The sequence below is a fragment of the Oncorhynchus clarkii genome, chromosome 12 (genome assembly GCF_045791955.1).
Source record: "Oncorhynchus clarkii lewisi isolate Uvic-CL-2024 chromosome 12, UVic_Ocla_1.0, whole genome shotgun sequence".
NCBI classification, from domain to species: Eukaryota; Metazoa; Chordata; class Actinopteri; order Salmoniformes; family Salmonidae; genus Oncorhynchus; species Oncorhynchus clarkii.
This window is the reverse complement of record NC_092158.1, coordinates 70,465,634-70,537,120: the sequence shown is the minus strand read 5'-3', so window position 1 is coordinate 70,537,120 and position 71,487 is coordinate 70,465,634. Positions and strand designations below refer to the sequence as shown.

At 44.6% G+C, this 71,487-nt stretch overlaps 3 protein-coding genes and 1 non-coding gene across 5 annotated transcripts in view; 2 read left to right on the top strand and 2 right to left on the bottom strand.

The window, feature by feature from the left end:
- LOC139421156 (SH3 and cysteine-rich domain-containing protein 2-like) overlaps window positions 1-5,704 on the bottom strand; it is a 60,069-nt gene extending 54,365 nt beyond the window's left edge. Inside the window, exon 1 of one of the 2 annotated variants that reach the window (XR_011635595.1) lies at window positions 4,928-5,644. Coding sequence is in view for 1 of the 2 variants with exons in the window: in XM_071171763.1 (XP_071027864.1) it covers window positions 4,928-5,017 (90 nt within the window). In the remaining variant the exon portion in view is untranslated. Of the gene's footprint in view, window positions 1-4,927 lie in introns of both variants that reach the window. The other variant, XM_071171763.1, reaches the window with a different exon arrangement.
- A 5,636-nt stretch (window positions 5,705-11,340) lies between these two features.
- Window positions 11,341-30,852, bottom strand: LOC139421155 (F-box/LRR-repeat protein 20-like). Its single transcript, XM_071171761.1, has 15 exons — window positions 30,357-30,852; window positions 25,191-25,252; window positions 21,636-21,690; window positions 21,451-21,525; window positions 20,703-20,797; window positions 20,493-20,561; window positions 20,281-20,376; window positions 19,784-19,910; window positions 19,241-19,315; window positions 15,684-15,814; window positions 15,361-15,421; window positions 13,972-14,016; window positions 13,818-13,874; window positions 13,394-13,606; window positions 11,341-13,250 (listed from the first exon to the last, which is right to left on the bottom strand). Exons 1-15 carry the CDS (start codon window positions 30,396-30,398, stop codon window positions 13,143-13,145), a joined length of 1,311 nt encoding a protein of 436 aa, XP_071027862.1. The 5' UTR covers window positions 30,399-30,852; the 3' UTR covers window positions 11,341-13,142.
- Window positions 30,853-34,987: 4,135 nt separating this feature from the next.
- Window positions 34,988-52,247, top strand: LOC139421154 (cyclin-dependent kinase 12-like). Its single transcript, XM_071171760.1, has 14 exons — window positions 34,988-37,013; window positions 40,021-40,728; window positions 41,282-41,461; window positions 41,678-41,817; window positions 42,191-42,361; window positions 42,506-42,695; window positions 44,876-44,932; window positions 45,722-45,823; window positions 46,184-46,261; window positions 46,968-47,084; window positions 47,228-47,359; window positions 47,601-47,824; window positions 48,020-48,463; window positions 50,336-52,247. The coding sequence occupies exons 1-14, from the start codon at window positions 35,746-35,748 to the stop codon at window positions 50,755-50,757; spliced, it is 4,233 nt and encodes a 1,410-aa protein (XP_071027861.1). The 5' UTR covers window positions 34,988-35,745; the 3' UTR covers window positions 50,758-52,247.
- On the top strand, window positions 41,018-41,154 carry LOC139423292 (small nucleolar RNA SNORA5). The gene has a single exon (XR_011635845.1). It is a non-coding gene; the product is annotated as a small nucleolar RNA SNORA5 (small nucleolar RNA).
- Window positions 52,248-71,487: the final 19,240 nt, after the last annotated feature.

Here is a 71,487-nt window from a genome sequence, read left to right as displayed (position 1 = left end):
TCTCTGCCTCTAACCCTATTACGGGGGCTGAGTCACTGGCTTACTGGGGCTCTCTCATGCCGTCCCTGGAGGGGGTGCGTCACCTGAGTGGGTTGAGTCACTGATGTGGTCATCCTGTCTGGGTTGGCTCCCCCCCCCCCCCCTTGGGTTGTGCCGTGGCGGAGGTCTTTGTGGGCTATACTCAGCCTTGTCTCAGGATGGTAAGTTGGTGGTTGAAGATATCCCTCTAGTGGTGTGGGGGCTGTGCTTTGGCAAAGTGGGTGGGGTTATATCCTTCCTGTTTGGCCCTGTCCGGGGGTGTCCTCGGATGGGGCCACAGTATCTCCTGACCCCTCCTGTCTCAGCCTCCAGTATTTATGAGACAAGGCGGTCTTCTGGTCAGACTCCGGAGACGGGCACACCGTGCACCATTCCCTAGCATTCTTCTTGCCAATGTCCAGTCTCTTGACAACAAGGTTGATGAAATCCGAGCAAGGGTAGCATTCCAGAGGGACATCAGAGACTGTAACGTTCTTTGCTTCACGGAAACGTGGCTTACTGGAGAGACGCTATCCGAAGCGGTGCAGCCAACAGGTTTCTCCACGCATCGCGCAGACAGGAAAAAACATCTTTCTGGTAAAAAGAGGGGCGGGGGCGTATGCCTTATGACTAACGTGACATGGTGTGATGAAAGAAACATACAGGAACTCAAATCCTTCTGTTCACCTGATTTAGAATTCCTCACAATCAAATGTAGACCGCATTATCTACCAAGAGAATTCTCTTCGATTATAATCACAGCCGTATATATCCCCCCCCAAGCAGACACATCGTTGGCTCTGAATGAACTTTATTTGACTCTTTGCAAACTGGAAACCATTTATCCGGAGGCTGCATTCATTGTTGCTGGGGATTTTAACAAGGCTAATCTGAAAACAAGACTCCCCAAATTTTATCAGCATATCGATTGCGCAACCAGGGGTGGAAAGACCTTGGATCATTGTTACTCTAACTTCCGCGACGCATATAAGGCCCTGCCCCGCCCCCCTTTCGGAAAAGCTGACCACGACTCCATTTTGTTGATCCCTGCCTACAGACAGAAACTAAAACAAGAGGCTCCCACGCTGAGGTCTGTCCAACGCTGGTCCGACCAAGCTGACTCCACACTCCAAGACTGCTTCCATCACGTGGACTGGGACATGTTTCGTATTGCGTCAGACAACAACATTGACGAATACGCTGATTCGGTGTGCGAGTTCATTAGAACGTGCGTTGAAGATGTCGTTCCCATAGCAACGATTAAAACATTCCCTAACCAGAAACCGTGGATTGATGGCAGCATTCGTGTGAAACTGAAAGCGCGAACCACTGCTTTTAATCAGGGCAAGGTGTCTGGTAACATGACCGAATACAAACAGTGCAGCTATTCCCTCCGCAAGGCTATCAAACAAGCTAAGCGTCAGTACAGAGACAAAGTAGAATCTCAATTCAACGGCTCAGACACAAGAGGCATGTGGCAGGGTCTACAGTCAATCACGGACTACAGGAAGAAATCCAGCCCAGTCACGGACCAGGATGTCCTGCTCCCAGGCAGACTAAATAACTTTTTTGCCCGCTTTGAGGACAATACAGTGCCACTGACACGGCCCGCAACGAAAACTTGCGGTCTCTCCTTCACTGCAGCCGAGGTGAGTAAGACATTTAAACGTGTTAACCCTCGCAAGGCTGCAGGCCCAGACGGCATCCCCAGCCGCGCCCTCAGAGCATGCGCAGACCAGCTGGCCGGTGTGTTTACGGACATATTCAATCAATCCCTATACCAGTCTGCTGTTCCCACATGCTTCAAGAGGGCCACCATTGTTCCTGTTCCCAAGAAAGCTAAGGTAACTGAGCTAAACGACTACCGCCCTGTAGCACTCACTTCCGTCATCATGAAGTGCTTTGAGAGACTAGTCAAGGACCATATCACCTCCACCCTACCTGACACCCTAGACCCACTCCAATTTGCTTACCGCCCAAATAGGTCCACAGACGATGCAATCTCAACCACACTGCACACTGCCCTAACCCATCTGGACAAGAGGAATACCTATGTGAGAATGCTGTTCATTGACTACAGCTCGGCATTCAACACCATAGTACCCTCCAAGCTCGTCATCAAGCTCGAGACCCTGGGTCTCGACCCCGCCCTGTGCAACTGGGTACTGGACTTCCTGACGGGCCGCCCCCAGGTGGTGAGGGTAGGCAACAACATCTCCTCCCCGCTGATCCTCAACACTGGGGCCCCACAAGGGTGCGTTCTGAGCCCTCTCCTGTACTCCCTGTTCACCCACGACTGCGTGGCAACGCACGCCTCCAACTCAATCATCAAGTTTGCGGACGACACAACAGTGGTAGGCTTGATTACCAACAACGACGAGACGGCCTACAGGGAGGAGGTGAGGGCCCTCGGAGTGTGGTGTCAGGAAAATAACCTCACACTCAACGTCAACAAAACTAAGGAGATGATTGTGGACTTCAGGAAACAGCAGAGGGAACACCCCCCTATCCACATCGATGGAACAGTAGTGGAGAGGGTAGCAAGTTTTAAGTTCCTCGGCATACACATCACAGACAAACTGAATTGGTCCACTCACACAGACAGCATCGTGAAGAAGGCGCAGCAGCGCCTCTTCAACCTCAGGAGGCTGAAGAAATTTGGCTTGTCACCAAAAGCACTCACAAACTTCTACAGATGCACAATCGAGAGCATCCTGGCGGGCTGTATCACCGCCTGGTACGGCAACTGCTCCGCCCTCAACCGTAAGGCTCTCCAGAGGGTAGTGAGGTCTGCACAACGCATCACCGGGGGCAAACTACCTGCCCTCCAGGACACCTACACCACCCGATGTCACAGGAAGGCCATAAAGATCATCAAGGACATCAACCACCCGAGCCACTGCCTGTTCACCCCGCTATCATCCAGAAGGCGAGGTCAGTACAGGTGCATCAAAGCTGGGACCGAGAGACTGAAAAACAGCTTCTATCTCAAGGCTATCAGACTGTTAAACAGCCACCACTAACATTGAGTAGCTGCTGCCAACACACTGACACTGACTCAACTCCAGCCACTTTAATAATGGGAATTGATGGGAAATGATGTAAATATATCACTAGCCACTTTAAACAATGCTACCTTATATAATGTTACTTACCCTACATTATTCATCTCATATGCATACGTATATACTGTACTCTATATCATCGACTGTATCCTTATGTAATACATGTATCACTAGCCACTTTAACTATGCCACTTTGTTTACATACTCATCTCATATGTATATACTGTACTCGATACAATCTACTGTATCTGCCTATGCTGCTCTGTACCATCACTCATTCATATATCCTTATGTACATATTCTTTATCCCCTCACACTGTGTACAAGACAGTAGTTTTGGAATTGTTATTTAGATTACTTGTTGGTTATTACTGCATTGTCGGAACTAGAAGCACAAGCATTTCGCTACACTCGCATTAACATCTGCTAACCATGTGTATGTGACAAATAAAATTTGATTTGATTTGATTTTGATTTATGCTGCAGTAGTGTATGTGTCGGGGGGCTAGGGTCAGTTTGTTATATCTGGAGTACTTCTCCTGTCCTATTCGGTGTTCTGTGTGAATCTAAGTGTGCGTTCTCTAATTCTCTCTTTCTCTCTCTCGGAGGACCTGAGCCCTAGGACCATGTCCCAGGACTACCTGACATGATGACTCCTTGCTGTCACCAGTCCACCTGACTGTGCTGCTGCTCCAGTTTCTTTCAACTGTTCTGCCTTATTATTATTCGACCATGCTGGTCATTTATGAACATTTGAACATCTTGGCCATGTTCTGTTATAATCTCCACCCGGCACAGCCAGAAGAGGACTGGCCATCCCACATATGCTCTCTCTAATTCTCTTTCTTTCTCTCTCTCGGAGGACCTGAGCCCTAGGACCATGTCCCAGGAATACCTGACATGATGACTCCTTGCTGTCCCCAGTCCACCTGACTGTGCTGCTGCTCCAGTTTCAACTGTTCTGCCTTATTATTATTCGACCATGCTGGTCATTTATGAACATTTGAACATCTTGACCATGTTCTGTTATAATCTCCACCCGGCACAGCCAGAACAGGACTGGCCACCCCACATAGCCTGGTTCCTCTCTAGGTTTCTTCCTAGGTTTTGGCCTTTCTAGGGAGTTTTTCCTAGCCACCGTGCTTCTACACCTGCATTGCTTGCTGTTTGGGGTTTTAGGCTGGGTTTCTGTACAGCACTTTGAGATATCAGCTGATGTACGAAGGGCTATATAAATAAATTTGATTTGATTTGTATAGCACTCGGCTGATGTAAAAAGGGCTTTATAAATACATTTGATTGATTGATTGACCTGGCTGCAATCTACTGTGTTCAAGACAGTTGGGTTTATTACATTCAAATTCTGAAAATAAAACTCTATATGTTATACTATTTTTTTTTTCAAACTCCAATACTGTAATAAAGAAGTAATTAACTATAATTTTCTTCTGATATGAAGTCAACAGTAACTCCATCTCAGCATCGTAAAACAAAAGAAAGATATCAATGTGATAGTGAAAGCAACAAGCACTTTCAACTTTCTTAAACCAAGTCATACAGGCTACTGGTATGTGGTTGTGTCATGGCTTTCTGGCCAAATATTATACGTGTTAACACAAATCAAACATATTCACCATGTGAAAACAACTGGAACAACCATTCAAACAACGTATTTCAAAATCTCCACTATCTAGTCAAAAGAACAGACTGCGTAAAACCGTAAACCACTGTAGACTGAGGACCAAATTTATCCCGCTGGTTTGCTTGCAAGGATAGTGGTTGTTTCACCGAGGTCCGAAACAGTTGTCAGCCAGTGAGACATGTGAGTGTAGTATATCACTTGCCTTGGACACCGGTGTGATGGACATGTTGCTTGGCGAGCGTTGGAGCTGCGTCTCGGTCTCCATCTCGCTGTTCTCCGTCATCATCATCATCGTCTCTTCACGGGATGAAATGAGACAGTCGGCTGTATGTGGTCTGGGTTCCAGAATAACCCGACTGTTACTGCTGAATTCATTCAAATGTGAGTTAGTCAAAAGTACTGCCCAGTGTAGCCGTTGAGATTGGCTAAATAAAGCGTACCACCTCACCACGTTTTAACGATTCACGCGCGCGGGGAATAGGCAGGCTGTTGAGGATCATGCGCCAAGAGATGCACAGGGTTACATCCAATTAATACACATCACAGGTCTAAAGGAATTTCAGTTCAGAGCTGCAGAAAGGGTGTAGTCTGTGGCGGTATTCGAAAGATTGGACCTTAGTTACGCATCAGCAAAGAACGGTCCTATTCCGCCCTGCGAGGCAAGTAACCTACCAACTGCTATTCTCTCTGATAGTACTATAGTAGTCAACTAAACTCTGATCCAAATACCTCATGTTGGAACAAGCAGGTGCGACTCTCCTGAAGAAGAACAAATATTGATGTTTTCGAATCTGAGGGTTTATAGTCCATTAGATTTCCAAAAACAAGTCGTTGAGACGTTCCAGGAAGGTTTCTCGCACAAGCCAGAACTCCCGTAGTAGTATGGTAATAGCATTTTCCTTTCGTCGAACCTTTTATTGGACGTATGCTGCCAACATAAATTCGACTAAACCTCAAACCCAGTCCCGCCTCCATCTGCGTCCGTGGCGCACTCTTTACAACTATGTAAATATTAATTTACTCAAATTTCAGGAGTGGTGGTTGTCCGAATTTCATAAAGGGGGTGGTATCTTGGTGTAAGTGTAGGTTAGGATAGAAAATACTGGGCTTCAAATAAAGCTCCCATAACCGTATTGGGAACAGGGAAATCTCTGTAAATGAATGCCATGGTCATAGAACACTTGTATTGTCAACATTTCCATTGATGGGCTATCATAAAGTGTTCTCACAAGCCTAAGACGATATGGTTAAATTAAAGATACCTTTTGCATAATGATTACATTAGAGATTGTTATTTTATTATAACTGGTCAGTGTAGCGGTGAAAAAATAAAATAAACAAAAACTTTTGAAAATAATCTCCGCTACTTTTGTTTCCACCATAACCACCTTGTTTTGTTTCTCTGTGTTAGTCATCAATATAGGTAGCCAGACTATACGTGCCCTTCTGTATGTGTCATCGAGCACAAGTCAAACAAGATCCGACTCTCTCTCTCCCCCTCCCTCCACTGGACAGCTCATGAATCAGCATGATGGATCACTTCCAAATAATATACTGTACCTTATTACACCTTAGAGCACACACCACAGGGTGCATGTAGGTGTCATGCCTGTCTATTATGAAATGATTGGTTAGGGGGCCAGGTTTTCCACACTGATGTGATGACATCTTGCCTGAAGCGTAATAGATGATTCGAAAACAGTTTCAATCATCGCACGTTGACTAGTGCACTTGTCTTGGAATGAATACAGAGAATGAAGCAGTCTCGCCAGGTATCCTACTGATAATGCGGTCTGTTTACACTTAGGCTAAATATGAAAAACACTGATCTGAATGACCCAGAGGAGGGAAGGAGATTCTGAGCAGTCAGTGTAATGCTCTAACAGGACACTGAGGAATCTAATCCGAGAAGAGCTTCAATTCTTATTAATAGTTTTCAAGTGATTTTCCCCAGAAAGACGACCCTTGTGGGACGGGTTGGCCCATTTTCCACTGTCTATGTGAAAGTATCTACGTGAGCGTATCTAAAAGAGAGGTAGGAAGTAGGATAGAGTCAGAGAAAGGAAATAAACAGAGAAAGAGCGAGAGGACGAGTGAGATAAAGAGAGACACCACAGCATCTTCTGGTAATGATCTTCTCTGTTCTCTTCCTGGTTTCTGTCCTCTCCTTTCTTTAACGACTATGCTCCGCTCCCAAGGTTACCTGTGCTTATCAAATGAACCCCTATGTGTTATCTTTGTTACAGCATCTTCCATTTAGAAGATCCAGCAAATGTTGCACTCCCCTTCATTTTCTCCCTGGCCTATAAGAACACAGCGGGCACAGTCACAGGCCCTATCTGTAAGGCTGCCTTATGAAGGTGAGCTCCTAATCTCCTATACAGATGTGCCTCTGATGCCTAACAAGCAGGCAATAGCCATTCATCATGGGCCATGTGATACTGACAGGGGGATGGTCATAAGGGGGGCTACGGGTGGTGGCTGTGGTTACAAACAATTTCCTTAGTCTTTCAACCCATCACATTCATCTGTTGTTTTCCATTGATTGGTAATTTGTTCAACTGTGGACTCACTGACAGGGACAATCAGAGACAAACTCTTCTACTCTCACATAGGTGAAAGGGGAAGAGTGATGGAGAGCCTGTGTGTGTGTGTGTGTGTGTGATTACAGTATTTCTATGTATGTATGCATGCATTCCATTATTCCACCTAAGCCCTTCATCAAAGTTCAGGCTAAGCTGTCAGAAGCCATTTAATGGAGGAGAGAGAGAGAAGAAAAGAGAGGTGGAGAGAGGAGGAAAGGTAGCCAAGGAGAGTGACATTGTTTTACCCCAGCCTCAGTAATCATATTCAAATTAATTATTCCTAGTTTTCTCCAGCGTGTCAGCAGCAAGTGCCAGCTGCATGGCGGATTGTGCAGACGCAGAGAGCAATGGAACATGCTACCTAATATAACACTGGGGCTGCAGTTTGATCTCCTGCATGTGTGTTTAGGGGAGGTATGTGTGTGCATTGTTTGTCTACTGCAACATGCATCATATTTAACTATATGCCACATTAGTCTCTAAAGTGTGTGTGTGTGTTTATATAATGTCATTATGCTGAACAGCACAAGTGTAAGCGTGACCAATTTCCCAGGGTGTGAGTCTTAACTACAAACTTAGCCATAGGACACAGCATTCTTATTAGTCAATTGCTTTGTGTGGAGAAAACAATACACCCTCATTGAACATTCATAAGATTTTCAATCTGCCTGCTCTGCTGTGCACTCGCAGACTAATACCCCAGGTGTCTGTAAGCCAGCTAAAAATAAGGTCCCCCCAATGACAACATAGGAGGCGAAAACAAGCCACTCCATGCCAGAGGGAAGGAGAAGGAGGAACACAATATCTCTAGCAGCAGGGGGACAACTGGAGCCAAAATGGCCCCCGTATGGCACCATGAGCCTAACAACATCACAAGCTAAGTCGCTGGTTGTCATGGCACTGTAGGACGGGTAGCAGTGTGGTTACTCCCAATGGGGCAGACAGAATGATCCTGTTCATTCATCTAGGATTTCATCACGGACATCAGATATCCACACACCATTAGTATGAAGACTTGGGTAACATACATGTTTGAATTAAGTTTAGCTACAAAGTGGATGAATGAAGTAAAATAGCATTTAACTACTCATAACATAGTTCCAGCCTGCTTCTTACAACCCCGCACAGTACTCAGGGTTGGGTTTCTCCACAGCCTTTTTTTGGAAAGTAGCTTATTGCTGCCCTCTAGTGTTGCGCTAAGATTAGGACAACATGCATTACATACAGTAAAAAGGAAAACATGTAGGACTACAATATACAACTACAATATAGTGGAGACTACCTGACCTGGTCAGGAAAAACCTCTGCTCCCTATTTATAGCCTATAACTGGAGCCAAGAGTTTTTCCTAGTCAGGTCAGGAAAAATTTCAGAGCGAAACAAATGAACACTTCAACATACTGCAATTAAAGAAATAACAGGCAAATCTTAATAATATAGTTATATATTTATTCATACATACATATTCATTTATAATCAGTTAATTGTAAAAAAAAAAAAAAAGTTTTTTAAAGATTGACATTAATTTATATGAACTACAGTCATTGTGTAAAGTAAAAAAAAAAGAAAAAAAAGTAGTCCCCAGGTGTCAAACTACCAAGAACACACTTTAGATCCACCATCTTGTTCACGCAGCCAGCCAGCCGTCCTCCCTCACCCCTTCCCCACCCCCTCCAACACAGTCTAGTCATAGGGACTGAGTGGAAATAAAAATGGACTGAGCCAGAATTCAGTAATCTGTCATCTTCCATGTTAACTGTTGGAAAATCAGAGGAATGAAGCGGTATAATTGTTTTGCATGTGTTTAGTCTTGACATTCTACAGGGTAGTTTATGACATAACCTGGTATGGACATGTTCTCGTGTTTTTGTATATTGAATCAATTCTAACGGAACCGCTTGAGGCTGAATTTGCCTGTTGTCTGTGCTGTCAATAGTGTATAGTGTATAGTATGTGTAGGCACGTATGTCTACTCTGCATACCTTCGCTCTCAACTGAGTTCTGATTCAGAGGGGACCATGGCAGTGCAAATGGTCAGTGCGTACCGTGTGTGTGTCTCAGTGAGTCTGTGAATGACTAAGCGAGTACAAGTGGTGCCGGTGACTCAGCAACTGTGTGTGAAGAGGTCAAACAGGTGTTATGGATCCTGGCTTCCCCATGACTTTCCCTCTAGTAACTCCAGACCGTAGGGAGCAGTGGGAGCACAGTTGCATCCAGCCAGAGGGTGTGTAGTATGAGTACATTATGCATCTACGCATATCTGGGCTCCTGGATGTTCTCTAATCCCCCAAAAACCCACATTCAAACAAAACAGATCAGACTGGATTAATCGCCGTTTGCATTATCCCCCTCCCACTCACAACTGACAAAATCACAAAAACAGAAATCATTAAATGTTTTGCCTGTTAGTTGGTTTGAATCTTAGAAGGAAATATGTATTTTTAGAGAACATTAAAACATTCCTATTGGGCGTACCAACTCTGTTTTGTTTCTACAGTGGGGTGGGCTGCATCATGGTGTTAGGGGATCCCCAAAGCAAGGCATAACAAGTAAAGGGAAAGCACATCAGGAGAGGAATCTGTTTCTGCTACATCAGCACACAACCTAGGCCCTAAACCCCCCCCCCCCACACACCCCCACGTTCCCAGACAACGCCTTCATGGCAACACATTCAATACGTTGTATAACATCCATTATACATAAAAGCAACCTCACCGACTCGTCATCAACTTATTTTACAAATTGCACTGTCTCCAACCCTTCCCCCTGTACAAAGGCTACACTCTGGACATTAGGTAACAAGAACTCGTAATAGAACACAAACTCCATAAGAACAAAAACCAAGGACTGCAAGAGGGCTCAAACTTAACTGGGGAAAACACTGAACTCATGACTGAATGCAAAACAAAAACAGCCCCACCCCAAAACACACCAAACAAAAAAGAGGGGGGAGGGGTGAGAACGAGATGTAGAAGTCACCAACTTGAACAGAAAAAGGCTAAAAAAAGACTAAACTATAAAAAGAAAAACAGAACAGAGAATAGAAGATGAGAGACAGAAAACAGAGAAGGTTAAAGTGTGGGAGAGGAGGAAGGATCCAAATGAATGGCTTTGAAACTCATGAACAGGGGTCAAAGTCTTTTGGTAAGGTGGTAGTCGTGGAGTTGGGACACATACCCCTGCACTCCAACATCTGTCAGCAGGCCAGTGTTGTGCGCTCAGCTCACTCCAGGTCAAGATTCTAAACGACTTCCTTGTTTAGTGACCGCACCTATCCAATTCCAGCGGCCCCTCCTCGTCCCACGTCACTGGTCCCAGGCAGAGAGAGAAGGGCGCTGAGCTGGTGCAGGGTCAACTCCACTGTCACCCTCTCCCCTGCATGGCCTCATGGGAGTTGAAGGGGCATTACTGTCACTGACCAGATCCTGGTGCAAGCAACACTGGGCATCTCCTCCTACACATGTGTGGTTAGCCAGCTCGCATTCATCAAGAATGTTCATCACCAAGGGGGGAAAAAGACTAAAAGCAACAAAATGAAAATACAGATACTTTGTTTTCGGTTGGCTTTTTCTTTCCGTCCTCCTGGTCTGTCTGGCATCGCAAACTCACAGTGACGTCAATCTTTTTTTATTTTATGTGTTTGGGTTTCTATTCAATATATTGTTGTTGTTAAGACTAGCTTGCAGGGGCCTGGTTTATTATGTCTCCAAAAATCCAGAACCGGTGATGGTTCACTGTCCAAACTACTCGCCATAGCCCCGGAACATTCTCTCACACACATACACAAAAACACACCTGTGTGTGTACAGTATGTGTTTGGCTTAACATAGTGCGAGACCCATTGACGTAAATCTCTCCTTCACACCATGGTCTGTGGTGTGGTTTAGCTGGCCGCGGCGCTGGATTTCCACAGTACTTACATATATTACATTTAGATTTAAAAAACTAGAATTGTTACATGCAACATTTGGCATCTTCTCAAGTCCCCACGTGTAAGTCTCAATTGGTGTCCTTTTTAGAAAAATATTTGCTTTTCTCTTTTTTTTTTGTACAATGAAGCTTCTGATTGTAACAGAGAGAGGGGAAGGGGGAGGTATTGAGCTGTGTGTGTGTGTGCGCACGTGTATGTGCAAGTGTGTGTTGTCATTTGGCAGTAAACTATTAGGTGAGTCATAGAGACTCTTTAAAAAGTGTCATCATTTTGCTGGATAAACTCAGCATACCCTCTAGCAGGCCTGCACTAAGCTGTAGCTACTTTGAGACTAGAGAAAAATAACTACTACCCACTGTATTTACAATATATTTGTGTGTGTGTGGGGGGGGCTGTTTAATTGCTGTCGAAGACACCAGGACTCTGTTAAATTAAACCCCTTTCCACTGGCACTTAAAATCAAAATAGAGATGTTCGAATGGAATTCTCAAATTCGAACCAGCACAGCCCAGTTTCACACCTGGTGCTAGCGCGTTTAGAATTCAGGCTGGTGACGCAGTAAATAAAAAATAAAATCACCGCTGGATGGTGACAACGTTGAGCAGCTCATCTAGGTGTGTGCGCTGCTAGTTAGCACATGGACAAGCAGTACTGCAGTAGTCAGACATGACACGAATTGCCACCACAGCTGGATCCATTAATTTTTGCATTCCACAATAAACTTTTATGACCTAAAATGCTAGCTACCATTATTAGCTAGCAAATCAAGAGTTAAAACAAGCTACTGTAGCTAGCAGGAATTTTAGCTGGCCAGTTCGTATTGAAAGCTAGCTAGCTACATCATATCAAATCTGTTGTATAAAAATATATAAATAAATAAAACACTCAAACCTGCCGTCTGGTTTGCTTGATTAGTTAGCTAGCCAATAGCGACGCTAACCGTTTAGCTAGTTAGCAAGCTAAATACATGGTTCTGAGTATGGCTAGCACTGACAGGAGTATGGGTTAAAGTTAGTTACAGCATTGTGAGGGTGAATTTAAATTCTTCAACATCTTGCCAGTTAGCAACATTAGCGAAGCCAGCTGCAGTCACATATTGAATACCTAGCAACATGACATCATTTATTCTTTGGAGGCAGTGGAAACAATTTCAGCCAGCCACCAAGGCCAGCCCAACCTGGGTTGACTTCAAAGTGCCAATGGAAACGGATCTTTAGTAAAAAATAAAAAATAAAAAGTTTGGTTGGGAGTGGGCAGTCTGGAACCAGAGGCTAACAAAGAGCTACTCACATTGAAGTGCAGTTATGTCTAGAGGTAGCTTGACAGTCGTTGAAAGATTCTGAGGGCATTTCTACCAAACCAATATCCTCATAGTAGCTCTAGCCATGTTTCTGGTTATCCTCCCAACATCCACATTGGATGTGAGTTTCTTATCCAAACCCATCTTCCTGATCCTTTAGTAAAAGGTCATAGTAGTCCATAGGGAACCTTGTATCAAGTGAGCCCTACCTTCATGTAGTCCATACAGTGTATTAGGATCCTAATCTGTAAACAGCAGTGGTTCTATTATGTAATCCTCCCTGCAATGCTGGGTGGTCTTTAGAACATGGGCCTGGGGACAGCAGGGAATGTACTGATGTTCATCTGTGGTGATGTGTGTGTGTTTATTTGTGTGTTTGACAAAGGCCGTTGTGAGTGGGTTTGGTAATGTCGTTGGGAAGGTTCTTCCCAGACCCTGTGGTGGATGGGCTCTCTCCCTCTCTCTGCCCTCTCCCTCTCCCTCTCTCCAATCGGGGGGGCACACCAGCATGTATACCTTGAGGCCGGATCGGACCAGGCCGAGCCAGGTTGGGTGGAGGGGCAGAAGTTGGGCTGAAGAGGGGTGGGGGCGCAGTCTTCACATCATAGCAGGATACAGCAGCGACAGAATCTCTGGCGACTCCCCCCAACCGAGGGGGGTGGGGTGACGGGGGCGAAATACGCGTGCACTTTGATGTTAGGTAGATGGGTCTGGAGAGAAAGAGATAAAAAAGACAAGCGTTGGTGTAAGGGTATATACAAACGCATCTAAGAAATGTTCATTCATTTACTGTAATCTGTGTGTCTGTGCACTACGCATAAGCCGCAATGTACAATGTAGCACCAGTGCCTACCCTTAGTCTCTTAATGCCTGCGCGGGTGATCTGCTGGCAGTCGTAGAGCTCGATGCGGTCCAGGCTGTGGCAGGTCTTCAGGTGCTCCAGCGAGGCGTCCGTGATCAGGGGGCAGTTGTCCAGCTCGATCACCTCCAGCCGGTCGTGGGCACAGGGCCCGCTTCCCAGATGTCTGATGCCATCGTCAGTAATCAGCTCACAGTGAGACAAGCTCTGAGAGAGAGACCATAACAACGACCAGGGAACAGTTAAGAACAGCAATACTACAGTCACCGAACACATTGGGTTTCTTTTGTTATTAACACCACGAGACTGTGGATTATCTAAGAAACAAGTTTTTCCGACATGTATTTCATAGAATTTAAATTAAACAAAGCATGTTTGAGACAAGCTCATAGGATAGAAGCCATTAGCTAGTGCTCACCAGAACTTGCAGATGAGGGCAGTGGATGGACAACTGGATAAGTGTGCCGTCCGTGATCTGGGGAGAGACATAAACAAACGTATCCTTCTGGTGGATGGTGCTACAAGGTATGTTAGTGTGTGTGGAAACATGCGTGTTGCGCAGGCTAGCTCACCTGCACACACTCTTCCAGGTCCATTTTTTCTAGCTCATGACAATTCTGCCAGGGAAAAAAAAAAAACGAAAAAAAAAAAAAAAAACGTAAGACAACACATGTACACTACCATTCAAATGTTTGGGGTCACTTAGAAATGTTCTTGTTTTTGAAAGAAAAGCAAAAAAAAATTGTCCATTAAAATAACATTAAATTGATCAGAAATGCAGTGTAGACATTGTTAATGTTGTAAATGACTATTGTAGCTGGAAACAGCAGATTTTTTATGGAATATCTACATAGGCGTACAGAGGCCCATTATCAGCAACCATCACTCCTGCGTTCCAATGGCACGTTGTGTTAGCTAATCCAAGTTGATCATTTTGAAAGGCTAATTGATCATTAGAAAACCCTTTTGCAATTATGTTAGCAGAGCTGAAAACTGTTGTACTGATTAAAGAAGCAATAAAAAACTGTCCTTCTTTAGACTAGTTAAGTATCTGGAGCATCATCATTTGTGGGTTCGATTACAGGTTCAAAATGGCCAGAAACAAAGAACTTTCTTCTGAAACTCGTCAGTCTATTCTTGTTCTGAGAAATGATGGCTATTCTATGCGAGCAATTGCCAAGAAACTGAATATCTCATACCACGCTGTGTACTACTCCCTTCACAGAACAGCGAAAACTGGCTCTAACCAGAATAGAAAGAGGAGTGGGAGGCCCCGGTGCACAAATGAACAAGAGGACTAGTACATTCGAGTGTCTAGTTTGAGAACCAGACGCCTCACAAGTCCTCAACTGGCAGCTTAATTAAAAAGTACCTGCAAAACACCAGTCTCAACGTCAACAGTGAAGAGGCGACTCCGGGATGCCAAGTCTCTTGGCAATTTCTCGCATGGAATAGCCTTCATTTCTCAGAACAGGAATAGACTGACGAGTTTCAGAAGTAAGTTCTTTGTTTCTGGCCATTTTGAACCTGTAATCGAACCCACAAATGCTCCAGATACTCAACTAGTCTATAGAAGGCCAGTTTTATTGCTTCATTAAATCAGTACAACAGTTTTTAGCTGTGCTAACATAACTGTAAAAGGGTTTTCTAATGATCAATTAGCCTTTTAAAATTATAAACTTGGATTAGCAAACACAAGGAGTGATGGTTGCTGATAATGGGCCTCTGTACGCCTATGCAGATATTCCATAAAAAATCTGCTGTTTCCAGCTACAATAGTCATTTACAACATTAACAATGTCTACACTGCATTTCTGATCAATTTGATGTCATTTTAAAATGGACCAAAAAATGCTTTGATTTTCTCAAAAACAAGGACATTTCTAAGTGACCCCAAACTTTTGAACGGTAGTGTATGTCAGAGATGTGTGTGTGTGATCTGCGTCAGTTTCCACACTCACCCTTGCTAGTGTAGTGAAGCCCACATCTGTGAGCTGAGAGCAGCGAGCCACCTCTAATATTCTGAAAGGAGACAGGATATCCTGTTATGATCGGGGTAACTTCTATGTACTGACGTGTCTGAGGAAATACAAGGTGGGTTAACTTGGGCACTAACCAGAAAGGAGAGTCTTAATGTATGAAGGGTTGTATGGAGTTTCTGGTGGTATTTGGAGTGAACAGTGGTTAGAAGCAGGGATGGGTGGCGTGGACACCTGAGACCAGTGTGGAGGGGTTGGAGCAGGGGTCGGGGGTGAGGTGGACTAGGAGCAGAGGGAGTACCAACCTGAGGCGCGGGCAGTTCAGTCCCAAGGCGTGGAGGATGGCGTCTGTGATGTTGGCACAACCTGAGACACACAGCGACTGCAGATGGTGACAGCCCCGGCATATAGTAATGAGACCTTCGTCTGTGATCTGCTGCTCAGAGGGAAACAGGCACGGGTCACTAGCAGAACTTCCACGGCATCAAACAGCTATAACACCATTAACAAAATATTACCAAATCAAATCAAATTTTCTTTGTCACATACACATGGTTAGCAGATGTTAATGCGAGTGTAGCGAAATGCTTGTGCTTCTAGTTCCGACAATGCAGTAATAACCAACAAGTAATCTAACTAACAATTCCAAAACTACTGTCTTGTACACAGTGTGAGGGGATAAAGAATATGTACATAAGGATATATGAATGAGTGATGGTACAGAGCAGCATAGGCAGATACAATCTACTGTATCGAGTACAGTATATACATATGAGATGAGTATGTAAACAAAGTGGCATAGTTAAAGTGGCTAGTGATACATGTATTACATAAGGATACAGTCGATGATATAGAGTACAGTATATACGTATGCCTATGAGATGAATAATGTAGGGTAAGTAACATTATATAAGGTAGCATTGTTTAAAGTGGCTAGTGATATATTTACATCATTTCCCATCAATTCCCATTATTAAAGTGGCTGGAGTTGAGTCAGTGTCAGTGTGTTGGCAGCAGCCACTCAATGTTAGTGGTGGCTGTTTAACAGTCTGATAGCCTTGAGATAGAAGCTGTTTTTCAGTCTCTCGGTCCCAGCTTTGATGCACCTGTACTGACCTCGCCTTCTGGATGATAGCGGGGTGAACAGGCAGTGGCTCGGGTGGTTGATGTCCTTGATGATCTTTATGGCCTTCCTGTGACATCGGGTGGTGTAGGTGTCCTGGAGGGCAGGTAGTTTGCCCCCGGTGATGCGTTGTGCAGACCTCACTACCCTCTGGAGAGCCTTACGGTTGAGGGCGGAGCAGTTGCCGTACCAGGCGGTGATACAGCCCGCCAGGATGCTCTCGATTGTGCATCTGTAGAAGTTTGTGAGTGCTTTTGGTGACAAGCCAAATTTCTTCAGCCTCCTGAGGTTGAAGAGGCGCTGCTGCGCCTTCTTCACAATGCTGTCTGTGTGAGTGGACCAATTCAGTTTGTCTGTGATGTGTATGCCGAGGAACTTAAAACTTGCTACCCTCTCCACTACTGTTCCATCGATGTGGATAGGGGGGTGTTCCCTCTGCTGTTTCCTGAAGTCCACAATCATCTCCTTAGTTTTGTTGACGTTGAGTGTGAGGTTATTTTCCTGACACCACACTCCGAGGGCCCTCACCTCCTCCCTGTAGGCCGTCTCGTCGTTGTTGGTAATCAAGCCTACCACTGTTGTGTCGTCCGCAAACTTGATGATTGAGTTGGAGGCGTGCGTGGCCACGCAGTCGTGGGTGAACAGGGAGTACAGGAGAGGGCTCAGAACGCACCCTTGTGGGGCCCCAGTGTTGAGGATCAGCGGGGAGGAGATGTTGTTGCCTACCCTAACCACCTGGGGGCGGCCCGTCAGGAAGTCCAGTACCCAGTTGCACAGGGCGGGGTCGAGACCCAGGGTCTCGAGCTTGGAGGGTACTATGGTGTTGAATGCCGAGCTGTAGTCAATGAACAGCATTCTCACATAGGTATTCCTCTTGTCCAGATGGGTTAGGGCAGTGTGCAGTGTGGTTGAGATTGCATCGTCTGTGGACCTATTTGGGCGGTAAGCAAATTGGAGTGGGTCTAGGGTGTCAGGTAGGGTGGAGGTGATATGGTCCTTGACTAGTCTCTCAAAGCACTTCATGATGACGGAAGTGAGTGCTACGGGGCGGTAGTCGTTTAGCTCAGTTACCTTAGCTTTCTTGGGAACAGGAACAATGGTGGCCCTCTTGAAGCATGTGGGAACAGCAGACTGGTATAGGGATTGATTGAATATGTCCGTAAACACACCGGCCAGCTGGTCTGCGCATGCTCTGAGGGCGCGGCTGGGGATGCCGTCTGGGCCTGCAGCCTTGCGAGGGTTAACACGTTTAAATGTCTTACTCACCTCGGCTGCAGTGAAGGAGAGACCGCAAGTTTTCGTTGCGGGCCGTGTCAGTGGCACTATATTGTCCTCAAAGCGGGCAAAAAAGTTATTTAGTCTGCCTGGGAGCAGGACATCCTGGTCCGTGACTGGGCTGGATTTCTTCCTGTAGTCCGTGATTGACTGTAGACCCTGCCACATGCCTCTTGTGTCTGAGCCGTTGAATTGAGATTCTACTTTGTCTCTGTACTGACGCTTAGCTTGTTTGATAGCCTTGCGGAGGGAATAGCTGCACTGTTTGTATTCGGTCATGTTACCAGACACCTTGCCCTGATTAAAAGCAGTGGTTCGCGCTTTCAGTTTCACACGAATGCTGCCATCAATCCACGGTTTCTGGTTAGGGAATGTTTTAATCGTTGCTATGGGAACGACATCTTCAACGCACGTTCTAATGAACTCGCACACCGAATCAGCGTATTCGTCAATGTTGTTGTCTGACGCAATACGAAACATGTCCCAGTCCACGTGATGGAAGCAGTCTTGGAGTGTGGAGTCAGCTTGGTCGGACCAGCGTTGGACAGACCTCAGCGTGGGAGCCTCTTGTTTTAGTTTCTGTCTGTAGGCAGGGATCAACAAAATGGAGTCGTGGTCAGCTTTTCCGAAAGGGGGGCGGGGCAGGGCCTTATATGCGTCACGGAAGTTAGAGTAACAATGATCCAAGGTCTTTCCACCCCTGGTTGCGCAATACCATAACTAATGCCGAAGGCTATCAATATCCACCTCAGAACAGGGAATGAGAATCATATCATGTTTTTTGTGATATATTTTCATCTCTTTTCCCTCTGTAGTTCTGATCTTACAAGATTGCAGAAAGTTGCGAGGGGGAGCCACACAGAGAAAGCACAGGTGTAAAAAGAGAGAGAGGACAGAGGATGAAAAAGAGGCAAAAGAAGAGGGAGCTGCTGAAAGATGGGAGACATTGAAAAGGAGACAAGGAAGGAAAGAGGGAGGGAGAGACATTTGGGGTGTAGACGTAACAGGAAGGGAATTTGGAGACACAGATAAAGAGGATGCCAGAGAAACAAATGTGTTGTCTGGGTGCATTTCACACGCTATTCGTTATGTAGGTTACATGGCAGGGCAGGCCTCAGTCCACACTAGTCCCTCTACTGCAGGGCAGAATGCAGACTGACTGAGCAGCCTTGTACACAAGAAACTCCCCTCAGTCCGCCAAAAAAAAAAAACAGCAAAGGAGAGGCAGGACATGACTCATTTACCTTCCATATGGATGGCCACAACAGCTATTAGAGATTCATCATTTCTCAATGACAAGCCTATTCAGGAGTTACAAGCCCCCAACCCACCACAACAAAGCATTCAGCCCCAAACATGATGGGTGCTGAAATATCAAGCGAGACACTCACTTTATTTTGGAGCTGTGAGATCAGCAGGTTTTGCTGTTATGTGACCTAAACACTGAAAGAGGTGCTTGCTTACCGAACACGTCTGTAAGTTGAGAGTGACCAGCTCTGGACAGTGTGCACCAATGTGCTTCAGTGCTTCATCCTCCAACTAGTTAATAGGTGGAGATGGAAAGAAGCGAGAGCGAGAGATAGAGAGAGAGAGAGAGGTGTCATTTTAAATCCCATTAGCAGTGCACCAAGGTAACCCCACCAATGAGCTAGCTAGCTAACCCCCTCCTGCAACTAAATGTCCTACCTGCTGTTTGGATCTACCATCCCCATCACACTGCTTGCAATACAAACATTAGCCCTGGTCTCATATCTAGACTAGCTAAGCCCCTCTCCCCTCAGTCAGCCATTCAGTCTACCTATATCTTAATGCCTCATCCTCCTGGCTACAATACTAATTATACGCGATCCGTTTGTTCCTTTCACCTGCAAGGGTGTCTGAATACCTCTCACACATCCAGTCTCTTCTTCTGTTCACGCACCTTGCTTAGACTGAGGTAGTGATCTTATGCTTTTTAATGGTTCCATCTCTAGCGGACCCGTTTGTTGCCCTTTGCCCTGGCCCTACCTGTGTGCAGCCCTTGAGGAAAAGGCCTTTGAGTCCGGGACAGCATCGTACCAAGGCCTGGATGCCATCCTTAGTCACCTGGTCACACCACGAGATGTTAAGCTGCTCTAACAGAGGACAGCCCTCGCTGCAGGGGAAGAAAATGGGTCAGACCACGACACAGATATTAGATAAAAAGCCGGCAAAACAACAACAAATGTGTCCCATATTTATGCACATCCCCTGAATAACCTGATCACCCTACACTTGTACAACAGATGCAACCATCTGCTCCTGCTGAGGAGACTCCCCAGTGTGTGCGTGCGAGTATTGTTGGAGTCCTGGAAAAACCTTGCATCTCAAAAAAAGTCCCAGGATATTTTGAATGGCTTATATTAGTCCTAGAGTCAACAAACTGTCACGAAGAGGGATGACTACAATCAAATCACCAAAAGGTGAGTGACAAGGTTTTTCCAGGAATGCTGACAGTATGAGTGGGAGAAAGAGAGACCCCTCACCTGAGTGCCTTGAGTGACAGGTTGGTGATTGAGGTACAGGAGGCGAGGTCCAAGTGCTTGAGCTTGGGACAGAACTTACTGAGGCTATTACATGTGCTGCATGCGAGAGAAAGAGGCAAGAGGCTTACATGTATAATAATGTCACACTTTAGTACATTAGCAAAATAGAATTATACTAGACAAAAAAACAAGGCATAAATGTCTGCAAATACCTGTCAGTAATCTTGGTGCAGCCATTCAAACTAAGCAGCTCAATATTCCTGCAGTTCTGGGAGAAAGTTCTGTTGAAAAACAAACAGGAACAGACATATTTGCACTGGAGTGTGTGTACTTGCCCTCCAGCTCCCACATAAATCTCCTCCCCTCACCCTACTCAGTGCCAAGAGTGCCCAGTCTAGGCCCGATTCCCAGTCAGTCCTCACCTCAGAGCGCTGTCCCCCACCCCCAAACAGCCCCGCAGACTCAACTTCCTCAGGAATCCCCCACATCGTTTCGAGATGTTCTCCACCACTCGCCCCTGCAACACACGGACACAAACACCTATCATAATCTGAGGAGGAATCTGTTTTATCATCTTCACTTTCACATACATGCAAAAACACATGTGGCAGGAGCATAGGGTAGGAGTCTACCTGTTTAGGCTAAACTCAACCATCTTTGTAAACACTGACTGCTTGACTTGAACCAATTTCGCAGAGCCTGTTGAGTGTCTGTCTTACTATTGCTGGCAGACATGATTATACTTGACCTGGCGTTGTTGATTATGGCAATGTACTAAACTTGTCACGTGTGAATACATCAGTCATACCCTTCAAATGCCTTTAAATTGTCATCTGTGGTCATCCATACAGTGACAAGGTCAATAGATTGACATGCAGTACATGGCATTGATTGTGGTGAACGCACAACATCAATAGTAGTCTAATCAAACTTTCCTTTGGTAGACAATCAACTGCTATGGTCCTGAATTCAAATCTTAGATAATCACGGTATGTGGGTTTAAAGTCAATGTTGTTTGTGTTTATAAGGTCACAGCCATGAATGTCCACTTTGTTTCCATAAAAGATAGCAAGACAGAAAGAAAATAATAAATGGCAGGTGAGGAGGAGATGGAGAGGATAGGCGAGAGAAGAGGTGAGGAAAAAGAAGGTTTATGCGAGACTTCCTGACCTCAATATCTCTCTGAAAGTCGAAAAGGTCAATCCTCTGCCAATTACTGCCGTCCAGGGCGAGCACATTCCACGACTGAGGGAGAGAGGGGCACAAGGTCAACTTCACTGGTTTCACTATTCTGTCCAACACATAATTACACACACTCACACTGAACCAAATACACACTTCAGAAACAAACTCACCCGTGAGACCTGGGCACAGCGACAGAGTGTCACCACATCCAGAAAGGAGAAGATTCTGGAACACAGACAGGGATGGTTCAGAACCCCTGGTACCCAGAATCAGAACCAGAGCCCTCTATGTATACAAGGCTCTACCCAGAATCCCTGTTCGACCCTATAATTACACCAAGAACTCTGCTATGTATGCCACTTTATGTTTGATGAGCATATGACACTTATGATTGTGTGTGTGATTTTATGTTAACTCTACTATGGTTATCGTGTTTGAAGGCTAGATAAATGTTTACTTTTGCAGAGAGATTGTGTGGTGGGGCATTACACACACACACACACAAAACGTTAAAAACACCTCTTTCCATGACAGACTGACCATGTGAATCCAGGTGTAAGATATGATCCCTCATTTGTCACTCGTTAAATCCACTTCAAATCAGTGAAGATGAAGGGGAGGAGACAGGTTAAAGAATGATTTTTAAGCCTTGAGACTAGAGAATGTGTGCCATTCAGAGGGTGTATGGGCAAGACAAAAAAGGTGCCTTTGAACGGAGTATGACAGTAGTTGCCAGGAGCACCGGATGGGATGGCGTATCACTGCAGAATGCTGTGGTAGCCATGCTGGTTAAGTGTGCCTTGAATTCTAAATAAATCACTGGAAGTGTCACCAGCAAAGCACCCACACACCTCCTCCTCTATGCTTCACGGTGGGAACCACACATGCAGAGAGCATCCATTCACCTACTCTGTGTCTCACAAAGACACAGCGGCTGGAACCAAAAATCTCAAATTTGGACCGACTTCCATCGGTCTAATGTCCTTTGCTTTTGTTTCTTTGTCCAAGCAAGTCTCTTCTTCTTATTGGTGTCCTGTAGTAGTGATTTCTTTGCAGCAATTCAACCATGAAGGCCTGATTCATGCAGTCTCTTCTGAACAGTTGATGTTGAGATGGGTCTGTTACTTGAACTCTGAAGCATTTATTTGGGCTGTAATTTCTGATGCTGGTAACTCTAATGAACATATCCTCTGCAGCAGAGGTAACTCTGGGTCTTCCTTTCCTGTGGCGGTCCTCATGAGAGACAGTTTCGTCATAGAGCTTAATGGTTTTTGCAGCTGCACATAAAGATACTTAAAGTTCTTGAAATGTTCCGTTTTGACTGACCATGTCTTATAATAATGATGGACTGTCGTTTCTCTTTGCTTATTTGAGCTGTTCTTGCCATAATATGGAATTGGTCTTTTACCAAACAGGGCCATCTTCTGTATACCACCCCTACCTTGTCACAACTCAACTGATTGGCTCGACCGCATTAAGAAGGAAAGAAATTCCACGAATTAACAAGGGACACCTGTTAATTGAAATGCATTCCAGGTGACTCCCTCATGAAGCTGGTTGAGAGAATGCCAAGAGTGTGCAAAGTTGTCAAGGCAAAGGGTGGTTACTTTAAAAAGAAACTCAAATAGAAAATATATTTGGATTTGTTTTACACTTTTTTGGATACTACATGATTCCATATGTGTTATTTCATAGTTTTGATGTCTTCACTATTATTCTACAATGTAGAAAATAGTAAAAAGAAAAACCCTGGAAGGAGTAGGTGTGTCCAAACTTTTGACTGGTACGGTACGTATGTATGTATGTAGGTAGTGTACCAGTGCCTTCATAAAGTATTCATACCCCTTGACTTTTTCCACATTGTTGTGTTTCAGTCAGAATTCAACATTTATTAAATTCTCATTTACATAAGTATTCACACCCCTAAGTCAATAGAATAACATTTTACAGCAATTGCAGCTGTGAATCTTCAGGTCTTGCCATAGATTTTCAAGTAGATTTAAGTCACTGTCTTTTTGGTAAGCAACACCAGCGTAGATTTGGCCTTGTGTTTTAGGTTATTGTCCTGCAGAAAGGTGAATTCATCTAGGATTTTGCCTGTGCTTAACTCCATTCATTCATTTTTTATCCTGAAAAACTCCCCAGACCTTAATGATTACAAGCATACCCATAACATGATGCAGCCACCACTATGCTTGAAAATATGTAGAGTGGTACTCAGTAACGTATTGGCCGCAAAAATAACACTTTGTATTCCGGACAAAAAGTGAATTGCTTTGCCACAGTTTTTGCATTATTACGTTAATGCCTTGTTGCAAACAGGATGTATGTTTTTACATTTTTGTATTCTGTACAGGCTTCCTTTTCACTCTAAAATTAAGTTAGTATTGTGGAGTAACTACAATGCTGTTGATCCATCCGCAGTTCCCCTATCACAGCCATTAAACTCTAACTGTTTTAAAGTCACCACCGGCCACAGGGTGAAATTCCTGAGCAGTTTCCTTCCTCTCTGGCAACTGAGTTAGGAAGGTCGCCTGTATCTTTGTAGTGACCGGATGGATTGAAACAACATCCAAAGTGTAATTAATAACTTCACCATTCTCAAAGGGATATTCAATGCCTGCTTTTTAAAATGCTTTACCCATCTACCAATAGGTAGCCTTCTTTGCGAGTCATTGGAAAACCTCTCTGGTATTTGTGGTTGAATTTGTGTTTGAAATTCACTGCTTGACTAAGGGACCTTACAGATAATTGTATGTGTGGGATAGAGATGAGGTAGTCATTCAAAAATCATGTTAAAAACTATTATTGCACACAGATTGAGTCCATGCAAAGAATGTCACTCGTTAAGACATTTTAACTCCTGAACTTATTTAGGCTTCCCATAACAAAGGGGTTGAATACTTAGTCAAGACATTTCAGCTTTTCATTTTTATTAATTTGTAAACATTTCAGAAAACAATTCCACTTTGACATTATTAGGTATTGTGTGTAGGCCAGTGACAAAAAACATCTAAATGTTATCCATTTTAAATTCAAACTGTAACACAAAATGTGGAAGGAGTCAAGGAGTGTGAATACTGCCTATGCCCTTCAAGAATAGATATGCATGTGTGATGGATTCATATGAAACACATTGCGCTCTGTAGCCCAGTGTGATGCAGGGTGAGTATAATGTTGCAATTGGCCTCGGCAAGCCTGCCCCTAACCCAAAAGCCCTAGTAAATCAGAGCTCAGTCTGTGGCCCCTGCACCTTCAGCACACCCCCAACCGTCAGCACCTCTATCCCAGATCGTTCTGCTAGTGAGACCCAGGCTTGAGTTATGGCCTCCATTTTCTGTTTGCTCGGGGGCTTTTTACTTTTTCTTCTTTGCCTAATCGATTTGAATGTTTTATAGCCCAGACCATCTGTGTTTAATTAGTTTTAGCATTTGGGGGGAGGGGAAATTGGGGCATGAGGGAGAGTGGCAGATGGCAGTTGGTCGGTGATGTTGACCAAACCACTAGAGCCCCGGTATAGTGACCCTTCGTTTCTAAGGTGGCTCATGGCTCAAGTGTCACGATGTAACCTCGTTAATTGTCCGTGGCTGTGTTGTGTGGAGCAGGTGGATCAGAGTGTACATGGCTGTGTTTTGGGCAGGTTAAGATGTTTGATGGTGTTGAGCATGTGGCGTGCCATATTCTGTGTGTGCATACGGCCCAGTCATTGGAAAGCCCTCGCTCACCGTAGCAACAGCTCCTTGGGCAGCTTCTTATTGATGACGGCCTCGTCGCTGTTTGAGAACATCTGTGAGGAAGAGATGAAGAAGAGCGTGTTAACTTTCTCTGGCTCTGTCGCTCACAGCAGGACTGGCCTAGACTTCCTCTATTCTCTCTGGCCCCGCCCCAAGGAAAGCTCCAGCATATAACCAATGATAAACGATCACTGTCATCAGTAGAGATAGGTTCAATGTCAAAGCTTGACAGGAGAAAGGGGGGTGATACAGTGAGTGCGATGAAGAGAGATCGAGGGGAAGGGAGACATTTGCTGTCTCCTAATCAAACAGTGACTACAGAAGAGGTGTTTTAACACACCTACAAACAGATAATTAGGATCCATGAGATATTCAGTCCCTTGATATACTGAAAGGTGATGTCATGGAAAACAGTATCCTACTCTAGTTTGCAAACTTCCCATATTTAGGAGCAAACCTACATTTGTCCAAGTATGAAGCACTTAATGGGTAAGTCAATTGTATTCATCTTTGATTCCTGGGGCCACTCATACAACAAATGTTGTATGACTAAGGCTGCATTTACAACAGGCAGCCCAATTCTGATATTTAAAAAATATAATTATAATCAGAAATTTCTCTCTCGCTCATTTTGTCTTTCGACTAATTAGATCAGCTCTGAAAAAGATATGAAAAGATCTGATGTGATTGGTCAAAACACCAATAAGTGGAACAAATATCTTAGTTGGCCTGTCTGTGTAAGTCGCTTTGGATAACTTTGGTCTGCTAAATGGCATATTATTATTTTATTTTTAATGGAGGAGTATTGTAGTCAGAATAGGACCTGTCAAATGCAGTAATGCTGAACCATGCTGGTGGTCCATGTAATGACAAAGATATCAAGCATAAACAGGAATACACTTTGTAGAGACTTGAGCAACTTTGTGACAAAGTCAACATGAGTCTGCTGTTAGTCTGACCTCCAATATATGTATATGTTGAAAGTGAATCTATGATTTATTTTCCGTTAACTTACAATACAAATTCAGTGGATGCACTGGGTCAATAGTACATTCAGCCTGTCCTACTTCAACACTCCTAGGGAGCAGGAAAGGACAGGCATTTTGCTTTTGCATTGGGGCAAATTCACTCTGACAGCTTGGCTTTCAGAGAACTACTCAACAGGTCAAATAATCCCCAGCCATTAACAAAATAACCAGATGAGCATGGCCTGGGGCATATAGGCTACATTGTTTGCTGGGCCACAGTAGTTATTGGTAATTTCCATGTAAAAAGGACCCATGAGCACCAACATGTGAAGTCCATAGGAGCATATCAAATCTGGTGCCAAATGAAAGCTAAGACTATATTTGAGAAATTAAGGCATACACACATTTTTAAACAATTTTCCATCCTAAACATTTCAGAATAAGCAACGGCTTTGATTTCAGGCCAAACAGATGGAAAAGGGGTCTTAGAAAACATCTACCAGAAAATGTATTTTTTTAAAGATTAGAAATACATAATAATAATGCTTAAGTAAATAAAGACCCCTGCCAACTAATATCAACATGTTTCATTTTGTATAACTTTTTTTTGCCTTGTGTAAGTTTAAGAAACATTGCCTTGAAATTCCTTTACCAAAAACCCACATATCTTTAAGTAACAAGTAAAGGTAGACCTATCAATAAGTTACTTTTACTGATATACGTTTTGTTAATTTATTAAGTGATTAAAACCCCCCCAAAATGTAATTGGTAAGTGATTTTCTGCAATTGAATTGGCTACAATGGTAAACTATACTCCAATGTTCTGTCCTTTACTGAGCTCTACTGTGCTGTACTACACTTTTAATGTCCAAGCTTGTGAAACATAGACGTCTATGATTGGTTTTGATTTGGTCCAACCAAATTTGGTCTTGTTTGGGGGCAGAGCTCATTAAAATAATAGCCGGTGTGTAGAATAATACCCAAATATGCAGAGGAGGTTATTACATATGTATACCTTTGTGTACCTATTTAGGTTACAGAACTATGAAGAGAATGACATTCATATCCATAATTATGCATTTCTGTGTAGTACAGATCAGGAACCCATAATGAAGTTCTGTTACCGCAATTCCGTTACCGGGTGTAAATCCACTTCACTTGCTGTAGCTTAATAATCAAAATAGATGTTTCAGTCAATGTGTCATGTCATAGCTGACATTCCATTCTGTCTACAGACATCGTTGAATCTTAATTCGGAGCAGATGTTTATAGTTTCTGGAAAATGTTGACACTGAGATTTTACCGAAATTCTGTCACCAAACTTTGCATCTGCACAGTTCTTCCAGTAAATGTGTTATTGTAAATTGTTCTCAAAAGTAGTCCTTGTGCATAAACTTGTATGTTTGTTAAACTTTGAAATCAATGGTTTTTGTTGGGTATACATTTTAAGTGAAAAATCTGAATCAACACAATTCCGTTACCGTGGAACTGCCCTTATGGTTTGAGTATGTTATTATTACAAGTACCTTTTCTTGAATGGTTACAGCCTTATTCTAAAATGGATTACATTGCAGGTTTTTGGAGCAGGTTTTCATAAAGGATCTCTGTACTTTGCGTCGCTCATCTTTCCCTCAATCCTGACTAGTCTCCCAGTCCTTGCCTCTGAAAAACATCAAGTATGATGCTGCCACCACCTTGCTTCACCATAGGGATTGTGCCAGGTTTCCTCCAGATGTGACACTTGGCATTCAGGCCAAAGAGGTCAATCTTGGTTTCATCAGACCAGACAATCTTGTTCCTCGTGGTCATAGACCTTTAGATCCCTTTTGGCAAACTCCTTGCGGGCTGTTATGTGCCTTTTACTGAGGAGTGGCTTACGTCTGGCCACTCCACCATAAAGGCCTGATTGGTGGAGTGCTGCAGAGATGGTTGTCCTTCTGGAAGGTTCTCCCATCTCCACAGACAAACAACTCCGGAGCTCTGTCAGAGTGACCATCGGGTTCTTGGTCACGTCCCTGACCAATGCCCTTCTCCCCGGATTGCCCAGTTTGGCCGGGCAGCCAGCCCCAGGAAGAGTCTTGGTGGTTCCAAACTTCTTTCATTTAAAAATGATGGAGGCCACTGTGTTCTTGGGGACCTTCAATGCTGCAGAAATGCTTTGGTACCCTTCCCCAGATCTGTGCCTTGACACAATCCTGTCTCGGAGCTCTACGAACAATTTCTAACTCATGGCTTGGTTTATGCTCTGACATGCACTGTCAACTATGGGACCTTATATAGACAGGTGTGTTGCCTTTCCAAATCATGTCCAATCAATTGAATTTACCACAGGTGGACTCCAATCAAGTTATAGAAACATCTCAAGGATGATCAATGGAAAGAAGATGCACCTGAGCTCAATGTTGAGTCTCATAGCAAAGGGTCTGAATACTTGTGTAAATAAGGTTTCTGTTGTTTTTTTTATTTTTTATAAATTTGCAAAATTTTCTAAAATCATGTTTTCACTTTGTCATTATGGGGTATTGTGTGTAGGTTGATGAGGATATATATTTTTTTTTTCATCCATTTTAGAATAAGGCTGTAACGTAACAAATTGTGGAAAAAGTAAATGGGTCTGAACACTTTCCAAATGCGCTGTATATCAAATGGTTTGAAATAAGGCTAAATCATGTTTGAATCTCCAATCATACTCATACTATTTAGGACGTTTTTAAATAACTTGGATCCTTTCCCAGCATGATAGGTTTAAAGTTAAATGTACAAATTGTTCACTTTCCTCTACTATTTGAATATGAAATCATATCAAGAATATATCTGGATATGAAAGACTTTCTAGAATTATATTATTATAACATTTTTGGCTCTGGTCTATGAAAAACTGTTTGAAATGCTCAAGATATGTGTTGCCTTGCCGTGGTTACAGTACATGAGCTGAGCTCACTGACTGATTCACACTAAGAATTGCTGAATACAACACACCTCATCCCTTTGGAAACAAAATATGCACAAAGCAAGATAGTTTTTCCTCTCTAACTGTAGGGTTTCAATCAACAACACTAGGCCACTTGACAACAGGCAATATGTTGATGCATTAAAAAACAGGGGCGTGACGAAGAATAGGCCTGCCTATAAATGCAACACAATTTCAATTCTACTCTCCAAACCGTTAAAGTCCATTGTTATTGGCTAGTAAACTACAGCCAGCTCACGTATCTGCCGCAGATGTCAGCTTGTCAGGCCAGAAGGTACGGCCTGAATCTTCTGAGTCGTCAGCTGTTGCACTGTTAAAAATAAATAAAACCACACAAATCCCACGCCGCCTAGATGAGGATTAAACAACAGAGTGCTCAGGGTAGACAGACCAATGTCACGGCGTGAACACACACGGGCGGCATTTGTTAATGAGACTGTATTTATCCAAAGCCATATTTCACATTTGGTGCATTCTTTATCGCTGCGTATAAAGCGACGAAAACTTTGCCACAACGTTGAATAACGATCGCTTGCATAAAAAACACGAGGCTTCTGTCAACGTAAACATCTATAGGGAAATCATAGCCTGTATGATTTTAAAAACAGATATATATATTGTTGTATTTGCTGTTGATATTCGGAGTGTGGTGGTGGACTAGCCGAGTCGTGGCCGAGCGAATGGCCCATCTGTAGCAGAATCAACCCGCAGCGGCCATGAGTCTACACAACAGAACCCTAGCTGATCAAAGACAACATTCCAATTCTCAAACTCTGTGAAATAACTCAGTCACACAGTGGGATGAAGTAGGCCCGAATATTATCACATTCTATGTTTATAAAACGATGGGAAATATAGGGCTTCGTATCAGTGTGAAGCCTAAAAGTCTGTTTTTGTGCCATTGTCTTTGTTTTGACGGCACAAAGAGAAAGCTCGGATAGGATCCACATTTTTTTTTTTATCAGCTCGGAAACCTATGAATGCTTTATAAACACAAAATATGAAACTATAACCCCATTTAATGATTGTACATTCTGGTAGGCTATTGAAGAAATCAAGATATTGTCGATACTTGAAAACAACATGTTTGCCCTAATCCAAACATTGACTGCGGAAGCTGCATCGGTGCGGTGCGCAACCATGGACGCAGTTTAACAAACACCATAACACCAATCAAAAATAATTGTTATCTAGCAATCTCCTATATTATAAACTCACCTCAAACCGGCTCCGCGAAACACCATTAACCTCCTTCCCCATCTCGGACGGTGGTTTACCCGACTCGATCAGGGGGATAAGTAATTCGGTGTTAAAATTGCAGTAATGTGTAGATATCGGCGCTCGTCTTGCAAACCCCAGTCCAAAGCTACCATGCTACCGTTGTTTCGGCAGCTGCGACGGCGGATTTCATAGTTTTTTCGGTTTGTAACACAATTGCATTAGCCTACCTCTCGACAACTGCCCCAGCCAACAACCCGAACTCTTATATCTCCGCTCACTAGTTCGCCCTCCCCCCTTTATATGTGAACACTGCTTTTAGCATTAGCCTTCTTTATTATGGACACAAATAATTACATTTGGTAATAACCCTGGACGAAGTATAGCCTACATGCATTTTTCATCAGGGCAATATTCTGCCATTATTTAGAATTCTATAGAATTAGGCCAAGCCTATTTCTCCCTTTAGCCTAGGCCCTGCCTACATCATTGGGCTATTGGATATCAAAACATTAACCTTAAATAACTGTGATATAAAAGAGGACTCTATGCAAGAGCACTTTATTGGTAGTCCTACTGTATGTGCTATTGTGCTGTCGAGTTGTCATTGGAGCCATGTGAGGCCTAGTTTTGGACAGGAGCATAACCTACCTGCGAGTTGTTTTGTACAGTTTTTTTGTGTTGTCTTTCATGCAGGATAAAGGGCATAATTAGTTTGCATAAATAATGATTACATACATAATATCATCGCCTTGTGCATATACCTACTTTGTGTGTATACACATAAATGGCCATAATAATGTAGGCATATCTTTATTATAAAATAATGCACTGTGGTGTCCATTATTTCCCATTATAAAACATATATATATAATATATAACTTCAATAGCCATTGACAAAACAATGGACAACATTCTGAAACTGCCAATCCGATGATCGAATGGATACATTGTAACTTTGTTGTTGCTGTTTGGGGAAAGAGCACTTCCGCTTTGGACTGCTTCCAGCTCGCAAGAAACCAATGAAGACACATATACGTGACTTGTCATCCGATGTCATTATAGCGGGAAATGTGTATGTAAACACAGAGTAGAAATCCATACTGAGCCATTGCATTTTAAATAAAGTTGTAGTTCTTTCTGGATTCATATTGTGGACGCACACAGTATAAAGACAATTATTACACATAATGTCCTTATAACGGAAGAAATGTACTTTGGCTATAATTTCCAACGTCGCATGCACATACGTCTAGCTGTTATGACGTCATATATCCGGGACATGTGCCGCGTTCAAATCAACTGGGAACTCGGAAATCTCTGACTTCCGACTAGTGCGTTCAAAACAACTGGGAAATCGGAAGAAAACTATCATCCAACTCGGGCCTCTTTCTAGAGCTCTGACTTTCCAACCGGAAGAAAACAAATGTCATGATTTTCCTTCATATTTTTCAGAGTTCCTTGTGGTTTTGAACACAGCAATGGACAAGCGTAGTTGGTCGAGAAATGGCAGGCTGGTCTCATAGAACAGGCGTAACATAGTAAACTAAAAGCCATTTGATATGGTTACAGAAAGTAAAAACGAAATTAGGGTGGTCAGTCAGGGTGGATATGACAAGAACATCTAGCAACCCAAAGTTTGCATGTTCAAATCTCATCACGGACAACTTTCGAAACTTTAACTACTTGTGTGATCATCCTGTCTAGGACCATGCCTCAGGACTACCTGACATGATGACTCCTTGCTGTCCCCAGTCCACCTGGCCGTGCTGCTGCTCCAGTTTCAACTGTTCTGCCTTATTGGACCATGCTGGTCATTTATGAACATTTGAACATCTTGGCCATGTTCTGTTATAATCTCCACCCGGCACAACCAGAAGAGGACTGGCCACCCCACATAGCCTGGTTCATCTCTAGGTTTCTTCCTAGGTTTTGGCCTTTCTAGGGTGTTTTTCCTAGCCACCGTGCTTCTACACCTGCATTGCTTGCTGTTTGGGGTTTTAGGTTGGGTTTCTGTACAGCACTTTGAGATATCAGCTGATGTACGAAGGGCTATATAAATACATTTGATTTGATACTTACTACTTTTTATTTTTCTTTCTTTATTTTATTTCACCTTTATTTAACCAGGTAGGCTAGTTGAGAACAACTTCTCATTTGCAACTGCGACCTGGCCAAGATAAAGCATAGCAATTCGACACATACAACAACACAGTTACACATGGAATAAACAACACATAGTCAATAATACAGTAGAACAAAAGAAAACAAAAAGTCTATATACAGTGAGTGCAAATGAGGTAAGATAAAGGCGTTAAAGGCAATAAATAGGCCATGGTGGTGAAGTAATTACAATATAGCAATTAAACACTGGAATGGTAGATGTGAAGAAGATGAATGTGCAAGTAGAGATACTGGGGTGCAAACGAGCAAGATAAATAAATAAATACTGTATGGGGATGAGGTAGGTAGATAGATGGGCTGTTTACAGATGGGCTATGTACAGGTGCAGTGATCTGTGAGCTGCTCTGACAGCTGGTGCTTAAAGCTAGTGAGGGAGATATGAGTCTCCAGCTTCAGAGATTTTTGCAGTTCGTTCCAGTCATAGGCAGCAGCGAAATGGAAGGAAAGATGACCAAAGGATGAATTGGCTTTGGGGGTGACCAGTGAGATATACCTTCTGGAGCGCGTGCTACGAGTGGGTGCTGCTATGGTGACCAGTGAGCTGAGATAAGGCGTGGCTTTACCTAGCAGAGACTTGTAGATAACCTGTACCCGGTGGGTTTGGCGACGAGTATGAAGCGATGGCCAACCAACGAGAGCGTACAGGTCGTAATGGTGGGTAGTGTTTGGGGCTTTGGTGACAAAACGGATGGCACTGTGATAGACTGCATCCAATTTGCTGAGTAGAGTGTTGGAGGCTATTTTGTAAATGACATCGCCAAAGTCAAGGATCGGTAGGATGGTCAGTTTTACAAGGGTATGTTTGGCAGCATGAGTGAAGGGTGCTTTGTTGCAATATAGGAAGCACATTCTAGATGTAATTTTGGATTGGAGATGCTTAATGTGAGTCTGGAAGGAGAGTTTACAGTCTAACCAGACACCTAGGTATTTGTAGTTGCCCACGTATTCTAAGTCAGAGCCGTCCAGAGTAGTGATGCTGGACGGGAGAGCAGGTGTGGGCAGTGATCGGTTGAATAGCATGCATTTAGTTTAAGTTTTTTGCTATTTTGCAACTATTTAGCATGTTAGCTAACGCAAAGGTCTAAAACCCAAAGGTTGCGTGTTCGAATCTCAAAACCGACAACTTTAGCATTTTAGCAACTTTGCAACTACTTACTACATTTGGGGCGGCAGGTAGCCTATTGGTTAGAACATTGGGTCAGTAACCGAAAGGTTGCTAGATTGAATCCCCGAGCTGACAAGGTAAAAATCTGTCATTCTGCCTGAACAAGGCAACAAACCCACTGTTCCTAGGCCGTCATTGTAAATAAGAATTTGTTCTTAACTGACGTGCCTAGTTAAATAAAGGTTAAATAAAAAAGAAAATGTTTAACTACTTTGAAACTACTTAGCATGTTAGCTAACCCTTCCCCTAAACCGTTAACCCCTAGCCTAGCTAACATTAGACACCTAGCTAACATTAGCCACAACAAATTGGAATTCGTAACATATCATACGCATTGCAAAGTCGTAACATATTGTGAGAATTCTAATTTGTAACAAGTTATACGAATTGTAATTCGTAACATATCATAGAAATGGATGATGGACATCCACAAATTAATAAATACCATACTAAATGTAACGTATCATACTAATTGAGTCCAGTTTGGAAATAGAGGTATCTGTTAGATAATAGTCCATTTGGTTCCACATACAATTCTGGATAATTTTTATAACACAAGTCTCTGATGGTGAAGACCGGTCTACGATAACATTAGTGTTGAAAAAATAAGTTAGTAGTAACGCCAATGTTAAATAAATAATATAAACTGTCTAATGTTGAGCACTGCGCTGATTTATTATGGAGCTAAATTAAATAATTATTGAATGTGCGGATACCTCATGGAAGCAATAGTTGGTCTCTGGTTGCCATTTGTGTGATTGTTGGTGTGACACCACTGAGTGATGTGGTTTTTGAGGTGACACCACTGACTAATAAAAAATACATTTGTTTTAAGTCGGTTAGTGTCAGTTTGCTATGTTTTAGGACAGAGAGGTCTCAATATCTGTGCTTACACATCATACATAGCTAGCTGTTTCTCTTTGGTCGGCAGCAGAGGGCTATGGCCACTTTCTGTTCAATTTCTCAATAAAATTAAGACATTACTCTACCCGTATTGTTTTTGTGTTCCGTATTTTGTTGTCAACTTCTGAAGTTGTTTACATTATTTACAAGCTAGCTAATGTAGTTGGAATATAATAACGTTGACATTCATGGAAAGAAAGTTATATTTAATAGGCCCTCTACAGGTGAAACATTGCGTCTCGCCAAGGGCGGAAGGCGGTGCAGCTCCCTGGATAGCGCATTGGGATAGGCTGTTGCTGAGCTACCATGAGGAATGACAGCCGTCGAGACTTCCGGTTCTAGTCATAGGGCGATAACGATAGGAGCGCAGTTGCAGAATTTATAACAGGAGCCACAATGGCGGTTGTCGTCTCTTGAAAGGGCTGTGGATGTTATTAAATCCACTATCATCGCCCTAAAGATAGGCCTGGTTGATTCCCAGAGCCATTAAAAATAAACTGGAACATCTACTGCACATGAAAATACTATAATTTCTGATCAATATCAAATTAACAAGAGATAAAAATTATATTAAAAGGGACCATGTAAACAGTACCAACCGGGTCAAGTTTTCATTTTGTTCGAGAAACAACATCGGCTGTTAATGACGGCTAACTGTTTGTTTATTGAACTACAAAACCGTAAATCTAAGGAACAATAACCCTAAACTAAGCTTGGCACCGGACAAGGGAAGCTAAAAGAAAAGGGACTTATTTTTTTCTTTCGTTTTTTACCAAACAGCATGCTAGCTACACAGAGCTAGCTAGCCAAATAGAAACGGAGAAGAGCGCACAATGCTCCGATTTATTGTTTGGGCCTTTTCAGCCAGTTTCTCTAACTAGCTAAACGCACAGGCCTTCATTTTAGTGGCGTTTTTTGGCACTAGCAACCTTGATTTTTCTGCTTTGACAAACCATGCTGCCGAACGACTTGGATAATGCGTGAGGACTAAACCTGGGCAGACTATTTTCTATTTGTCGGCTTGCTTAGAACACTGGATCTCATTTTACCGGATTTCGGAGTACTACTCTCCCGTTAATGTATTATCTCGGCTACAGAGGCCCACGCTCGGGAGAGGTTCCGCCGCTGACGTGAGGAATGCCTGGGTCGGATAGACACCATGGGACCAAGAGGAAGCCGGAATCCAACAGTAGCATTGCCCTGCCGCCCCAAACAACGAGTGGTAACAGCGGGCCACACCAGCCCCTGGTCCTGCCTCATACCTCTGCGGGCAACATGACGAGCAAGGACGGTAACCTTCAGTCAAAGTCGTCAGTGCCATCTTCTTCCAAGCGCAAACGGCATAAATCAGCCAAACATGGACGTGAGTCCGAGGTGGCTCAGGGCCCTGGTTTTTCTGCCCTCACCTCCACAGCGCCTCCTTCCGTTAGCGCCGTGAAGCCGCTGGTAGAATATGACGACATAAGTTCCGATTCGGATACTTTTTCGGATCCGCCTGCTGAAAGAGGGTCTGGGGATCGGTTAGAACCTGTTCCAGATTATAGTAAAGGGGATGGGGCCGGGGCTGTTGGTAGAGATGGTCGGGAACATAAGCACCGACACTCTCGCAAAAAGTCGAAGGATCCCAACAAAGTTAGAGACTCTGGGGAAGGGGGTCAGAGTACCAAGAAAAAAAGCAGCAAAGACCGTGAGAGAGGGAGCTCTGGGAAAGTCAAGGAGAAGGTGGCCTCCCTGTCCTCTGTAGCATCCCTGTCATCCGGGTCACGACGTCAGGGTCAGCTGGAGGCTGACTTGGGGCCAAAGCGTGGAGAGTTGCCCCCTTCCTCCCAGGCCCAAACTGCAGCCAGTGTGGGAAGCACCACATCCTCCTCCTCGTCATCTCGCAGCAAGGAGGGTGGTCGCTCCGGGAAGTCTCGCAAGGATAAGCCACAGAAGACAGAGGGACGGGAGGGGCGTGAGGGTCGGGGGGATGCAACCGCCAGCCAGAGCACCTCTGCCTCTCAGAAGGTCCGGACGGAGAGGAGCCAACGCAAGTCCTCAAAGAGCCACAAGTCCAGCCCTAGGGGCAAGGGGCAGCCTTCCTCGAGCAGGGGGAGCCCTCGCCGGAAGGTAACAGCCCCTACACAGTCCCCCAGCCCCCCAAGGAGAGGGGGTAATGGAAGCCCCATGGTCGGTGGTTACAGCCAGGAGGTGGACAGCTACCACCACCAGAGACGCAGGCCGGCCCCACAGAGCCCCAGCCCCTACAGGGAGATGTCCAGGCGGAGCAGGCAGAGGTCGGACAGCCCCTACGCCAGCAGGCAGAGGTCTTCCAGCTATGAGCGAGACGACAGCCCCTACTCCAGGAGACGCTCCATCAGTCCCTATGGTAATCGCAGGTCCTCCAGCGCTAGCCCTGTGTCCCGGTGAGTATTCTAGCTTGGCCCAGGCACCTTCCATTCAGCCTGCCTCATATTAACATTTATGCTAGTAGTGTAATACGTACCAAATCGCACTCTATTCCCTTTATTCAGCACTACTTTTGACCAGGCCCCATGAGACTGGTCAAAAGTAGTGGACTACAACGGGAATATGGTGTCATTTGAGACACAAACATGTAACATCTAACATGTAGCTATGGACTACTACTAGCCACCCAATCTGTTGGTTATTCACTCACTGTATGCATGGCATGCACCTCCACACACATAGGCATATTCACCAGTGCAGTCTAACACACACGTGGATTCTCACAAATGCCCGAGGTGCTTTTTTAGAGGCCCAGTAAGGCCGCAAACGTGATATTGAACTGGTGTTGTTCCTGTTGATGTTCTTATTGGTCATACTGGAACATGGCCAGGCCACTGGAGGAGACACCAGGTCCACTCTGACTGTTTCTACTGTTTGTTTTCTACCCCCTTTTGTTTGTATTCTAAAGAAGTGCTTGTACTGTGTGTTTGATAAAGTTGCAATATGTAACTTTTTGGGCGACCTGACCAAATTCACATAGACATGTGAGTTATAGATCTGTCATTCTCATTGAAAGTAAGTTTAAGAAGCAGTAGATCTGTTCAATATGCACTATTTCTATGCTTCTTTTTAAGTTTGGTTTTTGCGTCTTTTACTTTCGGTTTAGTACACTAGCTTCAAACAGCTGAAAATACATATTTTGGGTTATAGACAATATTTCACAGCGAGTTTAGTTGGTACAATGATGCATTGCTTGTTTTGTAACAAACTGAAATTAGGAGAACTATTATAATTTTTGCAAGCAGGAAATGGTGGAGAGATTTCTGCATATTGTACCTTTTTTAAATTGTAAGTGGTTGAGACAGTGCGTTAGACAGCTGAGGATTGAGCCATGGGTAACAGACGGTACCTGTAGCTTCCTCTCCTGTGCTCCTAGCCTCAGGGTGTTGGAAAGGGAATGGCTAGGCCAGGTTGCAATGTCCTGCACGGGCTACTTAAAACTATGGTCAGGGAAGAGACATTGATTCTATGTTCAGATGTGTCTGTGTGACACGCAGGGCTGTTTCTGCCAGGGAGTTATTGCCTCTTGCCATGTGGTGTAGAGGGGGAAGGGAAACCTATGGAAGTCAGGAGAGGCATCACATTGGGCTCAGACAGGCAAGGCCTGTATGCTCCAGTCTAGGGAAACCCTATGAGGAGCTGTGGTCTTTGGAGCAGGAGAGGGCATGGGTTGGGGGATAGGCTACGCTAGCCAGGCAGCGGGGTGATGTTAGCTCTCCAGGAACAGGGTTGGAGAGCCTTGGGCTGGCTGTTGACATTCAGCCATTTTGATTTTGTGTTGCATCAGTGAGTGGACCTTGAGCTTCTGTTGGTGGGAGGTGGCATAGCTGTATGATAAAACTAGGCCCTCCATAGTGATTGTTAAAAGTGTCTCTGCTGTCAGTAGACTCCATTGAAAAATGCTGGTGAATTATTTTGGTGTAGTCTTTTTATTTCATTTTCTGTTATTTAACCTTTATTTAACTAGGCAAGTCAGTTAAGAACAAATTATTATTTACAATGACGGCCTACCCCAGCCAAACCCTAACCCGGACGACACTGGGCCAATTGTGCGCCGCCCTATGGGACTCCCAATCACGGCCGGTTGTGATACAGCCTGGAATCGAACCAGGGTCCGTAGTGACGCCTCTAGCACTGAGATGCAGTGCCTTAGACCACCGCGCCACTCGGGTGCCATTTAAGCATGTAGCTAACTGTAGGCTATTTGTTTAGTCTAGCTAATTAACTTCAATGTCCCAGTTATTAACTTACAAAAATCACATTTTAGATTTAGTTTGTAGACTTTTATAAGTTTTCATGCTCAAGGACATATTCACTTGCTACTAGTTATTTTTTTCCCTAACCTTCAAACAAATGATGGAATCGGAATGTTGTCTCCACAATTTAAGGGATACTTAATGATTTTCGTCAGTGCCATCTTCTTCCAAGCGCCCTTTATGAGGCCGTCATTGTAAATAAGAATTTGTTCTTAACTGATTTGCCTAGTAAAATTTTAAAAATCATCTACTTCCCCAGAGTCAGATCAACTTGTGGATACCATTTTTATGTCTGCATGCAGTTTGAAGAATGTTGCCAACTAGTGCCAGCAGAATTGCTAACTAGTTAGCATTGTCTCGCAAAACTACCTCTTAACTTCTTTCATACTGGACACAAAGATAAAAATGGTATAGATGAGTTTATCTCACTCTGCCAAAATCCCGAAGTGTAATGGTTATCAAAAGTAGGTATCGTGATGAGGTGTTTTGAATTTATGTCCCTAAGCTATTTGGCCTAATGCCAGAGGAATGTTGAGGTTAACCCACAAGACATTAGACTTCTGGGGGACGTTTGTACACACATTGCTTTAGTCTGAATTTAAAGTAGCCAAAGGTTGTCCCCATGACTGACCTAATTGTATGTTTGTATGCTGACTAAGGGAATGGGAAGTGTAACTTCTATGGAAGGAGACATAACTCCTATGTGTAAACGCAGTCAGTGTGCTATCTTAGCAAATAGCGCTACCTCTCTGAACTTGCCTCTAACTGAGCATGGACCAGGGTCCTGCCTCGCCAACACACGTGAGCGCCAGTTGACCACTTACGAACCAGTTGAGTGACAGAAAAGGATCCAATTCGATAGCACAATTGGTGAAATGTCAAGCTAGCTGTGGAGTGAGCTTGCCGCATGGCCTTATCTCATTATATAAACATAACACACGTTCCGTAGTTATCAATTGCAGTGACGTGCCATTTGTTGTTTTTATTAACACCTTAATACACAAGTGCACAATGCCCCAGTAATGTCAAATGGCCTCCCTTCTAGTTCCTCTTTCTTGGTGCTCACTCCCAACTTAGAGAGAGAGAGAGAACTTGCAGCTAACAAGGAATTCTTGTTTTCCTAACATCTTCCCTCCTCTCTCTCCAGGCGCTCAGTTCGCTCCCGGAGTCGTTCGCCGCCTTTCTCCTCTTCCCGTCGCTCCTCCTCTCGCTCTCGCAACAAGAAGCATTCGTCCTCTGCCGGGGGAGGCGGGTCTCACAGCAGCCGGCCCACCAGCCGCTCCCCACCCTCTTCCCGCCTGCCACTTAACTCCAGCCTGGGGGCGGAGCTTAGCCGGAGGAAGAAGGAGCGCCAGGCTGCGGTGGCTGCAGCTCGTCCCCCCTCCCCTCCACCTTCCTCACGCAAGACCAAAGGGTCCACCTCACGCCCCCCTAAAGCTGAGCCTGAGAGAGTACCTGAGAGAGACTCTGTCCAAGCCACGGACCTCCAGCCTCCACCCATTGCACCCCAGCCCCAGGACACTCTTGTTGGTGAAGAACACGGCTCTGCATCTCCACCCTCCATCTTCTCATCTCCTGCTCCCCCTCTGCCCCCCGGTCAAACGACCCCACTACCTCCACCTCCTCTGCCCTCCACCCCTGTTGCCCAACTTCAGCCACCTACACCCCAGGGCCAGACTGAGTCCAGCCTCGCACCCTCCACAGCCCTCTCCTCCTCCTCATTGTCGTCTCCCCAGTCCAAATCTCCCGCCCCCATGCCCACACGCAGCCCTGCCCGTTTGACACCCATCCACAAGACCTCCACTCTGCCCCCCCTGCCTTTACCACCCATGCTAGTGGGAGACTGCCAGGACAGGTAAGCCATGAAACGCGCATACACACACACACACCTCTCCTCTCCCCAGTCCTGTTGCTTGGCAAACGTGTAGTCATCAACAGAACAGTCATTAGGCCTTTACTGTAGGCTCAGGTTTCACCCAACAGTCAGTCTCTCTGAAACACACACCTGCCTGCAGTACAGTACTGGAATTCTGAACAGACTAACTGAATGCTCTGTAGGCGATGCTTTAGCTGCCATTAGATCACAAGTATGTCAAGTAGTAAAAACAGGCCTACAGGCGACTTAAAAATGATCACTAACTCCTTGCAGCCTTGTCAAATTCAGTGCTTCCTCTACAATGGACTGCACTGGCCAAACTGGCTGCCAAAGTGAAACTGTATTTCATGGGCCCCACATCCCTTTGTCATGGTAGTTTGGGATACATTTGTGCTACAGACATATAAGGAAAAGAAAATCAAACTCACTAGAGAAGCGATGATGCGGTGGAGTCATGACATGCTCTTTTTCTCTCCTTCCTTCTTTACCTTTGATCTCTCGCTCTCACTTTTCCTCTCTCTCCCTCCATCAGTCCGAAGAAGTCCACTCCTCCTCAGAGGTCTTCCAGGAAGGAGAAAGAGGTGCGGAATCGGCCGTCTCTGATCGACCTCCCGCTGCCCCCCACGCTGGCCGGAGGAGATCCCTCGCCCCCTCAGTCCCCCGTCTACAGAGCTCCACCTCCGCCCCAGTCCGCTCTCAAGAAGAGACCAAAGTGAGTCCCTATCTGCTCAACCGAACCCACCCTTCTTATCAATCCCCCCTAACCACCTATCTACACTCCTCTTTTCCACAGCCCTCCTCTCCCAGCCTATTTCCTTTCAACAAAAATAAAAAAATAAGCATAAGATAGTACAAAGTTATCATCAAGGGCTTATTCCGTGAGGTAAAAGGTTTCCTAATAGCAAGTCTCCTCGGCTCTCCTGTCTAGGTTTTGCTGTCCACGCTATGGCGAACGCAAACAGACACAGAGCGACTGGGGCAAACGCTGCGTGGACAAGTTTGACATCATCGGCATTATCGGGGAGGGCACCTACGGCCAGGTGTACAAGGCCAAGGACAAAGACACCGGTGAGAGCCCCGTGTGTCGCCCTTTCACTGGCATACCTGTGTTTGGTTGTTCTTGAGAGCGGCACAAATGATCACCACGCCTGCGGTATGTGTGTATGCTATGGGGTGTTGTGACTGATCTCGCCTCCCCGTGTCCCCTTTGCTCTAGCCTCTCTGTGTGTGTCTTTCAGAGGAGTTTGAAATTAAGCAGGAGACACATTTCCTTTGGGCGTCCATGTACATTGGACAAATGTGTGTTATTTAGCACATTTATTAAACTTTTGATCGGGACAATCAACAGAGTTGGAACCATAAAGCAGACATTTTCATCCACCCCCTACAGTGGACAATGACGTAATCTGTAATGTTCATGTTGTTCCTCCTGCCCTCCAAGGTGAGCTGGTGGCTCTGAAGAAGGTGCGTCTAGACAATGAGAAGGAGGGCTTCCCCATCACGGCCATCCGAGAGATCAAGATCCTCCGCCAGCTCAACCACCGCAGCGTGGTCAACATGAAGGAGATCGTCACAGACAAACAGGACGCACTGGACTTCAAGAAGGACAAAGGTGTGTGGAAAGGGGGACTCTGTCTGTGTGTGTGTGTGTGCGTGTGTGTGTGTGTGTGTGTGTGTGTGGGGTTTGTGCTTGGTGTATGTCTGTGCCTGTATGCGTGTGTATGCACATCCTCCTTACCCCTGCCTGTCCCGTCAGGTGCCTTCTACCTGGTGTTTGAATACATGGATCATGACCTGATGGGTCTGCTGGAGTCGGGGCTGTGTCAGTTCTCCCAGGAACACGTGAGGAGCTTCATGAGACAGCTGATGGAGGGGCTGGACTACTGCCACAAGAAGAACTTCCTGCACAGAGACATCAAGTGCTCCAACATACTGCTCAACAACAGGTACTAGTGTAGCATGATAATGTCACTGTACCAAAACGTCATGATACTTATGATACCAACATTTTAATATACCGTAGTACAGTTTCGTATGATACTACTGAATCTTTCGGCCCAACCGATCTAAAGAACCTGCCAGTGCCTGTTAGAAAATGTTTATAAAGTCAGTTGAATTGAAGCATCAGACACTGGTCTCTTGTTTGCACAGGTCCAATGCCACTTCACTTTCATGCTCATATCACGAATGGCAGCTATAATCAGCCAGCCTCATCCCCTGCCAGCCCTCACTCACCTGCTTCTCTCAGCATCCCCTCCCAGCCCTCACTCACCTGCTTCTCTCAGCATCCCCTCCCAGCCCTCACTCACCTGCTTCTCTCAGCATCCCCTCCCAGCCCTCACTCACCTGCTTCTCTCAGCATCCCCTCCCAGCCCTCACTAACCTGCTTCTCTCAGCATACCCTCCCAGCCCTCACTCACCTGCTTCTCTCAGCATCCCCTCCCAGCCCTCACTCACCTGCTTCTCTCAGCATCCCCTCTTCATGTACATCTATTCCTCCATTAGTTTTTTAAATATCATTTATCCGTGATGGCGAGTGGGGGTGCAGACCCTGATAAGTCTCCTGTTAGATTTGTACTTTTTGTTACATTGGAGCAGCGCACAGTTCGAGCAATGTTGATACATTGTATAATTTCATCGCCTGTTATAACCAAGAACACAGGCCAGTCTGAGTGGACTTTGCAAGTTCACTGTCACACAGCCCCTGAATGTCAGAGGGGGGAAATGGACAAGGGTCTGCTACTCATGAGATGTGCTTCAAAGCTAGATTCATATATGCCTAATGTAAGCCTAAACTATATATATAAAAAAATATATATTTCTCTAAATTCAAAATTCTGTTTGGTTCCTAACGTTTTAAAAGTTGGGAGCAGTGTGTGTGTTTGTGGGAGAGAGAGAGAGGTGTGTGTGTGAGAGGGAGACTGGGAGAGCGTGTGGGGGGGTGTGTCTGTGTTAACTGAAGAGAAAGGTGTTGTGCAGCGTTTTTCCCCTTACTGCTACAATTTATTTTTTTACATTTTATTTTACCTTTATTTAACTAGGCAGGTCAGTTAAGAACAAGTTCTTATTTTCAATGATGGTCTAGGAACAGTGAGTTAACTGCCTTGTTCAGGGGCAGAACGGCAGATTTATTCTTTACCTTGTCAGCTTGGGGATTCGATCTTGCAACCTTTTGGTTACTAGTGCAACGCTCTAACCACTAGGCTACCTGCCGATCATTATGCATGTCTATTCCTCCAGCCAAATAACAGGTAGGCCTTTACAAATTTGAGCAAATCAGCCATTTTATGCAGTTAAATGCAATGTGTTGTATTGAGTAGAAGTGTGAATTTCAGTAACAGATTTTTGCGTAGCACGTGCGCAGAACATTTAGAAAAAACGTGAACAAGCGTCCGGGAGACGGGGCAAACAGGATGCTAAGCCAGGGTCGCCCCCCCCCCCCCCGGTCCGTGAGATGTTGCTGGCTGGTCGCTGAGATGGTTCACTGCCCATTTTTAAATGATAGTTCTACAGTGCTCGTTTTAAAGGTAGACCCAACGAGATGACGAGCAGCACTGCAGAGATTGATGCAAGACTTTCCTGTCACACAAGAGTATCTGTGATTCACGCTGCTACAACATCGTATGTACGGGACAAAAACAGTGGCCGAGTTCAGCCTCGTGCTTCAACGCTCTTAGTTGTCGTGGAAATTGACCCACTACTGCTGTTTACTTTGTGCATCTACGTCATCTCGCTGAGTCTACCTTTAATGTAAGCAGTTCCCCAAGGAGGGAAAGCATAGCTTTGTCGGTCCCTGCTATAAACAATGGACCCACTAACCTAGAATGTTATGGTAATGGCAACGGTAGTAGTTTGTGTGGTTTGAGTAGTGAGCACAGGGAGTTGTTTGAAATGATTGTTGTAGCTATAGTAGGATTGGGATTTCCCTTTTGATTGGTTCTGTTGTCAATGTGCAACGTTCTACCATGGGAATTCAAATGCTCTTTCCTCTGCCTCGCTGTTGTGATTGAATTAATCACTTCTGTAGTTAGGGTTGTGTAAGGTAACAGCTGTAGAATGTAATACGTTGTCTTGTTATGGAGTTTGATTCTCTGTCTCTAACTTCTTTATCTCTCTCCTTGTGCAGTGGTCAGATCAAGCTGGCTGACTTTGGTTTGGCCCGCCTCTACAACTCAGAGGAAAGGTGAGACTTGGATTTCTTGCTTTGGAGCAACGATGACATCATAAAGTCAGAGGTCCTTCCTGCCCCTGGTTCAGTCCTTTTAAACTGTGACCCTCACACGGGCCTTTTCTCATTTGGGAAAAAGCCCGTCCTTCACCCTCTCCTATGTCCTCTCTCCTCTGTGACCCGGAAACCGATAAGTGGTCAAGGAAATGTCAATTTGTTAGTAGGCGACCGGAACAGTGTCCTTCCCTCCTTGATGGCCACCTTTCATGAGGATTGTCATGTGTATCCTACCAGAGTCCTTCACGGAAGAGTTTTGATATCTGCCACACCCCCTTTGAATCCGCTTTTGTTTTGTTGGAGGAGAAAAGTATGCACACAAACAATATGCTGCTTATCGTTTTATCTATATCTATTTTTAGCACGTTACTCATTTGGGATCCACCCCTGTAAACCTAATTTGCCCGATGATCCGCGAGTGGAGGAGTCTCATTTCATACAAGCACATTTACATCCACGTTCCCTCGCCTCTCCTCGATTACCTTTTTCGAAAGAAGGCGAGAGAGGACGTGGGAGTTGAGCAAATCCAATTGAGAAAAGGCCTCTGTTGCCATTGTGGTCTGAATGAAAACACCTATCTATTCCAGTGATTCCCCACTAGGTGGTGCTGTGTCCTGTATAAAGAGGTTCTGCCTCCATCAGCCCATTGTTGAGAGATGAATTATGGGTGTTTGGGCACTGGAGAGCATAGTAAAGGTACTGTATCTGTGTGTTATATCTGAATGTCCCCTTCCCTGCTCCCTCCAGTCGACCCTACACTAATAAAGTAATCACGCTATGGTACCGCCCCCCTGAGCTCCTCCTGGGAGAGGAGAGGTACTCTCCAGCCATCGACGTCTGGAGCTGCGGGTTAGTTCACACTCACCTTGCCCACACACACTCACCCACACACGGATTCTGTACATGCCCAAGAACACTCATTCCCTGTGCAGGTTTATTGGTGCACAAACATTTCATTCACACATATATTCTCCAATCGAACAAGCTCTACGTAGGAGAACAGATTGTACTTACCTTATTTTTCCACATGGTGTCACCATAAAACTGCTATATCATTTTGACTGACGTAGTCAGAACTCTAAACCTGATGATTGGCAGATAATTATCACTCTTAACAAATCCTAACTCAAGATTTGTGAATGCTTTTTAAAAATTGTTATATATATATATGTGAGTGGCCAACATTGTCCATTGACTGTTTGTGCACAGGTGTATTCTGGGAGAACTGTTCACCAAGAAGCCCATCTTCCAGGCCAATCAGGAGCTGCTGCAGTTAGAGTTGATCAGGTATGCTGCTATTGCCCCCTGCTGCCTGGAAGACTGCATCTCCACATTACAATCCTGTCTGACATGGCAACCTATTTCTTATATAGCAGCCATACTCAACAGGCAGACCGCAGTCCAGACCCAGAATGTGGTCAATACGGACTGCGGGTCCTGACTTTCTTGTTTTTGGAACTAGGGCTTTCAACCTACTGCGTTTGAGTGCAATTTCTACATTTGGAAGTGCATGGGCAGGTTCCCTCTTATGTCATTCACTGACAGATCTTAAAGAGCTGTTTTTAACTTGTCAGAAATGTCCAGTTGATGTCCGCTAGATAGGTAAGGTGACCAGCTACCTAAATCTTGTAGTTATCATGGCCAAATGAAAACAGAAAAGGCAAAATGAGTAGAATTGCAGGCAATTAGCTTATTAAAAGTATGTTCTCTCATACAAGAGGGGAGTGAACCATTTTGGGTCATACGGGTTGCGAGGTTGGGGGTTGTTACTACGGTGATAAATGACTTCCCATCCGGACCTTTGCCGCCTTGGATATTTGTGTGACTGGACCTTCTCAAATAGGAGTTCAATACCCCTGCTATATATTGCACTACTTTTGAACAGAGCTCTAAGGGCCTTGGTTAAAAGCATTGCACTATATAGGGAATGGGGTGCCATCTGGGATAGGGCCCATGTTTACCACAGCTCTAACTCTCTCCCTCTCTGTCTCAGTCGTCTGTGTGGGAGCCCGTGTCCCGCTGCCTGGCCTGACGTCATCAAGCTGCCCTACTTCAACACCATGAAGCCCAAGAAACAGTACCGCCGACGGCTGCGCGAGGAGTTTGCCTTGTACGCAACATGACATACATACACACCATGGGATTTTCTTGTCCTTTCATCAATCTCATTGTTGTGGCAGTACATCTGTTGTCGATGCTATTTGTTTGACTCGCGCTCTCAAATTTGTCTCTCTCTCTCGCACTCTCTGTCAGTCTGCCTGCTCAGGCCCTGGATCTGCTGGACCGCATGCTGACCCTTGACCCTGCGCGGCGCTGCACGGCCGAACAGGCCCTCAATAGTGACTTCCTGTGTAATGTGGAGCCCAGCAAGATGTCCCCGCCCAAGTGAGGACCTCGTCTTTGCACTTTCCTTTCCTGGGCCCATTACATCTAGAGAACAACCTCTAACTATCCAACACCATACTCCCAACACCCCTATTGCTTTCTTTCTGTCACACCAACACCCCTCTCGATTTCTTTCCCATACACCTAACTTTGCCTCTCTTTCTGTTTCTCTCCCTCATGCTTTCATCACCCCTTTTTTGCTCCTGTATCTCTCTGTCTCTCTCTCTCTCTCTCTCTCCAGTCTCCCTCACTGGCAGGACTGCCACGAGCTGTGGAGTAAGAAACGGAGGCGCCAGCGTCAGAGCGGGCAGCCCGAGGATGTGCCTGTGCCCAAAGTGCCCCGTAAGGACCCCTCAGGGGCTTCCAGTGGAGAGAACAGCCGGCCCCAAGCCAGCCCAGCTGGAGCCCCGCCCCCTCCGCCCGGAAGACCACCCTCCTCAGCCATCTCAGCCAATGAGCTAGCAGGTCAGGCCGACACAGTAGTCACAGTTCGCTACGATAGAAGAACAAACCCTTATCCAAATGTCTCCTTGGTTAGATAGTGGCTGCACAGGCAGATGAGGGTTGTTCTAAGTCTATAATGTGAACACATGTTGTCTCCATACACTCTCAGCAGGCTGCTGTCTACAGTATGTGTGACCATTGTCTCTCTCCCATCAGGCCTGGGTGCTGCGGCGGAGCAGCTGAACCAGACAGAGCTGGCTGTACTGTTGAACCTGCTGCAGAGACAGACAGACCTCAGCCTGCCTCAGATGGCCCAGCTCCTCAACGTCTCCTCCAACCCAGAGAGCCAGCAGCAGCTAGAGACCCTTAGCCAGTCCCTGTCTGCCCTGACCGAGGCCTCCCATCACCGGGGGGCCTCAGAGGATCAGGGTCCGGCTAGGTCCCAGCCCCCTGAACCTCCCCCAGAGCCTCAGGAGCCCTCCCCGCACCACAGCGAGCCGCCCCTCAGCCAGGACGACCAGACCAACCTCCTGGCCCTCCTATTGGGCCAGCTCATTAAGCCGCAGGCCGGGGGGGCTGAGCAAGGCGACGAGAGCAATGGCGTCCAATCAGAGGAGGCTGTGACTCGCGGTTCGTCTGCCTCCACTGCTGATCGCAAGGGCAAGTCTGGGTTCAGTCTCTAGGGGGAGGGGCAGAGAGCACTGGGTCAGGGGGATCTCACAGGGGACTGGTGGACGAGGGGGAGGAGACTGGGCGGAGGGTGACGCCCCGTCATAGCTTCCCTGTCATGGTGCGGATCTTGTCATCAATTATTTTTCTGCTTACCATAAAGCAGTTGTAAATTCCTTTATAAACGAGCTGATGAGATGAAAGATCTTAACTAAATGGCAAATCGGAAGAAAGATTCCACGGTTACTTTAAATATATTTTGAGGAAGATGAGTTTTATGTTGTCTAGCTAGACCCACCTCTTCTCAACAACAGTTACACACCCCTACCCACCTTTTGTCTGTCTCACCTGTCTCCCACTTCAAAGGCTACTTTCACCCACTCAGTCACACATAGGTGGAAACATACCATACATGAAGTTGGCAAGTTCTCAAGATGTCTGACCAGGGAGTGGCTTCGGACGGCCCAGGTCACATGGACTGGGCTTTGGGCACAAGGACTTTTGTCATTGGTGTGAATGTAAACTAAGAGAAGGTTTGTAGTTTTACAGCGTTAGAAAGACAATGGTTCACACTGCACTCTTCCCTTTCACTCCTGCCTCTGTCACCCTGTTTTCTTTTCCCATTCCCTCTTTCTCTCTCATTTCTCCATTTGTTAAAGCAGGTTTCTTGGATTGTTCTTCCTTCCATAAAAATATATTGATTTAAAACCAGTCTGTAATGTCAACATTTTTATGAAGAAAGTCTAATAAATTATCAAGCAAAAATAAATGTTTTGAACCTTAGACTTCACCTGCATGTCTTTCATTTAACTTTTATTTAAATCACACATTTTACATTTTATTTTTGTGTGTTGTTTTTTACATTAGACCTCGGAAATCATCCAACGCTAGTAAAGCTTTCTCTGTAGACTGTATCCATAGGCACCCTACTGTAGTCACTTAAAGCAACAACCCTGTTGCCTAGGAAACAACTGTAGCAGCAGTGTTGCCCGGTAGCCATGACAGCAGACTGAGAAGGCATCTCGCTCTGTCTCAGCTTTATGCACCCCCCCCCCCCCCCAAACTTCAGGTTTGACCCCTCCCTATCCATAATAACCCATGCTCGTATTGTTGTTGAAATATAACTTGAGTGTCTGTCAGGGTTGAATAAACTCTAAGGTGAGAATCCCCCTCTACTATGTAAAGCGCTTTGGGTGTCTCGAAAAGCGCTATATACGTCCAATCGATTATTATTGTTATAAACACCCCCCATGTCCTGCGTCTTTCTTTTGTTGTTCACATACGTGTGTGTGAATAAATGTTATGTTGATTATTTAGGCCGCCATGAGGTCTTTTGATATTCCATCATCTCTCAACATTACAACTTGTCTGTCAACATTCAAAAATGTTACTTAAGGATTTTATAACATACCAGTCACCAGGAACCAAGAGGGGAGAAATAACGTAGGTGGCACACCTCCAGACTAATTTAGAGAATTAACATTTATCATAATCACAATTGTGGTATTTAGTAGCAGTATCAACCCATGACAACTACACGTATTACTCGTCCAATTAAAACAGTAGCCTATTGAAAATATTTGTCCAACTGAAACTACTTTGTTGAGTGGATGGTGAGCATCCCGGTAGGAATGGTACATGATCTCCCTCTGCTGGCCAAGGGGGGAAATACAGCTGTACGTTGTCTAGACCCCACTCACAAACACTTACCTGGTTCTCTGGGATGTTTCACTAAAGGGAATTGAATAAAAATGTGTCTGTAGTGTAGATGGCACAAATGTCCAGGTGAAATCTCACTGTAACTGTGTGCTTTGTGTTTCTTGTAAATATCTGATTGACTGTCTTTTCTCTGACTTCCCTCAGACTGTGCAGTCACCAAGCGGAAGCAGCAGATCGGAACAAATCAGGTCCCTCCATCCTCTGAGCGACGTCCCCCCTCTCCGCCTGGCCCTCCACCCTCAGCCCTCCCCCCTGGCCAGCTGCAGCCCAGCTCTGAACCCCAGCCCGGGCCCGGTCAGGACATCAGTCCTGCGGTGGCAGCCGCCCTGCTGCAGCTCATCTCCCAACAGGACCCAGAGGCTGGGGCCCCCCAGCGCAGCAGGGACCACTCCCCCACCGTGGGCACCCCTGTCCGGGGACAGCCACCCCCTGCCTGGACGACTGACTCCCCTAAACCATCTCCTGCCAGAGAGCCTCCTACTAGCATGGAATCTGCTGCCTCTGCTATCCCAGCACAGTTCCCCAAGGACCAGGACCTCCGCTTTGCCCACAGGACCGCTCGCTGATCCTGGGTGGGCCTGTTTAGAGACCTGGGGTACAGTGGGCCGACCTACAGGAACAGGAGCCAGGGACACCTACAGTACTGATAATGATTATACTATAGACCAGTCTCTCTAGGTGGGAACAGAAGAGCAGCTCACCTGAGCAGGTTGTGTATATTGGAAGATGTGAGGTAGATGGCTGCGAGATTGTTAGTCTGGAGGAAAGAGCAGGTCTTTGGGTCAGGATGTTATTGTGAAGATGGACGGTGTCGGGTTTGGCTAAAGGACAAACTAAGCCCCACTCTAGACAGACAGTCTGGGGTTGGGCCGTGGTGAGGTGCTAGACCTGGAGGTGGGACAAACTTCCACACCCTTCAATCACTAACACTGCCCCTCCTGGACCACATGACTTGTTGAAGAAGTTGGATCCTAACGAGTTCCACACATGGAATGTGATCAGCTGTGATTTCCTTTTGTTTAATTTGCAACTCAAATGATTGTTATGTCTACTGCAGTGCCCTCTAACGATGAGGCTAACAGTGGGTTTTGGAGTCTGGTGTCCTAACTCCTCTTCATCTGCAGTTGAATGGGTGAGGGTTGGTGTCTGCTACGTATGACACCAGTGGAACAAAGAACAAGTCTGAAATGTAGAGGTGGTTAACTGGGGGGTACAGATGGAAAACACTGGGACTGAGAGTTGGTTAACTACTCAGTCTCATCTCGCTAGCTGGCTCCTGACTTTCGACCTTGTGCCTCCTTTGTGACCTTAACAAACCCTGAATGATCTTTGCCCGCAGGGAAGTGTTGGGTTGTTTCTCATGTTCTGGAAGGCACATTAACAAGAGAAGGCATGGCTCAAAATTCATTAGCATACCTTGTGTGTCCTTGGCCAAAGGTACTGTAAAATAAGGTGTTCGGATCTCAGTCCTATCTCCCCTTCTTGTCTCTCTCGCTCAATCCATGTATGTCAGCCTCAGTTAGCTTTCCCATGTAGAAATGAACGTGTTCATTCTCGAACGTTCTCTCTCTAGTAAACAGGTACATGTGCCTCTCTAACCCTAGTACTCCCTCTGCTACACACTGACAGAAAACACAAACTCTGACACTGTGTCATTAACTGCTCTACTATACTCACTAGTCTTTCATTGACCCTCTGGTCACAGCTAGCAAGCCGGTCGCCCAACCCCGTAGCAACTGGACACCTATAGACCTACACACACACACCTCTCCAAAGCTTTCCCTGACGATCTCTGATAGCCTTGTTATATTTTGCCTCCCTGCCTAACTCTGTGCAGCAAATATGTTTTTGTGTGATTATTTTCTACTTTAAAGACAAAGTTACACGTTAAAAAGATGGTCCATGGTTTTGTTTCCTTTGTTTTGTTTTGGGAAGGGAGAAATTGAGAAGAGATCTGACTTTGGGTTTCATGTGACCATGTGACTGTAAGAGATGATATTTTGTAATATGTGTTTTCTCGGTTCAATTTATTAAAGGAAATCATGTGACCAGAAAATTTTAAAAAGTGATGTGCTTTATTCTCTTGTCATGTACACGGAGTATACCAAACATCAGCTCTGACAAATTAAAAAACCGTAGTCATTGGCTACCCCATTACCCGCAGTATTAGACTTAAAACGAATCATCCAGAGATCATACACTGTTTACCAGGGGGCGGGGCTACCGACGTTAAGGCTAATCTGAAGATGGGGCTGGCTAAAGCTAACTGGCGGGTATAGAGATATTGTTAACCACGTCGGCACCAACGATGTTAGGATGAAACAGTCAGAGGTCACCAAGCGCAACATAGCTTCAGCGTGTAAATCAGCTAGAAAGATGTCGGCATCGAGTAATTGTCTCTGGCCCCCTCCCAGTTAGGGGGAGTGATGAGCTCTACAGCAGTCTCACAACTCAATCGCTGGTTGAAAACTGTTTTCTGCCCCTCCCAAAATATAGAATGTGTAGTTAATTGGCCCTCTTTCTGGGCCCCCCCCCCCCTCAAACAGGACCAAGCCTGGCCTGTTGAGTGACTGACTCCATACTAGCTGGAGGGGTGCTCTCATCTTATCTACCAACATAGACGGCTCTAACTCCTCTAGCCCCACAATGAAATAGGGTGCAGGCCAGGCAGCAGGCTGTTAGCCAGCCTGCCAGCTTATTGGAGTCTGCCACTAGCACAGTCAGTGTAGTCAGCTCAGTTATCCCCATTGAGACTGTGTCTGTGCCTCGACCTAGATTGGGCAAAACTAAACATGGGGGGGGGGTTCGCTTTAGCAATCTCACTAGAATAAAGAACTCCTCCACTCCTGCCATTATTGAAAGAGGGCTACTTAAATGTTAGATCCCTCACCTCAAAGGCAATGAACTAATCACTGATCATAATCTTGATGTGATTGGCCTGACTGAAACATGGCTTAAGCCTGATGAATTTACTGTGTTAAATGAGGCCTCACCTCCTGGTTATACATGTGACCATATCCCCCGTGCATCCCGCAAAGGTGGAGGTGTTGCTAACATTTACGATAGCAAATTTCAAGTTACAAAAAAACCCCAACGTTTTTGTCTTTTGAGCTTCTAGTCATGAAGTCTATGCCGCCTACTCAATCACATTTTATAGATACTGTTCACGGGCCTCCTGGGCCATATACAGCGTTCCTCACTGAGTTCCCTGATTTCCTATTGGACCTTGTAGTCATAGCAGATAATATTCTAATTTTTGGTGATTTTAATATTCACATGAAAAGTCCACAGACCCACTCCAAAAGGCTTTCGGAACCATCATCGACTAAGTGGGTTTTGTCCAACATGTCTCTGGACCTACTCACTGTCACAGTCATACTCTGGACCTAGTTTTGTCCCATGGAATAAATGTTGTGGATCTTAATAATTTTCCTCATAATCCTGGACTATCGGACCACCATTTTATTACATTTGCAATCTCACCAAATAATCTGCTCAGACCCCAACCAAGGAGCATCAAAAGTCGTGCTATAAATTCTCAGACAACCCAAAGATTACTTGATGCCCTTCCAGACTCCCTCTGCCTACCCAAGGATGTCAGAGGACAAAAATCAGTTAACCACCTAACTGAGAAACTCAATTTAACATTGTGCAATACCCTAGATGCAGTTGCACCCCTAAAAACAAAAAACATTTGTCATAAGAAACTTGCTCCCTGGTATACAGAAAATACCCGAGCTCTGAAGCAAGCTTCCAGAAAATTGGAACGGAAATGGCGCCACACCAAACTGGAAGTCTTCCGACCAGCTTGGAAAGACAGTACCGTGCAGGATAGAAGAGCCCTCACTGCTGCTCGATCATCCTATTTTTCCAACTTAATTGAGGAAAATAAGAACAATCCAAAATGTATTTTTGATACTGTCGCAAAGCTAACTAAAAAGCAGCATTCCCCAAGTGAGGATGGCTTTCACTTCAGCAGTAATAAATTCATGAACTTCTTTGAGGAAAAGATCATAATCATTAGAAAGCAAATTACGGACTCCTCTTTAAATCTGCGTATTCCTCCAAAGCTCAGTTGTCCTGAGTCTGCACAACTCTGCCAGGACCTAGGATCAAGAGAGACAAGTGTTTCAGTACTATATCTCTTGACACAATGATGAAAATAATCATAGCCTCTAAACCTTCAAGCTGCATACTGGACCCTATTCCAACTAAACTACTGAAAGAGCTGCTTCCTGTGCTTGGCCTTCCTATGTTGAACACAAGAAACGGGTCTCTATCCACCGGATGTGTACCAAACTCACTAAAAGTGGCAGTAATAAAGCCTCTCTTGAAAAAGCCAAACCTTGACCCAGAAAAAATAAAAAACTATCGGCCTATATCAAATCTTCGATTCGTCTCTAAAATTGTAGAAAAAGATATTGCGCAGCAACTCACTGCCTTCCTGAAGACAAACAATGTATACGAAATGCTTCAGTCTGGTTTTAGACTGCACTTGTGAAGGTGGTAAATTACCTTTTAATGGCGTCAGACCGAGGCTCTGCATCTGTCCTCGTTGCTCCTAGACCTTAGTGCTGCTTTTGATACCATCGATCACCACATTCTTTTGGAGAGATTGGAAACCCAAATTGGTCTACACGGACAAGTTCTGGCCTGGTTTTCGATGTTCGGTGTTCCTCAATGTTCCGTTTTAGGACCACTATTGTTTTCACTATGTATTTTACCTCTTGGGGATGTCATTCAAAAACATAATGTTAACTTTCACTGCTATTCGGATGACACACAGCTGTACATTTCAATGAAACATGGTGAAGCCCCAAACTTGCCCTCTCTAGAAGCCTGTGTTTCAGACATAAGGAAGTGGATGGCTGCAAACTTTCTACTTTTAAACTCGGACAAAACAGAGATGCTTGTTCTAAGTCCCAAGAAAGAAGGAGATATTTTGTTGAATCTGGCAATTCATCTTGATGGTTGTAGTTGTCTCAAATAAAACTGTGAAGGACCTCTGCGTTACTCTGGACCCTGATCTCTCTTTTGACAAACATATCAAGACTGTTTCAAGGACAGCTTTTTCCCATCTACGTAACATTGCAAAAATCAGAAACTTTCTGTCTGAAAATTATGCAGAAAAATGAATCCATGATTTTGTTACTTCTAGGTTAGACTACTGCAATGCTTTACTTTCCAGCTACCCGGATAAAGCACTAAATAAACTTCAGTTATTGCTAAATACAGCTGCTAGAATCCTGACTAGAACCAAAAAATGTGATCATATTACTCCAGTGCTAGCCTCCCTACACTGGCTTCCTGTTAAGGCAAGGGCTGATTTCAAGGTTTTACTTCTAATCTACAAAGCATTACATGGGCTTGCTCCTACCTATCTTTCCGATTTGGTCCTGCCGTACATACCTACACGTACGCTACGGTCACAAGACGCAGGCCTCCTAATTGTCCCTAGAATTTCTAAGCAAACAGCTGGAGGCAACCTTCAAGTCTCTACTGAAGACTCATCTCTTCAGTGGGTCATATGATTGAGTCTCAACCTTCAAGTCTCTACTGAAGACTCATCTCTTCAGTGGGTCATATGATTGAGTGTAGTCTGGCCCAGGAGTGGGAAGGTGAACGAAAAGGCTCTGGAGCAACGAACCACCCTTGCTGTCTCTGCTTGGCCGGTTCCCCTCTTTCAACTGGGATTCTCTGCCTCTAACCCTATTACAGGGGCTGAGTCACTGGCTTACTGGGGCTCTCTCATGCCGTCCCTGGAGGGGGTGCGTCACCTGAGTGGGTTGGCGCCCCCCCCCCCCTGGGTTGTGCCGTGGCGGAGGTCTTTGTGGGCTATACTCAGCCTTGTCTCAGGATGGTAAGTTGGTGGTTGAAGATATCCCTCTAGTGGTGTGGGGGCTGTGCTTTGGCAAAGTGGGTGGGGTTATATCCTTCCTGTTTGGCCCTGTCCGGGGGTGTCCTCGGATGGGGCCACAGTGTCTCCTGACCCATCCTGTCTCAGCCTCCAGTATTTATGCTGCAGTAGTTTATGTGTCGGGGGGCTAGGGTCAGTTTGTTATATCTGGAGTACTTCTCCTGTCCTATTCGGTGTCCTGTGTGAATCTAAGTGTGCGTTCTCTAATTCTCTCCTTCTCTCTTTCTCTCTCTCGGAGGACCTGAGCTCTAGGACCATGCCCCAGGACTACCTGACATGATGACTTCTTGCTGTCCCCAGTCCACCTGGCCGTGCTGCTGCTCCAGTTTCAACTGTTCTGCCTTATTATTATTCGACCATGCTGGTCATTTATGAACATTTGAACATCTTGGCCATGTTCTGTTATAATCTCCACCCGGCACAGCCAGAAGAGAACTGGCCATCCCACATATGCTCTCTCTAATTCTCTCTTTTTTCTCTCTCTCGGAGGACCTGAGCCCTAGGACCATGCCCCAGGAATACCTGACATGATGACTCCTTGCTGTCCCCAGTCCACCTGACTGTGCTGCTGCTCCAGTTTCAACTGTTCTGCCTTATTATTATTCGACCATGTTGGTCATTTATGAACATTTGAACATCTTGGCCATGTTCTGTTATAATCTCCACCCGGCACAGCCAGAAGAGGACTGGCCACCCCACATAGCCTGGTTCCTCTCTAGGTTTCTTCCTAGGTTTTGGCCTTTCTAGGGAGTTTTTCCTAGCCACCGTGCTTCTACACCTGCATTGCTTGCTGTTTGGGGTTTTAGGCTGGGTTTCTGTACAGCACTTTGAGATATCAGCTGATGTATGAAGGGCTATATAAATACATTTGATTTGATTTGATTAGGAACACCTTCCCAATATGAGTTGTAGCCTTTTTGCCCTCAGAACAGCCTCAATTAGTCATGGCATGGACTCTACAAGGTGTCGAAAGCATTCCACAGGGATGCTGTCCCATGTTGACTCTCATGCTTCCCACAGTTGTGTAGATGTCTTTTGGGTGGTAGACCATTCTTGATGCATATGGGAAACTCTTGAGTGTGAAAAACCCAGCAGCGTTGCAGTTCTTGAAACAAACCAATGCGCCTGACACATACTACCATACCCTGTTAAAGGCACTTAAATCTTTTGTCTTGCCCATTCACCCTCTGAATGGCACACATACACAATCCATGTCTCAATTGTCTAAAGGCTTAAAAATCCTCTTTAACCTGTCTCCTCCCATTCATCCACACTGATTGAAGTGGATTTAACAAGTGACATCAAAAAGGGATCATGGCTTTCATCTGGTCAGTCTGTCATGGAAAGTGCAGGTTGTAGTGGAGCAGGTTGAGAGCTTCAAGTTCCTTGGTGTGGAGCAGGTTGAGAGCTTCAAGTTCCTTGGTGTCCACATCACCAACAAACTAGAATGGTCCAAACACACCAAGACAGTTGTAAAGAGGGCACGACAAAGCCTATTCCCCCTCAGGAAAGTAAAAAGAAGTGGCATGGGTCCTCAGATCCTCAAAAGGTTATACAGCTGCAACATCGAGAGCATCCTGACTGGCTGCATCACTGCCTGGTACGGCAACTGCTCGGCCTCCGACAGCAAGGCACTACAGAGGGTACTGCGTACGGCCCAGTACATCACTGGGGCTAAGCTGCCTGCCATCCAGGACCTCTAAACCAGGCGGTGTCAGAGGAAGGCCCTAAACATTGACAAAGACCCCACCCACCCCAGTCATAGACCGTTCTCTCTACTACCGCATGGCAAGCTGTACCGAAGCCCCAAGTCTAGGACCAAAAGGCTGTTCAACAGCTTTTACCGCCAAGCCATAAGACTCCTGAACAGATAATCAAATGGTTACCGGACTATTTGCATTGGGTGTCGTCGTCCCCCCCCCTCTCTCTCTGTTTACCATATATGCGTAGTCACTTTAACAATACATTGTTGTACATACTACCTCAATTGGTCGACTAACCGGTGCCCCTGGACATTGGCTTCCCGGAATATCTGCATTGTGTCCCACCACCCGCTCTTTTACGCTACTGCTACTCTCTGTTCATCATATATGCATAGTCACTTTAACGATATCTACATGTACATACTACCTCAATCAGCCTGACTAACCGGTGTCTGTATGTAGCCTCGCTACTGTTACTATTCAGTTTTTACAGTTTTTTTCCCCCTTACTTAACTATTGTTCACCTAATACCTATTTTTTACTTAAAAATTGCACTGTTGGTTAGGGCCTGTAAGTAAGCATTTTTCTACACCTGTTGTATTCGGCGCACGTGACAAAGAAACTTTGATTTGATGTTAATGTTTTGTATGCTCAGTGTATTTTGCTTGTTAAAATTCAGAATGGCCACTAGGTGGCACATTGAATCATCTTTCTCTCACACACACACAGGGCCGCTGAAAAACGTGTGGCTATGCATACACATACACACAGGGACGCTGGAAAACGTGTGAAAAGGCATACTTTACCACAGGACTTCTCAATCAGGTGTGGCGCTATTATTGATTTAGTTTAATAAAATGTATTGCCGCACATTTTTTAAAAGAGGGGCAAATAACCAATTTTTATTTTGTATTTTTATCGATTTGACAACTCATGCACACCTTCAGTACTAAACATCGAGTGCTGGTGCAGGCTCTGTGCGTGTCTTGATCAATCAGTCACGGAAATTGCAGTTTCGCGCGGACCAGGCACAAATCTCTCCTTTCTTCCGGTATTTATTTAGAAAGCGCGATGAGCAAAAACTCATACATAAATGTAGCAGCATTAGTGATCTGACATGCTTTATTGGATGGAAACGAGACAATTTTTCAGTCTGATCAACTGTAGGCTACAAACAGCAGCTGTCCCTCTGGCCAAGGTAAACGAATCGGTAAAGTTGTGCATTCATAGCCCATTTGTTTGTGAGAATGTGAATGGGATCAAATTTGGTTTATACAGATTTATTTTTTTAAGTAATCATTTCAAAGATATTACTGAGTTACAGTTCATATAAGGAAATTAGTCATTCTCGAGAAATTCACATGGCTGGGCAGGGGTGCAGCCATGGGTGGGTCTTGGAGGGCATAAGTCCAACCACTTGGCAACCAGGCCCAGCCAATCAGAGTGAGTGGTTGGATGCACTAACAAATTCTCTAAAATTATGTTGGAAGCAGCTTGCAGTAGAGAAATGAACATTCAGTTCTCTGTCAATAGCTCGGGTGGACAGTCAGCATGCCAATTGCACGCCCCTTCAACTTGAGACATCTGTGGCATTTTGTTGTGTGCACATTCTCAAGTGGCCTTTTACTGTCCCCAGCACAAGGTGCACCTGTGTAATGATCATGCTGTTTAATCAGCTTCTTATATGCCACACCTGTCAGGTGGATGGATTATCTTGGCAAAGGAGAAATGCTCACTAACATGGATGTAAACAAATTTGTGCATCACATTTTTGAGAAATAAGCTTTTTATGCAAATTAAAAATGTCAGATTTTTTTATTGCAGTTTCCCATGAAACATAGGACAAACACTTTACATGTTGCGTTTATATTTTTGTTCAGGGTATATTCCAATTTGGCAGACAAGGCTAGACTTTTTCGATCCCTAATTATTAACTGTAATTAATCAATAAACGCAATAGCTGACAAGACTGTAATTGTTTTATTAGACCTACAGTTGCATAGGGCAGGACTATGCGATGCAAACCTGCATGATGCAAGTTCAGCCCTGTGAGTTTTACTGTCCAATCATGTTGCTTTCTCTGTGTGTCACAGGAGGTTGGTGGCACCTTAATTGGGGAGAACGGGCTCATGGTAATGGCTGGAGCAGAATGTTATCAAACACATGGTTTCCATGTGATGATTCGATTCACTCGGTTTCAGACATCTATTATGAGCCGTCCTCCCCTCAGCAGACTACAGTGGCTGTGTTTAGGAACCCCCCAAGTCCTTCTTTAAGATACACAGCACCAGTCAAAAGTTTGGACACGCCTACTCATTCAAGGGTTTTTCTGAATTTTTTACTATTTTCTACATTGTAGGATAATAGTGAAGACATCGAAACTATGAAATAACACATGGAATCATGTAGTAACCAAAACAGTGTTAGAAAATTATTCAAAGTAGCCACCCTTTGCCTTGATGACATCTTTGCGCACTCTTGGCATTCTCTCAACCAGCTTCACCTGGAATAGATTTCCAACCGTCTTGAAGTTCCCACATATGCTGTGCACCTGTTGGCTGCATTTCCTTCAATCTGTGGTCCATCTGTTTTGCACTTAGTGGGACTATCATTTGTTTCTCAAAAGTACAATGACCCAACCCACCTCCAGGCTGTGTAAGGGCTATTTGACCAAGGAGAGTGATGGAGTGCTGCATCAGATGACCTGGCCTCCACAATCACCCGACCTCAACACAATTGAGATGGTTTGGGATGAGTTGGATGGCAGAGTGAAGGAAAAGCAGCCAACAAGTGCTCAGCATATGTGGGAACTCCTTCAAGACTGTTGGAAAAGCATTCCAGGTGAAGCTGGTTGAGAGAATGCTAAGAGTGTGCAAAGCTGTCACCTTTTATACAACAGATTAATCATGTCATACCATATTAGGTACGGAGTTTTACCTGGTTAGCTTATCAGATCAGGAAAAACTACAGGCCCCAGAAAATGATTTTCATCACACACACAATTCATTCAACTATTTTCTCTGTATACATCAATGATGTAGCAGCACCCACCCCAGCAGGTATATTTCACTGGTCACCCCCAAAGCCAATTCCTCCTTCGGCCGCCTTTCCTTCCTTCAAGTTCTCTGCTGCCAATGACTGGAACAAACTGCAAAAATCACTGAAGCTGGAGACTCCTATCTCCCTCACTAGCTTTAAGCACCAGCTGTCAGAGCAGCTCACAGATCACTGCACCTGTACATAGCCCATCTGTAAATAGCCCATCCAACTACCTCATCCCCATACTGTAATTTATTTTATTTTGCTCCTTTGCACCCCAGTATCTCTAATTGCACACTCATCTTCTGCACATCTGTCACTCCAGTGTTTATTGCTATATTGTAATTATTTTGCCACTATGGCCTATTTATTGCCTTACCTCCCTTATCCTACCTCATTTGCACACACTGTAAATATACTTTTTCTATTATATTATTTACTGTATGTTTGTTTATTCCCTGTGTAACTCTGCTTTGCTTTATCTTGGCCAGGTTGCAGTTGCTAATGAGAACTTGTTCTCAACTAGCCTACCTGGTTAAATAAAGGTGAAATAAAAAAAACTGCATTAAAACAAAATCAGATTTCATGGAATACTTGATATGATTAATCATGTAGTTTACACTACTGTATTGCTAACACGCAAACATTTACAGTTGAAGTCGGAAGTTTACATACACTTAGGTTGGAGTCATTAAAACTTGTTTTTCAACCACTCCACAAATTTCTTGGTAACAAACTATAGTTTTGGCAAGTTGGTTAGGACATCTACTTTATGCATGACAAGTCATTTTCCCAACAATTGTTTACAGACAGATTATCTCACTTATAGTTCACTGTATCACAATTCCAGTGGGTCAGAAGTTTACATACACTAAGTTGACTGTGCTTTTAAACAGCTTGGAAAATTCCAGAAGATTATGTGGCTTTAGAAGCTTCTGATAGCCTAATTGGCATCATTTGAGTCAATTGTACCTGTGGATGTATTTCAAGATCTACCTTCAAACTCAGTGCCTCTTTGCTTGACATCATGGGAAATTCAAAAGAAATCAGCCAAGACCTCAGAATTGTTTTTAGGCCTCCACAAGTCTGGTTTGTCCTTGGGAGAAATTTCCAAACGCCTGGATTTACCGTGTTCATCTGTACAAACAATAGTACGCAAGTATAAACACCATGGGACCACGCAGCCGTCATACCGCTCAGGAAGGAGATGTGTTCTGTCTCCTAGAGATTAACGTACTTTGGTGCGAAAAGTGTACATCAATCCCAGAACAACAGCAAAGGACCTTGTGAAGATGCTGAAGGAAACCGGTACAAAAGTATCTATATCCACAGTAAACCGAGTCCTATATCGACACAAGCTGAAAGGCTGCTCAGCAAGGAAGAAGCCACTGCTCCAAAACCGCCATAAAAAAAGCCCGACTACGGTTTGCAACTACACATAGGGACAAAGATCGTACTTTTTGGAGAAATGTCCTCTGGTCTGATGAAACAAAAATAGAACTGTTTGACCATAATGACCATCGTTATGTTTGAAGGAAAAAGGGGGAGGCTTGCAAGCCAAAGAACACCATCCCAACCGTGAAGCACGGGAGTGGCAGCATCATGTTGTGGGGGTGATTTGTTGCAGGAGGGACTGGTGCACTTCACAAAATTGATGACATCATTGGTAGGAAAATTATGTGGATATATTGAATCAACATCTCAAGACATCAGTCAGGAAATTAGAGCTTGGTCGCATATGGGTCTTCCAAATGGACAATGACCCCAAGCATCCTTCCAAAGTTGTGGCAAAATGGCTTAAGGACAACAAAGTCAAGGTATTGGAGTGGCCATCACAAAGCCCTGACCTCAATCCTATAGACAATTTGTGGGCAGAACTGAAAAAGTGTGTGTGAGCACTAAGTTACACCAGCTCTGTCAGGAGGAATGGGCCAAAATTCACCCAATTTATTGTGGAAGGCTACCCAAAACGTTTGACCCAAGTTAAACAATCTAAAGGCAATGCTACCAAATACTAATTGAGTATTCTGACCCACTGGGAATGTGATTAAAGAAATAAAAGCTTAAATAAATTCTCTCAACTATTATTCTGACATTTCACATTCTTAAAATAAAGTGGTGATCCTAACTGACCTAAAACAGGGAATTTTTACTCGGATTAAATGTCAGGAATGGTGAAAAACTGAGTTTAAATGTATTTGGCTAAAGCGTATGTAAACTTCCGACTTCAACTGTACATTGCTTTAAATTGAAATACAGTGCCTTGCGAAAGTATTCGGCCCCCTTGAACTTTGCAACCTTTTGCCACATTTCAGGCTTCAAACATAAAGATATAAAACTGTATTTTTTTGTGAAGAATCAACAACAAGTGGGACACAATCATGAAATGGAACGACATTTATTGGATATTTCAAACTTTTTTAACAAATCAAAAACTGAAAAATTGGGCGTGCAAAATTATTCAGCCCCCTTAAGTTAATACTTTGTAGCGCCACCTTTTGCTGCGATTACAGCTGTAAGTCGCTTGGGGTATGTCTCTATCAGTTTTGCACATCGAGAGACTGACATTTTTTCCCATTCCTCCTTGCAAAACATCTCGAGCTCAGTGAGGTTGGATGGAGAGCATTTGTGAACAGCAGTTTTCAGTTCTTTCCACAGATTCTCGATTGGATTCAGGTCTGGACTTTGACTTGGCCATTCTAACACCTGGATATGTTTATTTTTGAACCATTCCATTGTAGATTTTGCTTTATGTTTTGGATCATTGTCTTGTTGGAAGACAAATCTCCGTCCCAGTCTCAGGTCTTTTGCAGACTCCATCAGGTTTTCTTCCAGAATGGTCCTGTATTTGGCTCCATCCATCTTCCCATCAATTTTAACCATCTTCCCTGTCCCTGCTGAAGAAAAGCAGGCCCAAACCATGATGCTGCCACCACCATGTTTGACAGTGGGGATGGTGTGTTCAGGGTGATGAGCTGTGTTGCTTTTACGCCAAACATAACGTTTTGCATTGTTGCCAAAAAGTTCAATTTTGGTTTCATCTGACCAGAGCACCTTTTTCCACATGTTTGGTGTGTCTCCCAGGTGGCTTGTGGCAAACTTTAAACAACACTTTTTATGGATATCTTTGAGAAATGGCTTTCTTCTTGCCAATCTTCCATAAAGGCCAGATTTGTGCAATATACGACTGATTGTTGTCCTATGGACAGAGTCTCCCACCTCAGCTGTAGATCTCTGCAGTTCATCCAGAGTGATCATGGGCCTCTTGGCTGCATCTCTGATCAGTCTTCTCCTTGTATGAGCTGAAAGTTTAGAGGGACGGCCAGGTCTTGGTAGATTTGCAGTGGTCTGATACTCCTTCCATTTCAATATTATCGCTTGCACAGTGCTCCTTGGGATGTTTAAATCTTGGGAAATCTTTTTGTATCCAAATCCGGCTTTAAACTTCTTCACAACAGTATCTCGGACCTGCCTGGTGTGTTCCTTGTTCTTCATGATGCTCTCTGCGCTTTTAACGGACCTCTGAGACTATCACAGTGCAGGTGTATTTATACGGAGACTTGACTACACACAGGTGGATTGTATTTATCATCATTAGTCATTTAGGTCAACATTGGATCATTCAGAGATCCTCACTGAACTTCTGGAGAGAGTTTGCTGCACTGAAAGTAAAGGGGCTGAATAATTTTGCACGCCCAATTTTTCAGTTTTTGATTTGTTAAAAAAGTTTGAAATATCCAATAAATGTCGTTCCACTTCATGATTGTGTCCCACTTGTTGTTGATTCTTCACAAAAAAATACAGTTTTATATCTTTATGTTTGAAGCCTGAAATGTGGCAAAAGGTTGCAAAGTTCAAGGGGGCCGAATACTTTCGCAAGGCACTGTGTATATATATATATATATGTATATGTTCTGTTGTCCACTGACAGAATAAGGTGTTGGATATGCCAGGCTAGCTGCAGCTCAGTGTTAGCCTGGAGATGGGCCGTTACTCATAGTAGGTTGATGTCCGTTCGTGTCCACTGACAGAATAAGGTGTTGGATATGCCAGGCTAGCTGCAGCTCAGTGTTAGCCTGGAGATGGGCCGTTACTCATAGTAGGTTGATGTCCATTCGTGTCCACTGACTGTGACCGTGGAGCGGCAGGTGAGCTGGACTCTCTCTGTCCTTGCCTTGCCTTGAATGTGCTGTACGTATAACATGTGGAAGAGATATCAAGGGATTAGACAAATCCATGACACATTCAACAAAAGTATCTATCTGAATATTAGGCTCATATAGTTCAAATATTGAAGTAGCCAAATTAAATATGTTAGCCTACTGAGAACAGAGAAGATTCATTAAACAGTTTTGCTTACATACGAGAGCGGAGAAGGACACACCCTGGTCCTGTTCCGTCTCCTTCGCTTATTCTGGGGTGTCTTCTCAGTAGGCCTGGTCTCGTTCACTAACACCAGTCCAACGGAGGGTGCTGCCCGTCTTTGTCCTAGGGGAATAAGAAACTGACCCTGCGCGCTCTTCCGAATTTAGGTTGACAACCCGTTGGGACCTCCCGTAGTCTAGGGAGGGCAATGTTTGGACCCTGAGGGACAAGGATGGGGTTTAGTCTTCTGGGTGCCACTGGCACATTAGGTTGCAAGGACTGTGTTGAAGACGCCGGCTCCGCATATGCCTCCTGTGGGGGCACTGGGGGCATTCACATGAAAAGAGTCGTTGGACAATTCTGACACCCCAAACCCATTTCGGTAGCAATAAAAAATGGTGGGCAAAAACCTTAAACGTAATCCAGCCTAGACCTACCTATATTTTATCCAGACGGTAACACGGTTTATTCGGTTGGAACCACAGACTATTTGTCTTCTAAAAATATCGTTGTCCTGTCCAGCACTTTATGGGCAGCACGGCCATTAGCACATTTTGATGAGGCGGGAAGCGTGAGAAACTGTGTTATTTACCTTGACAAAGACAACACTTGAATCGTCAAGAGCACATTACATAAGCAATTGACTGGTGCGTCATTTGGGTAGGCCAAAACTGTATCCCATAGACTCCCAACGTAAATGCAGATGGTACATCATGTACGCAATTAATACCTACAGCATGCTATGGATGCTCAGTCATGAGAGGAGGACCCAAGGCCGAAACTGTAATAGATTGTCTGCAATTTTCTTAACTCCATGGCTTAAACATTTGGTTGCAATTCAAAAGTAGCTGGACATCATGTGAAATTGTGGATGATACCTGGTTAAAGAGTTTGTCTAAATCAGGGAGGAACATAAGGGAAGCCAGGGGGAAGGTCACTCAATACAAGATATATTGGACTCCAACAAGGCTTCATAAAATGGGTTTTGTCGACAATAATCTGTGCTGGAAATGTACATTTGACACAGGGACATCCTTACAGGCTATATAGGAATGCATAGCTACGTTTCTGGAAGGATATTCTGAAACATTTGGGAGAATGGTCAGAATCAACGATCCCGGTTTCACCAATAATATGTCTCTTAGGTGACAACATAATTACCTAATGTATCAAATAAAGAATTTTCACTGATGGTATCATTACAGCTTCTAGATTGATCCTTCTACTTTGGGACAGCCATGCCACTCCTACTATGAAACAGTGGATAGAATCAATGCTGGAAGTGGCATCTTATGAACAAATGCTTACGCGAATCACTGGTAGAAATTAAAACGTTAGGAGAATCCGGACACACTTTCTTGGTCATGTCGTTTCTGGGACTGGGAGGTGATAGTCCAGGTTGAATGTTAACACTGTGCCTGTGAACCCATGTTGTATTGTATCTTATGCGATACTGAAGTAGTATTAGATTGTGAATGCATGTTATACTGGAGGGTATGTCTGGATGTCATGCTCAATGTTTTTTATGGCTTTACAATGTGTTTGTTTGATTTAAAAAAAGGACTAAACTAATAACTTAAATAACCCCAATTTGTTTTTTGCTGGACATCATTCTAGCCCATGTAGCCTAATGAACAGGAGGAAGTAAAGAATGGGGCAAATGTAGAGGTGGGGCTGAACAGTCTAATGGCAGGCTGTGTGTGTTGGTGTTGAGTTCTCCTCTCGCCCTATTTTGCCCACAGACTAGTTCTACATTTGGCACACGTACAGACACGCTTACCCCCTGCCCCACCAGCCAGACACAGGCCCAGCTGAGCCCTCTGGGTGAGTGATCCTTTATGAGTGGTGATGGTGGGGGGCTCACCTGCCCCAAATGCAGAGTGTGTGACTGAGAGGGTTGTGTGTGTGTGTGCGTGTGTGCGTGCGCATATATATGTCTGTTTGTGCGTTCCCATGCTTGTGTGTGTGTGTGTGTGTGTGTGTGTGTGTGTCTGTCCTATAGGGGCTTTATATGATAGTGAATGTGCCCGCGGGGAGCTGCCACAGGAGAAGTACTGGACATGCCAGTGCCAAGTCTTAGAGACAAGAGGAATACATTGAGGAGCGGGGGTAGACAAGGTTTTACCATCAATCAGGGAATGCCCATAAGTGGCACCCTGCCATTTTCATTCTCATACTCAGTATGGCCCATCCAGACAACCCATGGACTATGTCTGTGCTAAGACCCTCCATTTTGACTGTTGTCATCGGTTTCATCCCACAGCTTGTTCCACACGCTTCTTTTTTATATGGTTCTGGAGGAATAAGAAATATTATAAACTGGGTGGTTCGAGCCCTGAATGCTGATTGGCTGACAGCTGTGGTATATCAGACCATATATCCCAGATATGACGAAACATGTATTTTTACTGCTCTAATTTTGTTGGTAACCAGTTTATAATAGCAATAAGGCACCTCTGAGGTTTGTGGTAAATGGTCAATATACCACGGCTAAAGGCTGTATCCAGGCACTCCGCGTTGCATTGTGCATAAGAACAGCCCTTAGCCGTGGTATATTGGCCATATACCACACCCCCCCTGGCCTTATTGCTTAATTCTACCACAAGTAATTTTTTGTACCCATAGAACAGTAGACCAAGATACTTTTATATGTTCGTCTGGAATATGGTGTTTGTGTGTTTGTGTATTTTTTTTTGTTGCTTATGCTTGTTGTTCCTCCTGTGTGTTTGCTTGTGTCTGGGCCACAATTTCCTCCTGCGCCCTGCTAGAGTTTGATGTTCAGTTTGATGACTGAGGCTCTTTGATCCAAGGCTGTGTAAATTCAGGGAACGGAGACAGACTCCTGCGGCCCCAGAGCTAAGACATAGTTATATATATACGCACGCACGCACAGATACACACACACACACCACTGGAACACAGAGAAGGGAACAGGCGTCGCTGCTGAGCACGTGTCACGTTCAAAGCCCATATAGAGTTGCATGAACAGCAAAATTGCAACATTTTGTTTAATAATGGCTGAACACTTACAACGAACCACTCCTCTCATGGCTTAACCTATAGCGTTGCGGAGTCCTTACTTCCTTTTTTCCTGGGGAAACGGAAGTTAGGTTGAAAAATACTGCATCCCTGAAAACCAGAAACATCTGCTTTCTGCCAACGACGCTAAGGGCGCTCATGGCTAAGACACAGTTATAAACGTTGGAAAATGTTTGAAATATGAATTCAACTCAGGCCACGTGGTGAAAATGTAGCACAATGTTTAATTAGCTGTCTCTTCTCACCATCTTTACAACCAAATTGTGTGTCAGTCGTTCCAGTTATGGCTACATATTTATTGATTGGGCTCTTTGAAAAACCCGTTGACTTTATTCCTCTAGTGATATATGTTTTACTGCTGCTGCAGAGTGCTTTATTGCTGTTTTAAACACCAAATACTAATCCTCCTCAGTTTATAGTTCACAGCCAAAATGGTGCCACAGTTTCTTGTTCGCTGTTTCATCAATAATGAGTAACAGCCACAGAAAGACAGTAACAGAATCGCTAGTCGAACCACTAGACAGAGATGAGAGAAACCGATCAGCGTTCACAGTGTTTGAGGGGGGTGGGTTAAGACTGGGGTGAGTCAATAGAAAGCTCCATCGACCAAGTATAGACAGAGATAAGAGAAACTGATCAGCGTTCACAGTGTTTGAGGGGGGTGGGTTAAGACTGGGGTGAGTCAATAGAAAGTTCCATCGACCAAGTAAAGTCACTGCATAATCCCACATTTCCAGTGGATAAAAGTGACCGTTGTCACCCATCGCTCTGCCACTTTCTATTTCTCACTCAGGTCTGCCTCTTTAAGGGAGCAGGGGCTGCTGGGATGGCAGACTGTTGGGGGGTGGGGGTGGGGGGAGGGGGGGGTGGCGGCCCTGCAGGACCATTTGTGCTGAAGCTCATTTGCACAGCGACACTTAATTGGCTACAACAATTAATTAATGTGTTGGAAAGTTGGCACAAAAAGTTCATTTAAGAGGGTTTTAATAAGCAATTAGAGGAAAACCAGGAGAGAAAGGGAATTACCAGACTGGAAAAGAGGAGAGATGGACAGGAGAGATGGAGGGAGGAGGAGAAATAGAGATGGAGGGGAAAACCTGATCACAAAAGGCAGGTGTATGCTTTGATCAAATATATCGGTCAAGTTCAACTCTCTCTCATGACCGAATGTGAAAAGCATAGTTTTCAATACATAACAAATGATCTGAGGTCATTATTCTCCTTTCTGACAATGTCGTTACTGTTATTAAGTAGACTTAAGCCTCATGCTATATGTAGTGTGTGCTGCACCCTGACCCCTGACCCCAGACCCAACTTGTCCCGGCGCCAGCCAGGCCCAGTGTAAACTATCACATGACTAATGAGAAGAGGTGGTTGGAATCCTGGGGAAGATGTCCTTGGAAGACGAATGCATTTTCAGCAGAATAATTAACTTAATTAACAAATTCACATGCATATTCATCAGCCTATTAATGTCTGCTCCGCGCTGCTTGATGAGCAATGCGGTAATAACCATTTCATTTGCATACTGCGATCACACTACTCTCTCCCGTCCCCAAAAAAGAGCGAGGGAAGGAAATTCAAAAAACGGGTGAAATAGGACGCACTCATGAACACTCATACTGTCGCTCAAACTTACGTACACTTTCATATACTATACACACAGGTACATGTAGTCAGTACCTACAGTACTCACAACCCCACATTCAAACGTTCAGTTTAACTAGAGCTTCTGCTAGTTGTGTATGCAGTGAATAATGTAGTTCCTGCTGTCTATTAAGTTTCAACAGCTGTGAGTATAGGTATTAGGCTCAATAGGAAAGTGAGATGGGGGTCTACCCTCCCCAGCTGTCTCGGTCTTCACTCTCACTCCCTCTCTCTCTTGCTCTTGTTTCCTGTTTGCATCTCTCTTCTCCATGTTATTAATTCATCTCTAACATACTTGTCTTTTATTTATTTATTTGTTGCTTTTTGAAGTTTCTCTCGTCTGCCTGTCAGTCCGTGTTTGTGGGAGAGTGTTTGTGTGGCTGACTGTGTGAGCACTTGTGACAGTTTTTTTTTTTTGTGCTTGTGAACGTGTGGAACCTTCTCCTTTTTACAGGATATGTGTATGTGTGTGTGTGTGCTTACGTTCTATCTGTCTCCATTGGTATTCTGAGTGGCACTGATTCTGTATGTGATGTTGTCACTGATGAACTGTTTGTGTGTATTACCTCAGTCTGTACACGCATCATGGGCTTGCATAGATGTCTGTGTATTTCTGTTAATGTCTTTGATGGAACTTGTATTTGATGGTGTTTGAATTGGGAGATTGCATGTCAAAATACAGCTTGTTCTTTATCTGTGAGCTTGAAAGAATGAGTGTGTGTGGTTTAAAATTGAAAGTGTGTGTGTGTGTAGATCTGTACTTGTATGGGTGGGATCTTAAGTAAGTGTCTGTGTTTTTAGTGTGCCAGGGAGTGTGTGTGTGTGTGTATAGATCTGTACGTGTATGGGTGGGATCTTAAGTAAGTGTCTGTGTTTTAGTGTGCCAGGGAGTGTGTGTGTGTGTGTGTATAGATCTGTACGTGTATGGGTGGGATCTTAAGTAAGTGTCTGTGTTTTAGTGTGTGCCAGGGAGTGTGTGTGTGTGGTGTGCCAGCTTGTGCTCAGACAGCAGCAGTTTGCGGAGCGAGAATAAAAAGTGAGGAGTGATGCCAAGTGAGTCCCAGGAGACAAATTCAGGGGATAGAGAGAGAAGAAAGAGGAAATAAAATAGGATTTCAGACACACACACACACACACACACACACACACACACACACACACACAAAGAGATGTGCTGTGTCGAACATACAATCTAACACACACAATGCACACAGTCACACCAACACATATAATTGTACTCATTTACAAACAAACATTTGAATACTTTCATCAATTCATACACCAACACATCAGTACTGAGAAGACCAAGTACACACAAACACACTTGCAGTCCATCCTTTCTTTTACCATCCCTCTCTCCCACTCTTTGTCAGAGGGTGGTGACACATTGTGTGCAGTGTGACACGGTGAGGTCTGGTTTGACTTCCAACTACTCCCAGCCTTCACACCTCTGCCCCCTACTGGGCTAGCCGCATCACAGCACCTGACCTTCTTCCCTCCCCCCACTGCCTGCCAACTGTGTCCAATAGAAATTAATGGTAAATAATGTGTTGTTTCATTTTGGAGTCTCTTTTATTATAATTAAG

What these genes read in the sequence shown, in the direction of transcription:
- LOC139421155 (XM_071171761.1), bottom strand. Translation starts at nt 30,398, where the DNA reads ATGGGGAAGGAGGTTAATGGTGTTTCGCGGAGCCGGTTTGAG. An exon ending in GCTGTGCCCAGGTCTCACGG is followed by an intron (nt 21,526 to 21,635) that starts GTGAGTTTGTTT and finishes TCTCTCCCTCAG; the next exon opens with TCGTGGAATGTGCTCGCCCT. An exon ending in TGCACCAAGATTACTGACAG is followed by an intron (nt 20,377 to 20,492) that starts GTATTTGCAGAC and finishes TCTCGCATGCAG; the next exon opens with CACATGTAATAGCCTCAGTA.
- LOC139421154 (XM_071171760.1), top strand. Translation starts at nt 35,746, where the DNA reads ATGCCTGGGTCGGATAGACACCATGGGACCAAGAGGAAGCCGGAATCC. An exon ending in GGCCAAGGACAAAGACACCG is followed by an intron (nt 41,818 to 42,190) that starts GTGAGAGCCCCG and finishes CTGCCCTCCAAG; the next exon opens with GTGAGCTGGTGGCTCTGAAG. An exon ending in CTGCGCGAGGAGTTTGCCTT is followed by an intron (nt 47,085 to 47,227) that starts GTACGCAACATG and finishes ACTCTCTGTCAG; the next exon opens with TCTGCCTGCTCAGGCCCTGG.